The sequence below is a fragment of the Mustela nivalis genome (assembly GCF_964662115.1).
Source record: "Mustela nivalis genome assembly, chromosome: 1".
Taxonomy (NCBI): domain Eukaryota; kingdom Metazoa; phylum Chordata; class Mammalia; order Carnivora; family Mustelidae; genus Mustela; species Mustela nivalis.
The window spans coordinates 54,477,720-54,543,777 of record NC_139020.1 but is presented as its reverse complement, the minus strand read 5'-3'; the positions used below and the strand labels follow the sequence as shown (position 1 = coordinate 54,543,777).

The following is a 66,058-nucleotide window of genomic DNA, read 5'->3' as shown; positions in this document are numbered from 1 at the left end:
TGCATACCCCATGGGTAAGAATGCTGCTTACTTAACCTTTCTAGGATACAGTAGATTAAGATGATTCCTTACCTCAGAATCAGCTCCAGGTGGTCCAGCCCATATGGCTGTCGAAAATGAACAAATAATTTTCTTTTGAATGACGGTAGAGTAGGACTCGTTTCTCCCCTGCTCCACATACTGCTACGTAGCTGTCTCTGAAGTTGTCATCTAGTGAAATGCGTACTGATCTGTCATTCCTCCAGGGAATCCCTGATTTCATTTACTTCCTTCTGTAGACAAAGAGACACGATTATGTGACCACATGGAAGACTTCCATGTTTTATCAAAATGGCATCTCTTAAGTGGAAATTCACAAAGATTAGCCCAGATTTCAGATACATAATACCCCGACGGACACACAAAAAGGCTTATAAATCTACCATGAAACCAATTTCTTATGCTACTTGTAAACCCACTAACTATAGAACTAAGGTGATCCACAAGCCACTGTGAAGTTCATGTTGCTTTTGATCAGAACGGAGGTAGGATATGCACTCTCTCACTCTGAGATGTTAAGAGAAACCCTGCTTCCACGGGAGACACGTCTCTTGCGGCTGTTGGGTTGTCTTCTGGGCACAGGCACAGCCAAGGCCAGACCAACATGTGTGACCTGCAGCTAATACAAAATCCCCGTAGGCCAGGAGATGACTGGGGTCCTCAGGGACTGTCTACTGTACTATGGGCAAGTCTTTCCCCCCAAATCCAAGGAGAGAGAGCAGCTGATGTAATGTTACTAAGATGGCTTACCTCCTACCACCTGACTTCCAAGGTCAGGCCCCGAGCCAGTGCCTCTTATTCCTTAGTATAAGCCAGAATGGCCTGGAAGACTCCCAGAAACGATGATTGCTAGACCCCACTCCAGAGTTTCTGGTTTCGTAGGTTCGGGATACAGCCTATGAACTTGCATTTCCAACAAGTTCCCAGTGGCTGCAGCTGCTGCTGACCCAAATGCCACACTTTGAGAACTATTCCTATGAGCATAGTGTTTCTATAACTTTCTCCTTTCCTCCTCCTGTTTTGGTTCATGGGGCCTATGGTTGGGGAAGAGAGGGTAGAAGTCACAGCTGCAACAGCAGTACTTGGCACATGGGAGCCTTCAAGTCCAGGCTGCCATTCAAGACAGACAGATACGTGAGGTCACGGGCGCATGGAATCAGGCAACCTTTTTCAGGATTCCAAATATGTACATCTGTCTTGTCTGGCAGTTTGATCCTAGTTTATCCACTCCACTTTTAAAGCCCATCTGATGATAGTTTGAGTCCGCTGGCCCACACCCATAGCAATTAGACCAGTATTAGAGAAGAGCAGATTGGCAGATGTACCCAGAGAACTCATGTAGCATCAATAAGCAAACTTCATGAGGCACAGCGTCTTGAGTGATATTGCACAAGTGGCCATAGGCAAGGGAGGGCACACGTGGAGAGCCCTGGTTTAGACCGAGAACAAAGCTTTCCCAGCAGACCTTCCTGGCTACTGCAGGTGGGGAACCCTTCTGAAACTGGAGATGAGACTATCAGCCTGAAATGCAGACAGAGACTCTGCAGCTCATTTCAAAGGACATTCACAGACCCTAGCCTTCACTCTCCTCTCCCCTCCCCGCTGAAAACTTGTCCCTCTAAGGATACAAAAGACAGTATTTGAAATCCATTTCTTTCTACACCTTGCCCACAGAGGAATAATAGTGCATAAAATGTTGCCAGTGGAGTTGGGACTTGGAGTGTTTTGGTTAATGCCAGTGTTCAACAATGTTTTTATATGTAATAAAGGAAGTGGGGAGCTACCTTAGCTGCTGGGAATATTTCTGAAGAGCTTGACTGTATCATTAAATACTGTAGATGGTATCTGTCAGGAGACATGGCACATCTATTTCTATTCTTGTGTATTCTTTGTAGGTCAGCTAGGGCTCTGCTTTGCCTCATCCTTACTCGAGGACCCAGGCTGAGGGAGCAGCCACTGTCTGGAGCATTGCCGATTGCCATAGTGGAGGGAAAGAAAGAATGGCAAATCACATGCTAGGTTTTATGCTTTTGTCTCAAAGTAACACACTACGGGCAACAATGGGTTGAACAGTATCCCCCACAAAAGTCACATGCACTCCTGGATCCTCAGACGGTGATCTTACTTTGAAAGAGGATCTTTGCAGATGTATTCGTTTAGCTGTTTGGAAATGATAGCGCACTGGATTTAGAGTGGGCCCTGAATCAAATGACTGGTATCCTTATAAGAAGAAGAAGAGGGCCACAGTGACAGAGAAGGCCATGGAAAGATGGGAGGCAGAGATTAGAATGTCCCAGGTCAAGCCAAGGAACCCCAAGGATTAGCAGTGACAAACTGAGGGCAAAGCACAAGCTGACACCCTACACACCCCTTCTCCCCCAGGTGGAATATGTGTGACATTCCTCAGGCATTCCTAGCCGCTCTAAAACTAAGGGAAAGGAAAAAAGAAACCAAAAGGTTAACTGTTAAAGAGCACAATGCTACAGGAGATTAGTCTCCATCAGTTTACAAATGTCTTTTTTTTTTTAAGTTTATTTATTTATTTATTTATTTGACAGAGAGAGAGAGAGATCAAAGTAGGCGGGGGGGGGGGGGGGGGGAGTAGGCTCCCTGCTGAGCAGAGAGTCCGAGAAGGGGGGCTCCATCCCAGGACCCTGAGATCATAACCTGAGCCAAAGGCAGAGGCTTTAACCCACTGAGTCGCCCAGGTGCCCCACCATCAGTTTACAAATGTCTTAGGGACTTATAAGGCAAAAGCATTTTTATCAATAACCTAACTTTCAGAAACCCATAGACTCAATTTCCTGGGGGCCTAACATCACCATCCCCTCCACAGTGGTGTGGAAAACAGAGACTGGAAGGAAGGTAAATAAAATTAAATTTCTTTATAACCTGCAGCCCATTGACAGATAGTTGAAATAGGCAGAGAATATAATATTCCCCCAGAAGATTTCCAACTGCTTAATGTTAATGCCTTACTAGTAGGGGGTGGGAGGGAACACATTTGCTTGACAGTAGCCAGGCCTCCAGTATTCCGAGAGTCTTCTTTAGCATATGAAAGTCCTTTTAGACACCTCCTTTTGTCCTTACCTCCCCCCAACTCTCAGGTATGTAATCAGCCACTCCTCACATGCCACCAGCAGCAAGTGCTTCTGACCATGGGGTCTGTCCCCATGCTTTAAAAAAAAAAAAAACAAACATCCTTTTCCATGCCAAAGATGTCTTAAGAATTTTGTCTTCGCCGTCAGCTCTGGACCCCAACAACACTCCATAACCACATCACCAGGATCCACCAAAACCTGGAAAGAGGCAAGGAAGGATTCTTAGCTAGGCCTTCAGAGGAAACATGGCTCTCTTGACACCTTATTTTCAGACTTCTAGCCTCCGGAACTATGAGAGAATAAATTTCCCCTGTTTTAAGTCCCCTCGTTGTGGTTGTAGCCCAAGGATACCAGTATCTTGGGCAAAGTAAGTGACATCCTCATACCCAACTGCAAGGGGACGGGGAGGGACAGTGCAGCAATGCTGGGTCCTCTCTCTCCGATCAGTTCTGCTCTGCTCTGCACCTGGAAATCTAAGCTTTGCGAACCATACAAATGGCCTCCTTTCCCTCTGGTTTCGGGTTGAACTGCAGCAGGAGCTCAGAGGGTAGGAGGAGAGGAAAGTTGGAGCACTTTCTTTGTCCCCATTCCTGTCCGCAAGGCTGGTGGTAACTGTGGTCCTCCACCTGGGGTGTCCTGCCAGGCAGCCCTCCTCCAGGTTCTCCTTCCTCTCAGGTAACCATTTCTTCCCCTTGCACCTCCAGACCAGGCACCCTGGGGGGCAGGGTACAGCTGTTGTTAGCTAATGGCGTTGGCCATTCCTTGAGCCCTGCCCAATATATGTTAATATACCCTTGTATATTAATCTACTCCAAATCACTATATTTGAGGATGCCATCAGTTTTCTTGGAGACCCAGTGGCTACATGTCTCCTGTAGCTGGGAGGAGAGCTGGAAATCTGGTGGACACCTTGGTGACACCCTAAGTAGGCTGAGAAGCAGCACTCAGTAGGGGGAAGTACAGAGGCAGTGACAGATCACACACCTGCTTTGCACCCTTTACTCCCTCACTCCAGAGGAAGAAGCGTGAGCTCCGAAGAAAGATTCAAACCCCAGTGCACCATTTTTGCCAGTGGTATCAATCTCTCCAAACTTCAGCTTCTTCATGTACACAGTGGGTATGAACAATGCTTCTCTTACAGGGCTGTTACGAAGATTTAGGGAATAAATAGGAAAAGAACCTAACTGCGGTATAGAGCAATGCCTCCCAAAGGTTGCCAAGCCCTAATTCCTGTGACTCTGTGAATATGTTGCTTTACATGGCACAAGAGAGTTTGTGGATGTGATTAAGGTTACAGGCCTTAAAATAGGGAGATTATCCTGGATTACCCCTGAAGGCCCAATCTAATCACTCGAACACTTAAAAGTAGAAGAGGAAGGCAGAAGAGTCAGTTATAGAAATGTGGCACAAGAAGGGGAGGCAGAAGAGACATGACAGCATAAGAAGGATTTAACATACCGCTGCTTGCTCTGACCTGTTCAGAGACCAGATGCGACTACAATGGCCCAAAAGAGGCCTCTAGATGCTAAACAGCACCCCAACCCCCAGACAGCAGCCAGCAAGAAAATGGGGACCGCACTGAATTCTGCCAACCGCCTGAATAAACCTGGAAATGGATTCTCCCCTAGAGCCTCCAGAAGGAAAAGCAGCCCAGGCAACGCCTTGATTTTAGCCTTATGAGACAAGAAGCAAAGAAACCCGCTGAGTCCGGTGGACTTCCGAACTACGGAACTGTAAGATAATAAATGGGTGTTGTTTTAAGCCCCCAAATTTGTGGTAATTTGTTCTAGCAGCAATAGAAAATAAATTCACTAGTACCGTGAGGTCTTGCTGCATAGTATGTGCCTACTATATGTATGTTATCTGCTCTCAAAGAAGAGAGTTAGGCAAGATATGGAGGGGCCTTCCCAGGACCCCAAACATTATGTGCTCTCAAAGAAATAAGCCTGCCGTGATTTTACAACCTAACCTAGAAGCTGGCTTTCTCTAGTGCTTTCCAGCTGTCATGAGTGTGGGCCCCCTACATGAGTAGCCTCCAGCAGCAACAGCAGGAGGAGTAGGAGCAGGAAATGCTGTGTTTCTCTGGACTTAGGCAAAACAAGCCTGTGCACATCTGACATCCAGAAGGAAATTTACACTAGAGCTGACTGTCATCTCTCTGGTAGCATATTTCTTACCTGGAACCCTCAGTCCTGCCGCCCTCCTACCTGGAAGCAGTTTCTATTTCTAATATTTGCTTCTAATTGAAGCACAGGCTAGGAAGAAGATCATTTCCTGCTGCTAAAGCCTTCCTTCTGTTTCCCTAAGCCAAATCCATCTCTCCAGCCACATGTCAGTATCTTCCAGTTGCCTAACCATCCAAACCTAGTCCTTACCAGAGAGCACGGACCCTCCTTGCTACACTACTTTGATTACTGGAGCTCCTATGCTTTAATAACTAGGTCAAGTTGAAATAACACCCTAGGACACTGGGCCCAGAGCCAGGTGTCAGAGATGTGGGCCACTCAGCATTCAGTCACTAACAAAGTGTGCAGAAAAGCAAGAGGATTAAGGGCTACCCACTGGGCACAGACATGTGCCTCTAACTTGAATCAAACTGTAGACACTTCGCCAAGTCCCAGTACTTCTTTAAGGCTCCAGATCAGCAACTGGTGATCCTTTTGACAATAATCTTCACTGCCGTTTCAGGAGAACCACTATAAAGAGATTGTATAAACCACTAAAGAGATTGTAATAATAAGAGCTAATATTTTGCTCACTGTAGAGCAGACACTGCTCCATGTAACTGTAAAAGTGTTCACTTATACTCTCCAGGTAATTCAGAGTTAATTTCTATCATTTTTATCAGCTAGCTTTACAAAAGAGGGAACCAGGGCTTAGAAAGGTTAAATAACTTGTACAAGTTCACCTGGTAGTACATGGCTAGAGCTGTAATTCAAACTTAGGCTATAATTTTTTATATGCTACATACCACACCGTTTTTTCTTGATTGAGCCAACGTACACAGAGCCTTTAGGCCTCAACCAGGAACTGTACCAGACCCTTGGAAATGCAAATACACCTAGGAAAAAATTCATTTTCTCCAAGCTAACATGACAGAAGAGGAGACAGTTTTGTAGAAAGAAATATGTATTGACACATTTTATTAGCAGCATGAACACAGTGTAATGGAAGAAGTAATTGGACCCTCTAAGTGTGGAGAATTATAGGAAAGAGGAAAAGTAAGACTGAGAAAGGCTTCTTGGAGGATGTAAAAAAGAGGACAAGGAAGATAGATGTAAGTGAAAGTCGGAGAAGTATCACATGTAAGTGTGGGCACAAAGCTCATTAACCCTCTCTCCCTTTGTTTCCTCATTGCTAAAATGGAGATCACAATACCCATTCCAAGGCTCTTACAAAGGTTTACTTAGGTAATAAATCCAATGTGTATTACCTCTGTTCTAAACATTCTAATATATATTACTCTCATGCCTTCTACCCTCCCTTACCCCACCAAAAAATAAGAAACAAAAGAACCCTTACATAAAGATCAGATGAACTCAAAATCCAAATTAAAATGCTTGGGAGCATTAAAGGAGAAACATAAATGTAAGGTGGTTATTAGATACTGGAGATAGGAGCCCAAGGTTGTCTAAGAGAGATCTGGATTCTCTCTCCCGGAATAGGCCTCCTCTTGCTCCACCATCAAAACACATTCCCAAGAGTAGAGATGTTCACCCCGGTGGCCTCTCATTCACCTGACTTAAGCCTACTGCATTTTCTGCACAGAGCTACATTAAGCACACAGCCTCAGCAGCTCCCAGTATGAAACAGAGCATCCCTCCGTCTCTACCTCTGAAGACTGGGGACAGTCCTTCCCAGTCACTCTTCAGCTTTAGGGGGGTCGGTTGGTCCCAGGGACAGCTGACAGCCTTATTTAGGCAACCAGCTGCTCTGTGATACACAATGTCCTGAATGCTCAACGTCTGGTGGATGATTCTTTTGTATCCATATAAGCAGCAGTTGGAGGAGAATCCATCAGTCCCTTTGGTAGCCTCAGGGTGTCAAGGCTGCCATTCAAATGATTACCACCATAATTATTAACCATTGTTTTAGTGAGATATCTGCTAGGCGATTGTTTTTCTTTCTTTTTCTAATCATTAAAAAACAATCAAATTTCACTGGAACAACGGTTGCCTCAAGTCACATCCACACATTTATTAAACCCCTTCTGTTTTCACAGCTCAACAGGAAGTCTTAGAGGAGGGAATACTTAAAATGTTCTCTGATTTGAAAGAATTGAGGTTTACACAACAAAATAATTATAGGGAAAAGTCACAAAAGTATACAACATACCGTTATAGTGTCAGAGGGGGCAATTTTATTTCCTGGATTTTATTACACGGGGATGGGGTGCAATGGAGCAGTCACCACGGGAAGAGGATTTGGAGACGTGGGATATTGTGGTGGGACACTGCTTTCTTTTCCACCGTGTAAGAGAAAAACTACCAAGGGAGCAGACAGATACGCACTCCATTAGAGTAGCCGCCGGAGCCTGACTTTTTGACAAGAGAGTTCATCATTTAGGGTAAGTGTTAAAGGTAGCGCTTTTGCTTCAGGAAGAATGATGTGTCCTGTGTGATTCAGGGAGACAAAGTCCCTGTCCACATTTCGAACCCATTTTTCACGTATGCTAACCCCACACTGTAGAGGGCTGTGCGAGTTGCTGTCACTCACTGGGCTCCAGGAGGGTCCTGGAAGGGATGGCCTGAGCGTGTCCGTGTGTCCGGCCAAGGTGTACAGGCCTGCCTGATTGCCCCCGGGGGCTCGGGAGCTCGGCGGTAACCACACCCAAACATGTTTACCTCCACGGCCGAGCTGTTTGAGGAAGGAAACTACTAACGGGCAAGGCGAGAAAGAGCGCCGGGAGCCCACAACCGCAGCGGAAACATCCCAGGGGGCGGCAGGAGCTCGCTGAACCGCGGACGGCAGCCCCTCCCTCCCCCGGCCCCGAGGCCGAGCGGGAGCTCGCTGCGGACAGGCCCGGCCGCCGCCCGGCCCTCAGCGAAGCCCCCGCGGCTAGCCGCCCCGACCGCTGGGAGGCGTAGCGACGCCCCACGCGCCCCGCGCCGGGGGTCGAGGGACCGTGTTTAGGGGGCGCGGCCAGAGGTGGGGGCTCGGGAGCCGCAGGGTCGACGCGCGGGCGGACGTCGGACCCGGGAGGGGAGAGAGCGCGGGGGCTCGCGCAGGCCGAGGCGCCCAGGTCGGAGGGAGCAGCACCGAGGGGCGCTCCCGACGCGTGAGGGTGGGAGTGAAAGCGGGAGAGCACCGGCGCACGGAGGCTACGGGGCCCGGGACCGTGTGACGGGCGGGAGGGATCCGCGGACAGGGCGGGTGCAAGGAAGTCCCCGGTGAGCGTTCGCACACACGCTCAGCCCTCAGCCTCCTGACGCGGGCTGGCACACAGACCGCGGGGCTGGGGGCTGGGGGCGGGGGGGGGGGACGGGACGTGACCGGCGCGTCCGGCGCGTGCCCCTGGGTGGGACTCGGATCCGGGCCTCGTCGGCGCGGACCGGAGCGGAGACTGGAGCCCGCAAGGCAGGAGGGCGTCGCGTCAACAGTCCCGGCGGCGGGGCGGGGGCGCGTGCGCGTGCGCGGCTCGCGCGGCGGGAGAAGCGGGGGGAGCGGGCGTGGGGTGGCAGGAGCGCGCGTGCGCGCGGCCAGGCAGCCTGGGCGGCGGGTCCTGCTTGTGACGGACGGCGGCGTCCGGTCCTGCCCGTGACGGCGGAGGCGGCCGATCCTGCCAGTAACAGCTGCGGCGGCTGCTCGAGACACCTGCGGCGGCGCCGGCGGCGACCCCGCGGCGGCCGCTGAGATGTTGCCCCTGGTGGTGCTGCTGCTGGGCTCGGCGAGCTGCGGTGAGTGGCCCCTCTCTCCGGGCTCGGAGGCTCGTGTTTCGCCGCCCCCGAGGCGCCCCCGCGGGTGTGTGGGCTGTGCCCCGGCTGGCCCGGCGGCGCTCTGGAGAGGGTCGTCAGAGCGCGGGACGCGCGGGCCCTGCTCGCTCCGGGTGCGAACGTAGGAGGGCCCGAGGGTAATCCTGCGCCCCCTTCCTTCCTTTCCCTCCTCTTCCTCTTCCCCCAGGGTGAGAGCGGGGTTTATCTCCTTCCCCCGTACTCCACCTCCAGATGCACACCGAGGAAGGTTCTGAGCCGTGCATCTCACGCAGAAATTAACTGTAGAGAGAAAGGGCGCGATCAGAGGCGAGGGTTGGCAACTGTTAGGGGCCCCCCTCTTTTGCACCCCTCTTCCTCCTCGGTGCTCAAACGCATTTGGGGATGAAGGAGGGAGAGTGGGAGGGCCCGGGCCTCTTGCGATAGAAGTGCGCATTTTGGAGAAGTCTGCAAGACGGGATTTCTCCTGTTTGCCCTCCTACATGAATATAGAGTTAAAGAAACGTAAAGGAACAATTAAGTTGCATTTCCAACCAAGCATTTAATCAGAAGAATCTTCTGGCCGCCTTTTTTTTTTTTTTTTAACCCTAGAAATAAGCTACCTGGAAACTCAACTACCCCCCACGCCCTATCAACCACTTTAATACAGTCCAAATTGTACGTTCAAATTTTTCCACTTTATTTGGGTGAACCGTTTTAATAGTAATCCAGATTTCGCTTGAAATATGAAGACTATACCCTCCAGTCAAAACGTATTTGCAACAGCGTGGGATTTGGTGTCTGTATTACCAAAGGCGGTTGCCCCCCCCACCATTTGGAATCCATTATGCTCCCCCCCCCCCCGCAATGTGTGCTTCGTCTGTAAAAAGTAAGGAATAGGAATTTTCGTGGTTCTACAGTGCTTGTCGTGCTTTACATCTATACAGCCTTATGTGAACTTTTTGTAAGATTCAGTATTGAATTTGAGTAGCAGACGCAATTGTTACATTTAATTGTAGAATGCTAAATTAATTGGATTTTAAACTGATTATTAGCCTCACTGTGCCATTTATAAACGCTTGTAATTTCAAGCCATTTCCATTATGCCCTTAAATCTTTGCTTACCACTTTCTCCAATCTCTGAAACATCCTGGGTTGTTGGAGTTGTTGATGATATCTTTATTATAAAGAGCTGATCATTAGATAAGGTACTATTTCTTGTCATCATCATTAATGGCTTATTGCCATTACTATTACTATAGCAAAAATACTGCTTTCGGAAACCTGTTGTATGATCAGAAAGTCTACGTATTGGACCAAATTACAAATTTGTAATAAAAGATCACAAATTCAGGCTGCTGGCATCAAAGCTAGTCTGAAGAATAAAAAATGTAAATCATATATTAAAAAACAGTGGTCCTGTTTTCAAGCAGATGGGAAAGAACTGCTATAATGGTACTTTTGGGGCTAGGCCTTGTTTAATAATAGTTAAGTCACATATAATTAGCACTCATTTACATGCAGTATTAATGTGCTCAATTCCCTACATGGTCACAGAATTCACAATTTATAGTATTTCATTGTACTTAATAATAACCTGAAAAAAAGCACAATAGAAGCATTATACATTTGAGTTCTGTGAAGTGTTGACTATAAAACAGAAAGTGATAGCATTTGTTATAAGATACAGTGGATTTTGTGTGTTTAATATGTAGTTTTTAAAAAGGCAGGTATGAAAATACCATAACCGTCTCAGAACACAAGTCATTATCAACCAGGGTATTTGAGAGACTGAATTTAGAATTCAAAATGAGTAAAACAGTCACAGATGTGTGTTTATTTGTCCTGAAGTTTGATTTTGCTTTCAGTTTCATTTATAGATGATTGGTAATCAAAGGCATTTTTTGGAAGCCACTCAGTTTCAGTTGACCTTTGAGGCAAAAGAAGTTACCTGAAATGCTCCTTCCGTCTACTTACAGGCAAACTGCAACCCCCCCTATTGGTTTATAAGCTGCAGAATGAATTACTACGTACCTTTCCTCTCCCATCCCCTATAAGTCCAATTATACTTTGTTTAAAAGCACATTGGTAGTTTCAGTAGATTTTAGTAACTGGCAAATCAAACTTGACTTAAATAATGATGGTGACATGGACTGTTTTTTCACTGGCTGAATAATTTTTCTTTGTTCGAAGTGAGTTTTTAAAATCGAGAGTACACATAATTAGAAAATAGTTTTATTATATAAGTCTGGCCGTGATTTGTCTTGCTTAAATGAAAATGTTTTCTTTCCTCTTAAGGAATATATTACTCTTAAACACGAGTTGCCATTTTAAGGAAGTGAATGCCTATTTAAAAGTATTTATTTATGGGGCCACCCCAGCAGTCTAGAGGCAGTGTGTTAAAGCATTACACTAAATGCCTACCATTAGGACACTTGCTCATGCTGTCATCTGTATTTTGGCAGATGTTTTATCTTTGCCACTGAGTTGTTAATGGAGATTTGAAAGGCCAGGTTCTAAAGAAGAAAAATAGGTGTTTTTCCTAAGTTTGATAAATATTCAAGTCCTCAGTAATCACTCTTATTATTAACCCAGTTTGCATTTCCTAATGTGCATTCACCTATAGCCAAATAAGCATTGCTTTTAATACTCTAATGTTCTTTTTGTGATACAGTTTTCATATAATCATTTTAGCCATCTTTAAGGTTTTTGCTGTTAGCCTTTGTATAAAAAAGATACAAATTTTACATTAAAAAAATGAAAAAATCTCCATATTTTGACACCTTGTGTCTCAGCCTGATATACAATGTACTCTTTCTTGCGTTGTCATAAAGTAACTTTTACATTGTGTCCTAGTGCAGATAGTTCTTCCATGATAAAAGAACAAGAATAATAGTGTAGGATCAATTTTGTTAAACTTACTGTGTAGTACTAAAGTAAAAAAAATTGGAGCACCCAAGAAATTTGATCTTGATATTCCTAGACTGAGGCAAGAGAACCCGGATTTTTCTCCTTCGTAGTTACAGAGTTGAAACAGAAATTATAGTTATACCCTCCTCTGAATATTGCATTTGTTATCTATGGGACAGTTAGGTAAGACTCTGATTAGCCCCAGGTTTTGAGATACAAATTAAGAGAATAAATGTGCATATTTGAATACATGTCACTCTTACGGGTTAAAGGCAAGGCAAGGCATTTGGCAAGTGCGGGGTCTGTCGAAACTCCTTTTTCCTTTGCAAACTAGTATGAGCCCATGCTATGTTCTAAGCAGTATGCAAGGCCCTCCTGGGCATAACAGATAAATTTCAGACCATATGCCTCTCAGTAACTTAAAATGTAGTTTACAAAGAGTAAGGATTTTTGTTTGTTTGTTTTTATCTCTTGGTGACATCTAGTATATTTTAAATGCGTGGAGGCCCATAATTCCGGATGTTACTGACTTGAAACTGCTGTCTCCCCTGTAATTCTAGGTTTATCACTTCTGTTCTTATAAGACCACTTTAAATCTAGTAGGGAATTTGAGTCAGAACTAAACACCTTGTGGACATGCCTGCTTTACCCTAGACCTTTTTTGGTCTTTATTGAGGAGAGAGTTGTCTGAATCTCCTTTTTTGACCCTCATTGTAACCCGATTCAGTTTAAGACTCTAGTTCTTCATAACAGAGGCTTAATCTGATGGCAAAAAGTGGTAGGATTCTCTTTCAGCAGGTATCTTTGTTCATGAGCTTTGCTTCATTTACCTCAGTGACTGTTGGCCTTCTTCCCCATTCCTGAACATCCATTTCAAGCAGCTAATTAACTTCCTACTCTACTGCAAAAAATAGTGATGTGTGGTGTGGACTCTCTCAGCTTCCCTCCCACCATTACTAAACTTATCTACAATTTCTTAAGCAACCTTCTCATTCTCTTTCCTCCCTCAGTTTCAGAAGTGTACCTATTCACCTTTCCAAGGAAAGGTTCACCTGTCTACAGCTCTTTCACTTTCACCATTTTGGAGACCTGCCCAACTCAGCTTAATTCTTCATTCTTTCATCATAGATCTTTCCCTCTCCATGGGCTTCTTTACTTTAGCTTGCACGCATGCTCAAGTTTTACCCCATATTACAAAACAAACTAGAAGAACCAAAAAACCTTGCCCTGGTGCCTACACTTTAGCTGCTGCCTTCTCCTCTGCTTTCTTACACTGCAAAATTAATTCAAAGAGAATGCCTCTTCATTCTTCCCTCCTATTCACTTCCCAAATGCAATCTGACTTTTGATCCCACCAGTCTATTGACATTGTTGTAGGTAAAAAAAAGATAATGATGTAGTTTTCAATCTAGAGGCTGTTTTTACTCATACTATTTAACATCTGTTTTGTCCATATGAAGACCCTTCTTTGATATCCACAGTGGTATTTTTTGCTGCTCTCACTTCTTTTTCTCACTTCCGTGGTTTATTCTTCTTTAACTGTTTTCCTATAAATATTGGTGCTCCTCAACATTTTATCTCTGGTTCCTGCTGTGTTTGCTTTGTAGGGACTCTCTTTGCAATCTTGTTTATGCTCAGTTTCACCTACCAGCTGTGATCTTGGTGATGCCCAAGTCTTCATAGCTCTGACCTTTCTTCTTAAATTCAGATCCGTATGTCCTAGGGTCTAGGACATCCTTATTTCATCTTACCACAGGTAGTTTAATACTCAGCCTATTAAATATTGAAAGATTATTCCCCTGTAGATCTCCAAAAATCTCTTTTCTCTATAAAATCCACAATCTAACCAGTTACTCATACTTTAATAAACAACTTTAATTCTTTCCTTCTCTTCTCCCTTACTTCCCACATCCAACTTATGTTGATGTTCTTTGTTTTTTACTGTAGTATTTTGGCCTTCTCTCCAGGTGTCAATTACCTGGACTATTACAGTGATCTCTTGATGGGTCTCCCTTTCCCATCTCCCTTCATGCCCTTAGTTCATCCTTCATGCTGCTGGGTTTTTTATTTTTGTTTTTGTTTTCTTAAATGCAAGTAAATCCACATGTTTTGCTCTTGCTTATATTATCAAGTCCCAGTTCTTCCGAATGGCATTCAGGGAAGCCTTTACAGTATTTCTTAACCATCCCTTTTTCCTAAAGTTCACTTGAAGAATCTTCTGCTTCCAGTTACTCACTTTTTCTCATTCCTTTGCACATGTTATGTACTCTGCCTAGAAAGCCTTTCCTTTCCTATATTATTCCTGCTCATCCTTCAAGACTTAGTTTAAACGTCATCCTCTAGGAAGATCATTCTTAAACACATTCATGTAATTTTTAAGAAACTCATCCATGCAATCTGCAACTGACGTGATCAAGATTTTCTACTAAATTATGTAACTTCTCCATTCTATAATCAGGTCTATTGAAGTGAGAAGTAGTGGAGGATTTTCTTGGCATATGGAAGAAGAGTGAATCCTCTCTGATACAATTTTCCTTTCTTGGTATTCATACTTTAAATGTTCTACATTTATAAGGAATGTACTAGTTTGTGCTTGCTAGACCCTGGATCCAGAGGATACCAAATGAAGACATTATCCTTGTTTCTCTACCTTTTGAGCCTAATGGTGAGATCAGTTAAGTAAAATAGTAATTTCAAGATTCAGTAGTAGGTGCAGTGACAACACTTGAACAGGGGACAATAAGAGCAATAAGGAGGGAATGAATATAATTGAGCAGTGGTAGGGAAGAGGAATAGGATTGAACATCTCCCTTGGGTTCTAGCAGGAAGAACCAAAGTTAGCAAACTGTAGCTGCCATTTATTAAACATTTCCTATATATGTGAAAATACTGCAATAAGAAGTTAATATTTATTATCTCATTAAGTCTTCAAAGAGTCTCTATGAGGTATACACTACTTCAGTTCACATTTTGTGGATGAGGAAACTGAGCTACAGAGGTTAAATAACTTGCCAGTGGTTATACAAGGAGAAAGTGCAAGTCTTGAGCCAGGTCTGATTCCACAGTGTGTGCTCTTACCTGGACACTGCACGAACAAGTGTTTGCCAGCATGTCCAAAGGCATGGATGGAGATGAAGGGCATTTGCATATTCATAGAATTGCAGGAAGTCATTATGATGGGAGCTTAGTTTGGAAAAGAAGGAGTACAGGAGGTGGGGCTGGACAGGATCTTGAAGGACCTAGTTTGTATTCCATGCTAATGCACTTAGAATTTAGCTTGAAACAGGGAGAGGGGTGTTGATAAAAGTATATTAGGCAGAAGAGTTCACATTTGCATTTAGAACAGTTATTTTGAGAACTGTGGAAAATACATTGGGACTGAGATGGGAAAACATTGAGACTGGAGGTAGGGAGCTAGTTAAGAGGTTATGGCAATATCTCAAAAGAGAGATGATAAATGTCTAATACATACAGCAGACATTGAATTGAGGAATCATTAAATAGGTTGGGCCTACTACAAATTATTTATAACTAAGGAGAGGGAGGAATCTAGCATAATTCTTAATAGGTCCAGGTCTGGTTGACTGACAGATAATAGAACATACTTTGGATTGTGAGGTTTTGGGAGGAGGCTAGGAAGAGGGTAAATAGGTTTTTGGACATGTTGACTTTGAATTAACTGTAGTACATCCAAGTGGAAGTACACAGCAGACAGTTGACTTTCCAGGTCTGCAGTTAAGGAGAAAGTGGGGCCTGGTTAAACAAAAAGTGTGTAGGTAGTTTAACTGTGGAGTAAGAGAGAGTGCTGGGCGTCGGGGTTTGGGAAGAGGGCACTGCTGTATATGGAGTTTTGAGGAACACTAATATTTATTGTGAGTCAAGGACTAGATTTCAATGAAGAAGAAAGCTGTTATGGGGTGGACAAAGCAGTAAGAGGAAATTCAGAATCAAGAGCTATTGGAGGCCAAGAGATAAGAGCAAGAAAAGAACTGCCTGTTGGCCCAGGAGCTATAGAATATTCGAGATAGAGAGTAAACTGTGCACTTTCAGTTTCTCACAAGGGATTATTGGCAGCTTTGGAAAGAACTGTTACAGTGAGGAAGAGGTAAAGGCCATGTGGCAGAGACTTAAGAAGTGAATAGGAGGTGAAGAAATGTGTTTAGATGATTGTTTTAGGATGCTCGGGAAGAGATAGACAAGTATGAGTAATTTTTTAAAAGTTGACTAATATTTAAGCATTTTTTATATGTTAAAAAATAACCTGTGAATGGCATGGGGGATGTTAAGCTAATAATCAACTAGGGAAAGTCCTTGGGGTGACTAGTGGGTGTGGAGGCAGAAATGTAAACTAATGGATGAAGGAATACAATTGTGAAGAGGAGGAAGGTGAGGAGGCTGTGGATAGTTGGGGTTGCAGTTAAATATATAGGTAGGAAGTATTGGAAGCTTCTGGTTTCTCATTTAAAGGGCTCAAGAAATACGGCTTCTTTGGAGAGTATAGGATAAGCTTTTGCAAAAGGGGAGTGATTTAAGGGTTACAAAGGAGAGAGAGAGGTTTTGCATGGAACATATACAAAGATAAATGATTGAAGGCCCAGATGGGTGGGAGCTATGACAGTCTCCTGTTGTTCCCCTAGTAGCAATGCAAATTTCCTTAGAATTCTGTAAGACTGATTACTCTCCTGCCCATCTATAGCACTTTGTTCATACGGAAGGATAGCACTTAGGATTTCCTGTTACAAAAAGTATGTATCATAGTTCGAAATGAGAATTGAAAGCTTCCAAAAAATAATTGCCGCTCTTTTCCGTCATTGTATCCCCTCATCCTATCACAATGTTTCAGATCAGGTAATTCTCAATAAATGTTTTTTGCATTTGTACGTTTCAGAGCTAGACTTGTGTGCTGTGACTACAGTGTATTGAGCCTTCTCTGCAACATATAATAGCTGTTTTCAGTTCTATGGTCGGAGATGGTTTCAGTTGGTGGTCTGTATTTACAGAGGTTGTGAAGTCCAGTATTTTGGGCAGTTTATATAAAATAATTTCCCCATTTCATTTGTAAATTTATCTGTAGCTCTTGCATCACTGATGATTAGTTATATTTATCTATTCCTATCTGATTTAGACTGCTAGAGGCTTATCTTGATTATTCAGAGTTTCCTTATTCATGTTAATTATCTATGTGCTTTTATTTGCTCTCTATATTTTAAATCTTTTTTTTTTCACTTTGATGTTTCATCAGAAAGCATTAGGCAGAAGATAGAAAACCCAAATCAGATAATTTCACTGTTTAATAGTTTTGTTTTTTTTTTAAATAAATGTTTATAGAGGATGAAGCTGTCATTAACAGCTGGTGAGTGGCATTTTTGGACTACCCTTATTTATTAATTAGCACAAGGGCTATTCAAGTTATGGCTTATCTAGGTCAGTTTTACTTTGAGTTTTACTGATAGTATTTATTCTACTTAAATTGCTTCAGCTATAAGATTGTTCTATTGCAACAAAAAATGCAGTGCAATTAGTGCTTTCTGATTTTTTATAAAATTCATTCTCTAAATGTAAGATGAAACTCCAGTTTTCACCAACCCCTTCTTACTTAGAGCCTTCTAAAAAAAGTTTGCTAAGAAAACTGAGCTCTTCACTTGTATCTCTTTTATTAAAGGGTAATTTTTAGAAATAATTTTTAAAATCTTGACTCAAACAAATACAAAATGACCATGTATCAAAGGTTTTATTTCACGTGTTAATTAACAAGTAAACCAGCAAGATGATAAAACTATCTCAGTTTTAAAAGAAAATTGAGAGAACAGACATATTTATAGGCAATCAGGAATGGTGAAATGAATTTTCAAATAGATGCAGTATTATCCTCAGGGCAATAAAACGTGATTTTTTGAAATCTCTTCTTCCACCAGGGAGAAGTGAATTGCAGAACAAAGTTTATTTGTATCTCTATGGACATGAATCATTTGCATTGCCATCAGTTTTGCCAAAATTATAAAATAGCTCAGACAGATAAACACAGTAAAAAGCATAGGGCCCTACAGAATGAGATCATCCCAAGGAATTTGTCACACAATTTCCAGTACTCCATTGAAAGGGCGCTCAGGAATCTTTCTGTCCATTTCAAAACCTTTCACTATATTTTCTAACTCTTTTCTTTCTGATTCCAGCATCGTACTTTTTTCTTTCCTTTTTTAAAAAAAGATTTATTCATGGGCGCCCGGGTGGCTCAGTCATTAAGTATCTGCCTCAGCTCAGGTCAGGATCCCAGGGTCCTGGGGTTGAGCCCTGCATAGGGCTCTCTGCTCAGCAAGAAGTCCGCTTCACTGTCTCGCTCTTCCCCTGCTGCTGCTCATGTGCACTCGTGCACGTGCTCTGTCTCTTTTACTCAAATAAATAAATAAAATCTTTTTTTTTTTTTAAGGATTTATTTACTTAAGAGAGAGGTGGGGGGGGGACAGAAGGAGAGAGAGAATCTCAAGCACACTCCGTGCTCGGTGTGGAGACCGCCATGGTGCTCGATCCCACAACTCTGAGCTCATGACCTGAGCCAAGACCAAGAGTTAGGACACTCAACTGACTGGGCCACCCAGGCACCCAACTTCTCTCCTTTTCAAACACTATAGTTCCTCCCCTCTCCACCCCCAGCGCTTCTTGCTCAGGGATGACAACTCACAGGCCCAAGGCTTTGAAGAAATAACACAGTTTGGACCTGCCAATCAGAGGAGGTCCAGATCATTACATTAAAATGCTATATCACCTAACTTGTAGAGTATTGCCCCTCATGTTCATAGCATGGTATTGTTAGAGAGCCCTTGCCCAGGTCTTTTCTCCTTTGATGCTCACCACAATTCTACGAAGTAGCCCACTGTTCGTTTTTGATCCTCTTACAGAGAGTAAACCAAGGTATAGAAAAGTTAAATGAACTGCTTAATTTGTACTCAGGCTTTCTGAACATTGTCCACTTCATATTCCACTCTGCATCCTAGCATTCAATGCACTGGGAAGTTACTGAATAATAATTATGTTCCTAGGACAATAATATCTGATGCTCCTGATTTTTATTACCATTTTACAAATGTAGAAAGAAGAAATCTTAAAAATGAACTATGGAAGTTGATGTTTTATTTGCATTTATTAGTGCTTTGTTTTTTGAGGGAGAAGCCTGCTAATTACTAAGGTAAAAGGGTTGTTAAATGGCTGAACATTAAGGAAGACAGCTATAATTTTTCCATATTCTCATACATGTTAGATGAAAGGTAAGTGATTGTGTCTCCTTTTCCAATCCCTCTTTTGTAAGGCAATGATAGTTTATTCTCCAGAGAAGAACTGATAGAATACAGTAGTCCACATGATCTGTAGGGAATATGTTCCAAGACTGCCAGTGAATGCCTAAAGCCACAGATAGTACCAATCCTACATAATTTTTTTCTGTATGTATCTATGATTAAATTTAATTTATAAATTAGGAACAGTAAGAGATTGACATTAATAACTAATAATAAAACAACAGTTATAACAATGTGTTATAATAAAATTTATGTGAATATAGTCTCTCGCTCTCTTTTTCAAAATAACTTATTGTACTATACTCACCCTTCTTCTTACGAAGTTGTGAGATGATAAAATGCCTTCTTGATGAGATGAAGGCTGTAGGCAATGTGATGTGACCTAGAGTTAGGCTACTATAGATTGTCTGACCATGTGTTAGAAGGAAGATAATCTGCTTCTAGACTGTGGTTGACCAATGGTAACAGAAACCAAAGAAAGCATAGCCATGGATAAGTGGATAAGAGAAGACTAGTATATTTATTATTAGCAGTATCTGCTCTCTCTTGGTATTAACTTGTTTCTTAGCTTCTTTTTTTTTTAAGTGGTTTATGGTTCCTAGGAGGAAAGAATACCTGTAATATGTATTTGGAAATTGTTTTCCATGGTTTCAGTGAAATATAGGGGTAGGAAAATGCTTTTATGTTGCATATAATACTTCCTAATACTTACATACAAAATGACTATTGCTGTCTGTATTTTGCAATGGGAAAGTAGCCACAGAGAATGTTTTTCTCCTTAGCATTCTGACTTTCCATCCTCGTGGAGAGATGTGATGTGATTCATCTGGCTTACTTTTTTGTATTAAAGTATAGTAGACCCCATCATCTTTTTTGGAAATGCAAGACAAGCATAGAAATAAACTTCCTCTCAGTTTAGCAAGTTCTATTTGGAGGAAGTATATACCAAATATAATACTTAGTTTGATTTTCTGTTAAAAAGTTTTCATGGGGGCGCCTGGGTGGCTCAGTGGTTAAGCCGCTGCCTTCGGCTCGGGTCATGATCTCAGGGTCCTGGGATCGAGTCCCACATCGGGCTCTCTGCTCAGCAGGGAGCCTGCTTCCTCCTCTCCTCTCTCTGCCTGCCTCTCTGCCTACTTGTGATTTCTCTCTGTCAAATAAATAAATAAAATCTTTAAAAAAAAAAAAAAAAAGTTTTCATGGTTCGGACAGTATTTTTCTATATATATCAGTAGGCAGTAATGATTACTTCAAAGCTTCCAAAGCTAGATACTACACCTGCATGTTCCAACAGGGTTGCTGAATTTATTCCCAAGATATATGGTAATGTATACTTTGTATTACTGAGATTGAGTAAGGAAAAGTTACAATGTTGTCTGCCAGCTGTGCACATTAATATTAAAATAATTTGGATTTTTTTTACCTTGCCTGTCTTCTCTGTAGTTGCACTGTTTGCTGAAATGAACAAGTGAAACATTGCTCTTTATCTTAAGGATTTGTAACAACTTGTATAGAATTCTATAATGAAATGAAACAATTTTATTTTTCTTTTTCAGGTTCAGCTCAGCTAATATTTAACATAACCAAATCTGTAGAATACACTGCTTGCAACGAAAGTGTTATCATCCCATGCTTTGTTAATAACGTGGAGGCAACAAACATTAATGAGATGTATGTAAAGTGGAAATTAAAAGGAAAAGACATTTTCACCTTTAATGGAGCTCTACAGAAGACCACTCATGGTGATAAGTTTAAGAGTACAAAAATCATACCACAAAAATTACTAACTGGCATTGCATCTTTGGAGATGGATAAGGAAGAAGCTGTTGTAGGAAACTATACTTGTGAAGTAACTGAATTAAGCAGAGAAGGCGAAACCATCATAGAACTAAAATACCGAATTGGTAAGATTTCTACAAAAGCTTTCCATTTATTTGTCTTGTAGCATCCTGGTCCTGTTAGAAAGGGGTAAATGGGCCTAGATACTCCTTTGAATCAAAAAGTTGGCTATTAATAATAAATGCTGATATAATGTTTAATAGCTTTAAGATCATGTGTTTTGTATTATTTCCTTTTCTACTTTTCAGAGTGAACCTCCTTTGTGGTTGGTTAATTTGCATATTGTGTGGTTCTCAAACTTTTGGTCCAAGGACTCTTCTGTTGGGGTGCAGTCCTGAGGTCATCTACTCTGCATTTCTGTTTGCTGCCATCAAGAGTACTTTATTGCATGTGATTAATTTTCCAGTCTCTTTGCAACTGTTTGGTCTTTTTTTTTTTTTTTAACCTTACACTTTGATCAGAGGTTGACAAGTCTCAGCTATGTCCCGTTTGCAGAGAATAGGTTAGAAGGAGAATCAGGAGATTAAAAAATCAGGTTATCATGAATGAGTCCTTGAGGTTTCCTATGCTTAGCTTTGGTGTTTTTTTCACTGGCCAAGATTTAGAAGAACTAGAGATCCAATTCAGTGTATTTGAATTCAGCCTTGATTATAGCACCATGATTCTGCTCTTTCTTCACAAACGTGGTTTGGTGAGTTGTATAAAGCAGTCATTAGCTGAAGTAAACAGCCTGCTTTCTTTTCTATTCTTTCTAGTGCCAGTTGATTTCTTCAACTACATACAAGTGCATTATGACTTTCTGTTTTGAAATATCTGTTTACAATCACTAGACATATGACTGATTTTAGGATTAGACTATACTTTGAGAACCTCTGCTTTAGATGGAACCAGAATAATTCAATTGGATCAGCTCTTTGCCTTCTATTCTTCTAGTGTTCATGGTTATAAAATGTCTGTTACCAGATTGAGAGTGGGCTGTTTAATTTGATGGAATATTTTGACATGGTTTAGGATTAGGAATCAGAAAGTGAATTCTGTACCCTATTTTGTAACTTAATTATTTGCCTATGTGATCTTGAGAAGTTTATTATCTGGGTTCAGGTTACCATATTTCTGGGATAGGGATGAAAATCTATCCCTGGTTTTTTGTGTCCTGCAGTGTAACCAGCATCAATTAAGATCTCTTGCGTGTAAGTTCTACGTCAGCCATGGTGCTTTGCAAATGTTGGTTGTGTTCCTCGGATGTTTATTTTATGAAGTGAGATAGCAAGTTGCTGAACCTGGCCTGGGGTATTGGGAGAGGGATTTCTGTACAGTGAGAAATGGGTAGGAGGTAGCTTAGAGCAGGTTGGCAGAATTTGGAAAACATTTCTGCTAGAAAATCTCTTACACTGTAACTTTTATTTTATATTTTTTTGGACTAGGGAGCTTTTTTAAAAAATGCGAACCTTTCAGCAGGGTCTAATTATTCAAACACAGTGTCTGGAATTGTATAATCTGATACCTAGCTGAAATTTTTCTGAAGGAATGTATACTTCTGTGGGAATGAAGAAGACCAGGGAGAAGCAGTGATTTTGGAGTGCAGTGTCAGTCACTGAGAGGCAAACCGTTAAGCTCTAGATACGAAATTTGAAAGACTTGATGCTGGAATGAAGATGGTTGGGGAAGAAGTACCAATATCTGAGATGAAGACAAAGTTTATAATTTTATAAAAGTATGATTATTTTATCTTTTTTTATTTTCAAAGTACCCTGTTAAAAAATGAGTTGTACTTACCTTTCGGGCCATTAAAAAGAGAAGATACTGTTTTGTTGCAGATAATGTAGAAAACTCTACCGGAGGTCTCAGACATTTGACTTTGCACTCAGTTTTATTTTTTGGAGTAATTAAAGGTTCATAGGAAATTACAAAGATAGAACAGAAGGGTGCTGTCTACTCTTTGCCCAGTTTCTGCCAGTGATTACTTCTTGTGTAACTATAGTAAAATATCAAAACCAGCAGGTTCACAGTGATACAATGTGTGTATGTTTGTCATTTTATCACATGTGTATGTTTAAATAACCATCAACACAATCAAGATTCATAACTACTGCTGCATTGACACAAAGATCTCCCTCATGCAGCCTCTTCATAGTCACCTCCCTGCCCCCTCCCCAACTACCCCCACCCTGGCAAGCATTATCATGGTCTCTGTAGCTGTGATTTTGTCATTGTAAGTGGAATCATACAGTATTTTGAGACTGGCTTTTTTCAGTCAGCACAGTGCCCTTGAGAACTATACAAGTTGTGTACATCAGTAGTTCGTTCTCTCTGTGTGTGTGTGTGTGTGTGTGTGTGTGTGTGTGTTTGTCTCTGTCTCTCTTTTGGCTAAGTAGTAGTAGTCCATGCTATGGGTATATCACAGCTTGTTTAACCATTCACCTATTGTAGGACATTTTGGTTGTTCCCAGCTTTTGGCTATTACAAATGAAGCTGCTGTGAACAATCATGTACAGGTTTCTGTGTAGACATAGTCTTCTTCATTTCTCTGGATAAATGCCCAGAAGTACAATTACTGGGTTATACGTAAGTATACGCTAGGTTTTTAAAGAAACTGCCAACTGTTTTCCAGAATGATTTTTTCATTTTACATTCTTATCAGCAGCATATGAGCAATCTAGTTTCCCCGCATCCTTGCCAGCATCTGGTGGTGTCTCTGTTTCATACCCATTTTTGACTGGAGAAAGAAAGAAACCTCCTCTGCTCAAAAATGTTAATTTGGGGCAGGACTCTTACTGTGGAATACAGAGTTACTGTAGTAGAGATACTTACCCATCATGTGGACTTTGGGGATTTAGGCAGTAGAAAACAATTTTACTATGCTGTGCTTTTTTTGCAAATGTAGGCATAAAGGAGGAATAGAAATTACTTAATAGAGAATTCTATTTAGTGGAATGTGGGTAATGGTGACCATTGTGTTCTTTTTTTTGAGGGCTAGGACGGAATATGTAGATGTACTGTATATGAATTAGAGTTGTATATGCCTGTGGTGACTGTATATAGTATCATACCATGGAAGGAGCACAGGACTTGAATTTAGAAAGCTTTTTCTATACTTCACCATTTTCTAGTTTAAGATAACTTGTTTGAGAAACTCAACCTATGTGGTCCTCAGTTTTATCTGTAAAATGGGGATACTATCTTAATGACAGAATTGTTTGACATGTGTATAAGTTAGTATCTCTCTCTCTCTTTTTTTTTTTTTTAAGATTTATTTATTTATTTGACAGAGAGAGATCACAAGTAGGTGGAGAGGCAGGCAGAAAGAGAGGAAGGGAAGCGGGCTCCTTGCTAAGCAGAGAGCCCGATGTGGGGCTCGATCCCAGGACCCTGAGATCATGACCTGAGCTGAAGGCAGAGGCTTTAACCCACTGAGCCACCCAGGCACCCCAAGTTAGTATCGCTTAAAAAGATTTACCGAGTACCTACCATGTGCCAGTCACTGTGCTAGACATTACGGATCCGACAATGACTAAGACATGATCCCTACTTTCTAGAAAATGAAAGCAGTATAAATAAGAACAGTAAAATAACAATATTTGAGCACATAGCAGATAATTCATATATATTGTATCCTGTGATCTTCTCAAGAACTCTAGCAGATAGACATAGGTCTTACCATTTAACAGATGAGAAAACAGGTGAGATTTAAACTATTTGTTAAAAGATTTCACCTAGATCTGTCTGTCTTCAAAACCCAAGATTTTTACCACCATGCTATATGGTTTCTTTGAAAACACCTTGAAAATAACCAAATACTAAATATAAATAGTAGCTACAAAATTTGTTATTAATACCTATATTGATATTAATAATACAAACACTTGGAGGCTTAAAATTTTACATTTCCGCAAGTAAGTTATTAAGATTTTTTTTTTAAAAAAAGGTTATTTCAAATTTAGAATTCTGAGTTGCCATTTCTGTCATTGTCAACAGGATATACATTATGCTTATGATGTTGGCATGAGGGTATTGGAAGATCTTGCAATAGGTGTCTAGTGCTGTATAACAAATAACAAATGTAGTGGCTTAAACCAACTTCCATTTATTAGCTCACAGTTTTATAGGGCACAGTTCTGGTCATGGTATAACTATGTTCTCCACATGAAGTTTTACAAGGCCAAAATCAAGGTGTCCACTAGGCTGTGTTCTCATATGGCGTTCAAGGTCCTGTTCCAAGCTTACATGGTTGTGGTAGAATTCAGTTCCTTGCGACTGTAGGATGGAGGTCCCTGCTCCTTTGCTGCATGTCCACTTCTGGGGGCTTCTCTCAGCCCCCAGAGGTTGCCTCATTCCTTGCCACACAGCCTCTTCCATATGTAAAGCCAGCAAAGAAGATCCTTCCTCTGGTAGAACCCCTCTCACATATTGAATTCATTTCCAGGAAAAGCACAAATGTAATCATTTGATTACACCAGCCTTCTCTCTCTCAAAGGCAATTGCTCCTTTGTGAAGCCAGCAGGTTGGGCACCTTAATCACATCATCAAAATCCCTTTTGGCATATGACACAACATAATCACGGGAATGAAAGCCATCATGTTCACTGTTCCATCCCTTCTTCAAGGGGGAGGGAATTACAAATGGTTGATTGCAGGGAGCAGGGGTTTGGGGAGTGCCTTTAGAATTCTGGATTATGTAAGTAGCCTAAACAAGTCAACACATCAGAAGAGTCATCACAGTCCTGAAATATCAAGTAAAAATTTGGCTTGAATTTTAGTTTTGTAAATTTTATTGTGATGTTCTTTTGTGGTAACTGGTGTTCGTGAAGGTTTACCATGTATGTATTCGAAGGAAAAGCACATTTATGTCGATTAAAGTGATCTTTTCACTTTTTCCAGTTATATCCTGTTTTGTACACAGTGATAAAAGAAATGAAGTACTTGGTTTTTATAACACTTAGGCTGGGAAGAAGAATTCAGACACTCATTCATAGACCACACGCTCATAATATCATTTCTTTGCTTTTCCACTAATGAGTTCATCTTCCTGAGAGCCTCACTACCTGAACAGGAATTGGGAAAGAGTAATGGGCAGAGTTGTCAGCCATAGCGTGAATGGAATAACATTGCCTTGGGTTATCTTTCTTAATCCTAAAGTGGAAAAATATCTGATATTGTTCTTAGTCCATTTTAAGCTTTTTTCTTAATGCCAAAGACATTCAAAATTGAGAAGGACCTTGGAGAAGTATCTTGTCTCTTTTCTCCCACTGAGGAACAAGAGTTAAAGTCATCTGACAGTAGTACCAAAACAAATCAATAGCTTAATGGGCATATAAGTGGTTTTATATAAAACATTGGCTTTCCCCCCCCAGCATCTCATTTGGTTCTTGAATGTCCAATTCAGTGATCCTCAGACTCTCCGCCTTGACAAATTAAAGAGAGAGAACACATTCATGTCAGTGAGAAGAGAGAAATTATGGCAGAGGTGTGCAGCCCTGATTTTGAGCTGAGAGAATGACGGAACATCCCCTCCATGAATGTGAACGTACACACGTGCGTGCGTCTATGCACACACACTCTTACTGTGGAGAACATATTAAAATCTTGGGGTGGGGGCTGAGAGGGGAGAATGTGTGAACTTTGAATAAACCTTCTGATAAGTTTCCATTAAGAATCACTTAGACGATGGTGTTCTTTGTTTTATTATCCCGCCTTCTGTATGTCACTGAAATGTCTTCTTATTTCCACAGAGAGGCTTGGAGTCCTCCAGGAGTCATTTAGTCTCTCGCTGTCTAATTCATGAATTACCTCTATCACACCCCAGGAAGTTAGCATTCAAACTTCTTACCTGAACCCTTGACATGAGGAAACTCTCACTTCCCAATGGATCTCAGTCTCTTAGTAGGTAGTTGCAGTTCTAACTTAAGTGAGGCCAGACTTTGCAGTCCTACAATTTCTTTCTCACAAGAAGGGCTATGGTATTTCCCTCCCAAGCTTCTATTTTTCCCTAAGGTTGAAATCTCCAGAGTTTCCAGCCATTGCTAATGGTTTCAGGACCCCTGTTCTAGTCACCTTCCTTTGGAACAATTTCCTGTGTGTCTTTAAGTGTTATGAGGGAAAATGTACTCGAGACTGTGTTTGTGGGTCACACCTTGCCTTCCTGCCACCACCCAATTGCTGCTACAACTTTCTGATTGATCCTCCTTCTGTAATCCATTCTGCACATTGCTGGAGAAGATTTTAAATGAATCATGGTCGTTTCTCTCCCATTTGAAGCTTTCCAAACAGTTAGCATTACTCTTAAAATAAAAATCCAAACTCTCATAACAAGCTGTTAGGAGATGATCTTGTCCCAGCAAGATTCCCATCTCCTCTTATATCACTAAATTCTAGCCACCATTTATTTTCTTGAACTTGCTGTTCATTTGGTGTCTCTTCTTCCCTATCTTCATGTGGCTCAAATCCAGTTCCTCAAAAGTCTGATCTTCCGTTCTTCCCTCTCCTCTAGGTCATGGTCCCCCCTGCCATGTTCACTAGCAGACCTTACATGTCTAGAATACCCTATCCATGGTGTGATTTCAGTAAATATTTGTGAAATGAAAAATGAGTGATCAGACCATATTCAGACACACCTCATATTAATAGGTTTCTATCAATATATCCTGAGATTGTTTTGTTGCATAGGGAGAGAGGTCAGTGAAAGAACATTTCATTGTCAGCTCATCTTAAACACCTACTGTTTATTTTGATCATATACTGGCTGTATTTTGAATGTAGAGCCCATAAGATTTGCTGTGGGACTGGCTGTGGCATGTGAGAGAAACCAAGGAGTTATGGATGACTCTAAGGTTTTTGGTCTGAATAATTAGGGAAGTCAGCGCTACCAAAATGGGGAAACCCAAGAGGGGAGGTTTGGTGAAGTAGGCAGAGGGGCATCAGAAGTCCATTTGGGGCATGAAAACTTCAGATACTTATGATCCTTGGTTCATTATAGATCTTGGATACCAGCCCAGGGAGGGAGGTGGGGGGATGGTATTAAGGAGGGCATGTGTGGTGATGAGCACTGGATGTTATATGCAATAAATGATTTGTTGAACACTACATGAAAAACTCATGAAGTGGTATATACTGGCTAATTGAACGTAATAAAAAATATAAAAATTAAGGGACGCCTGGGTGGCTCAGTGGGTTGAGCCGCTGCCTTCAGCTCAGGTCATGATCTCAGGGTCCTGGGATCGAGTCCCGCATCGGGCTCTCTGCTCAGCGGGGAGCCTGCTTCCCTCTCTCTCTCTCTCTCTGCCTGCCTCTCTGCCTCCTTGTGATCTCTGCCTTTCAAATAAATAAATAAAATCTTTAAAAAATATATATATATATAAATTAAAAACGATCCTTGGTTCACTGTGCCTCAGTTTCCTCAGCATTAAGGAGGGGTTAGTAATTCCTCATACAATAATTGAGGATTTGAGGAGTTAATATAGACAACTCAAAACAAAATAATAGAGAAAATGGCTAGGGAAAATAAATTGATTGGGTATAGTCCTCAGATCATAGAGCTTTTATCAAAGCCTTTGGGCATTAAATGTGAAAACCTAAGCATAATTTAAAAAAATTTTTCCTGCTTAGATTTTAGGCCAAATTATAATAGGTTTTCTTTGGTGTAGGAAGATACTCAGTAATACAGTTCAAAATTAAGGTATTGATTCAGAATATCTGAAAAATTTCTCTCTGGGTAGGGATCTGTGAAAAAATGAAAGGCAGTCCTCCATTCACTCACCAGCCAACCTCATGACTGTTAGAACCTTCAACAGCAAGCCTGTTGAGTCTCTGCTATGCACAGGGCGAAATGCTAGGTTCTGAAAAGCTAATACTTTTTAGACAGAATTTATAATGTTGTTATAGTCTGTATATTGGGAACATTTACCAGGTTTAAACATAAGGTTATTACAAGAAGTATATCATTATGGTAGGAAAGTCCACCAGGTTCTTCACATGCCGATACGGAATGGAAGAGCTCCAGAGGATTTGAATGAATAGGGTCGATTGCAGAGGAATACCAGTGCTTGCTTTGGGCAGGGTTGAGGAATGCTCTTCAAACAGCAAATCTCCCATGTGCAGGCAAACTTCGAAATTTCTTTGATGCATTTATTTGGCTTTATTTTTAAAGAAGAAAGTTCATAAAGAAAATCAGTGTTCTTAAGTGTTAAAATGAAATGAATCTTAATGTTTTAAAAAGTTCTCAAGTTATTTGAAATCTTAAGGTTACAGTTTCCTTCATATAGACTGTGTGGCTCTGTTTTTACTTGCCTAGGTAACATGTGACCCACTTAACAGAAACTTCTTTAATACCTAACATTACAGTCATCATAGTGAAGGTTGACTGAATATTTGGTACATAGCCAAGCTTTGTTTTAAGACCTTTTCTTTTTTCTTTCTCTCTCTCTCTCAAAGATTTTATTTTCTTATTTGAGAGAGTGAGAGGGAAAGAGGGGCAAAGGGAGAGGGGGAAGCGGACTCCCCGCTGAGCAGGGAAGCCAGGGTGGGACTCCATCGCAGGACTCCAAGATCCCAGGAACCTGAGCAGAAGGCAGGTGCTTAACTGACTGAAGCACCTAGGTGCCCTGTTTTAAGTCCTTTTCACGTATTAGCTTTGTTAATAGTTGCAACAGTCCTTCAATGGATAGGTGCTATGTTGTACTGGTTTAACAGTTGAGATCTGTAAAGAACAGAGAGGTGTTAAGACTTTGTCCAAACCTCCAAAGTTCATAACGTAGAGTTACGTTTCAAGCCAGGCAGTATGGCTGCAGAGCCCTGTTCTCAGCTTCTGTGTCGTATTGTCTCCTCCATATATCATAGGTGAGGGAAAATGTGGAAAAAAACACTTAAACGAGCTTCTTGTTTCAGAAGTAAAATTTGCTTAGAAGTAAATTGTGTTATTTGTAATTATTTATGGCCACAGCTTTAATAAGTTATTTTTGTTTTCTGTCTTCACAATAAAAAATATATTGTTGACTATCAGTGTCAGGACTTAACATGATTATAGTAAATATTAATTGTGATTTTTGTTTTCTTCCTAGTTTCATGGTTTTCTCCAAATGAAAATATCCTCATTGTTATTTTCCCAATTTTGGCTGTACTTCTGTCTTGGGGACAGTTTGGTATTGTGAGTAAGTATTTATCTCTATTTTTCATTTATGTTTTAATGATGAAAATGTTATTTCTGGGAGGTAATATTAGTGAAATGTTTTATCTAAGTTGTATTAGGAAATGTGATAATGTGATAAATAATAATGTATAGTCTTAATATTCTTCTTGAAGTGTGTATTTTCCCCCCACAATTTACTACAGTTCACTTTTAATTCCTAAGTTGTTTTTTTTTTTTTAAACTTCTTAAGAACGAATAGTGGAAATCCTAATAATAAGAATACCTTTAACTCTCTCTACTTAGGGTTTTCAGAGCCTTTACACACATTGTTTTGGTAGAGATGGTCAAGGCCCTGCATCAGTGTCACAGCAGGATCTTTTACTTTGAGCATGAAGACTGCCCTCTCTTTGTTTTCCTAGTTTGCCCTCATCCGTGTGCCCGTGTTGTGTTCATCCTAGGAGAAGCTGCATCTCAACCATGTTTTTGTCATCCTTACCATGATTCTGCAGCCCCTAAGGAAGTAGCCATGGATGAATTGTGGTTTTTAATCGTGTTTTGCTGTGATAATCATGTGACCAAACTTCTCAGAGTAAATCTTGTTGCTATTTCAGATTTAGCATCAACTATGTGGAATTGTCACTACTAGGTAAAAGGTAATATGTATTCTGGTTGATACTTAGACTCGACCATATTTCCCTACCAGTTTGGTAAAAGAAATTTACTACAGTGATGAAGTTCTGAAGTGACAGTCTAAACAATTAAACTTCTAACATGTAAGATTTATTCCTTATCTCCCTATCGTGCAATGAAATGGTCAGACCTTGAAGGACAGCGAACATTTATACAAGGCAAGGTGTGAATACTGCTGATCTCATTTATTTCATTCTGCAACCTTTAAAAAAATGAAAGCTAGTAAAATGTTGTAGTGGATTGGCCTATTGTATATTTCATGAATTTTACTTTTACTCAGAAATCTAAAGTGATGAAAATGGAGGAGAGATGACTGATTATATATTCTGTGGGCTCTGCTCAATGTGTGGCACTCTGGAAAATGCTCTGTGATTTCAAAGCTGTTCTCAGCTTTTGTCTAAAACAAACGAAAGGGAAGAAAGGGCTAACAGTGACAACTGTCAAGATATTTCACAACTTTTATTTTCAAAAAAAGTGTCTAGACTTCTTGTGGAAATTTTCTTAGAATTTTGGTAAGCCTTTTATATCACAAAAAAGACTGATAGAGCATCAAGACCTATTCAGTCTTTCCTGGTGTTGGAGAAAGCCTTTATCTCTATTGGCAGACCCAGGCCTTAAGCCCATGTCATATGATTGAGGTAGAGAATAGCTTTTTCTTAAGATTATGAAATTTTTTCACAGTAGTGTGATTTGTTGCATTTAGATTGGTTGAAGTTTGCTGACCATGGCATTATCATTAGTGACATTGCTTTTATTGTCTGAACCAGAAAATATCAGCCATATTTTTACAAAATAAGCTTTATAATTTTTCTGACTTAAAGAATAAATATCACTTTAGAACCCCTTATACAATATAAGAAATTATGGAGCAGAAACAAAAATCTGAAGTCCCCCAACATGGAAATAAATTATTGGTGTATTCTAGTGCGTTTCCTCCTTCCCCTTCATTTTTTTTCCTATGCATTTTTGTTATGTTTCTTTAAAAAAGAAAACTGTAAATGGACATATAGAACTTATATACATATATCCTGAATTTCCCCCTTGTTTTCAGAAATCTTTTTATAGCTGCCTATATTCTAATTTATTTAACTCTCATCTTGATAGATATTAAGGATGTTTCCAATTTTTTTTGATACTATGGAAATAATTCTGCTAAAGATATGTAAGACTGGAAAAGGCAGAGATATTTTAAGGCTCTTGATACATACTGCCAAAGTGTTTCTTGAAAGTTTGTATCAGTTACTGCAGATGAGAATATCTGTTTTTCACCTCATAATCCTGACATAATTCTAAAATCTTTGCTAATAATTTGGTGGGTGAAAAAATCTTTTTTAATTTTCAGTTTGTGTTAGGTTGAATGCTCTTAAATATTTATTCCACTGATCATATTTTAAAGAACATGCTTCTGAAGCCAAAAAAAAAATATCTTGGTGGGAATTTTTTATTTCAGCTCTCCTCAGAACAAGTAAATGTTGGGGGGGGGGGTGGAGGCGGGCCTTATGCTTGATTGACTCAGTTTGGACTCCCACAGAAGGTGTTAATGATAAGAGTACCTACATAATTGTGGAACCCTTGCTCTGTAAGATGGATGCTGATAGCACTGACCTCTGCAGTCACATTTACAGCTCATAGGAACTCAGTGGGGGTAGGTGCCATCTTTATCATTCCTGTTTTGTAGATAAAAACCTGAGGTAGGTTTGACAGTTTGCCCACAGTCTCACAGCTCTTCTCTGGTAGTTCTGGGATTTGAACCAGTGCTGTTTACCACTACATTGTACTACCTCTCTAGTTTATTTTGAATTTATTTTGAGAACTTTTTTTTCCATGAAGAGCGAACCTATATTATCTGGGTACTCATTCTCAGTAGATGAAACTTACTAACAGAGCAGAATGTAGACCTACTTTGTTTAATTTCCTCAACAAGTATTTATTGACAGGGTGCCTGTGATTGTTAAGCACAGGGGCTTAGAGCCTCAAGATGTGGAAGTGAAATGCATATTGCCCCTGGCTTTGTAGCACTCACATTTCAGTTGAGGAAACATGTAAGTGTGCATGATCTGTGACCCATTTTGAGGATAGTCATGGATCTAAGTCTACCTTTTTGGGGATACCCTTTCTAAGAGACCTCTTGTTTATGGCCTGGGATTCCACCAAACAGGAGAGCCCTTCTCTTTTCTACTTGTCGTTAGGTGATGTGTTTTTTAGAGTGTGATTATCATAAAGCCCCTGAGTTATTAATAGTAACTCACACCCATGACTTTCACTTTCTGGATTTCTAGTTCTTCTTAATTGTTTCAGGTTACCAGATTACCATTTATGGCCTATATTTGACCACAGGAGGCTTTTCTAGTTCTAGTTCTAATGTCAGTCTTTTGGTGGTTCAGGATTCAACTTGGACTTCCCATAGGCTAACCATATAGTAAAGAACAGGTTATGCCTTTGTTTTTAGGAGAATGAGTTACTTTCTACCAGAAATGTATTTTGAACTATATCTCAGGATGCCATTGATCCTACTGAAGCCCAAGAAGATTTTTAAACTCCTGAAGCCAAGGAAGGACTTGGTGAGCCCTAGACCATGTTTTGAAGACAAAGATTTCTTACAGGGAAATGTTCCTAAACATGTTTGCCTTTATCTTCAACTTACAAATTTTTAAGCAGAATCTTAATGCTTAGCAAACAACTCAGAGAGAACTTAGAACCAAACACTGAATCTTAACCAAAGTCACAAATCTCTAGTAGTAGTATATTTCAGACACTTTATTTTTGTTCTTAAAACAATACCAACTCACAGTTTCCCACATCAATGACAATTAAGTTACTTTCCAGGGTTGTTCTTCCTCAATCTTTGGTAGTACCCCAGGTAATTTCTGTCATTAAGATGTTTGATAAGTGATTTCACGTGTTACCCACCAAGATCTATAGTTCCTGTAGTTTTAAGGAACTGCAACGTTCTGAAATTCTTTGAGTCAGGCATATCTATTTTACTTTTCCTTCCTTTGAACTTGTCTTTACACAAAACTGTGAGACCATAAACATGACCAAGTAAGCGGAAATTCTGCAAAGCAATCAAAAATAAATGCAAAAAAATTACTATTGCTCCATGACCTTTAGAATTTTGGTCAAAACATTAAAAACTCTCTTGCTGTCAGTAATAACACTATTAGGAAATGGGGAAAAAAAGGTAAAAGGATTTAGTGCATGGTAAATTAAAACATTAGAAACACTGAGAATTAAAGTGTTCCATCAAGAGTAGTTTGAATGGTGCTTGCCTCCTTCTTGTTATATAACTTGGAATACAGAGCAAGCATCTTTTTTTATGCCTCAGTGAATTGTCATACTCCTTTTTAGGTTTGGATCAGCTTCCAACATTTTATCCTTTGCATTTATAGTGTTATACAATATCTCCCAAGAATTTCTTTAAGTGAAGTTTTTTGCCAGAGTCACCACTTCTGGGACATCTGCATTTCTTTTGTCACAACCTACTCACTGTCCTCATTTATGCCAATAAGTTCACTTTTACTGAGTTTCTCTGACTGTATATCTAGAATCTCTTGAATGGCAGTGTGTTGACATTCCCACAGTCAGCTATTTTGTGATGTCATTTATATTTTATTTGAATCTCACTTCCAAAATTATTACTTTATATTTCTTCATTCTTTAATCTCTGCTGACCCTGTTTCCTCCTTTGATAATCCATCATAAATTTCACATTGATTTATTACTGGGAGATCTGAAGGTCACACCACACGTGCTCTGCTGTCTGCGCATGAACTGAGTAAGAGATGCTCAGTGAGTAGTCACCAACAGTCTTTGAAAGAAGTGACATGATCGGTCACTGATCATGATGCACATCTGTTATTAACGGGGTGATTTGTGGACTGAAGAGAGAGCAGTGAAGTTTGTGTCTCATGCAAGTCCTCATTTAATCCATTGTGGTGTCGTGGTAGCTGAAATTTGTACTGTGATTTAGGGGCATCTGTGTTATTTAGCTAAACCATGGTAACTGAAATTCAGAAATACTGGAAGTGGACCAAGCGAGGACTGCTGTAATTTATTTCAAATGCATGCATTCTAGGCATCCTTCCTGTCCTTTTCTAACTTTTGTCATCCTTTCTCAAGGTTATTCCACAAAGATTTTGGTTACTTCTCAGAGGCATTTGGTTTGTATGTTCATGTAGAAATCATTGTTGGGAAATTCAAGGAAAAAATTCCTCACAACAGCCTTGAGATCCTACTAGGTCCTTGAATCCAATTTTTAGGACCAGCTTTTAAGTACTGAAAGTAATTAGATCATGAGCACATATAAAGAGAATGTAAAGGGACAGGGAGTGTCTTTGTAGATTAGAAAAATCATTCTGAAGAAGTGAGGGTGACTTGCACCAGGAAAGTTCTGTCCAGGAAGGTAAAATATCATCACAATAAATAATACTACAAAGAGTCATTCTGTGACCTGGTTGATGGATTCTATTAATAGGACTTTGTTATTACGTTTACTCTGAATTCTGTTCAATAATCTTGAACTTCCAGTGCTTTCCCTTGGTCCTTACCACATAATTATCACACTTATGTTATTACATGTTGTTAGGCCCTGGTGTTATTGTAGGAGGTACTGAACAAAACTAGAACTCGGCAATGTACTCTTGTAGGAATGCAGTTGTTATTCCTTTGGGCTTTTCCAAATGCAAACGTCCCAACTTCCTGCCTACATTCTGAACTGATGGCACCGTCCACAAGACCAAGTGTACATTTGGAACCAAGAAAAGGAAATTAGTGTGTCAGACATCTTCTCCTTTGATCTTCTGTATTACTGCATGGTGCTTACTGCATGGTGCCTGGGCTCTTTTTTTATTTCTGGGTTCTTTGACCAGGCATGTGTCATTATTCATGTTTACACAATTGTTTCATCAAAGCCAGTTGGGTAGTGTATGGAGTTTATTGTAAGATTCTTTTCCTTGCCTTTTGTCAAGTAATCAGCATTAATGTTCCTTTTTCTCCAGCACCAGATTCGCAAAGCCTTCATTGTTTTGTTTGTTTTTTTTTAACGAGCATATTAAATTTTATAAAACAATAATTTAAATTAAATATTAATTTAATTTAATTTGAAATTAAATATATATTAAAAACTTTGAAATTGTAATATCACTTTGAAAGTGATCAGATGAGCTTTACTGATTGAAAAACAACATTGATTTGCAACTTAACAGATACCAAAGAGATCCTACAATTACTCTCCTAGAGTTATCAGAAAATAGCACTATAATAATGAAATCAAACAAATCTCCCTTTATGATTTATTCTTAATCTATTCTAAATAGGCTGAGATCTGTGTAGACCTATATGGGCATATTGAATCTCATCTTTAGGGATGAAAGGGCATGAAAACTAAGGTGGTAGATTTTATTTGATTTCCAGGTTGATCTGGTAATTTCACTAGATTTTGTCACCCACAAATCTACATTTTATTTTATATGTCTTTTATATCGGTTACAAGGAGACAAGAAAACTTAATGGAGTCTCTATTTATAACAGCTGTTACTTCAGGTAGTAGACAGACTGTCATTTTTTTATTCACATGAATTTGAAGATTAAATACATAAAGGGGCTTTTTTAGGCTAGGTTAAACACATACTTTTTATTTATTGAATTGGGAAAGAACATCAGGGAGTGTCATTCCATCCTCACTCCTGCTTCTTGCCAAAACACACACACACACACACACATACACACACACGAATGTAAGGGCCTTGAGGCAGGAGTATTTGGATTTGGTTATTTTGTTCAATGCCAGGATTTAGAATAGTGATTATCACCTAGTAGGTGCATAATCAATTATTGTTACATAATCCTCTATTTGTGCCTTGATTTAGTTGATATGATTTGGGCTAATAAAATGGTCTGCTACATTGTAGGTGCATAGTAAATATTTCTAAAACAAATGAATTAATCGGGACGTCTGGGTGGCTCAGTTGGTTGACAACTGCCTTCGGCTCAGGTTATGATCCTGGAGTCCCGGGATCGAGTCCCACATCGGGCTCCCAGCTCCATGGGGAGTCTGCTTCTCCCTCTGACCTTCTCCTCGCTCATGCTCTCTCTCACTGTCTCTCTCTCTCAAATAAATAAATAAAATCTTTAAAAAAAAAAAAAACAAATGAATTAATCAACCTAGCTCATTTCTGAGAAGTACTTGCTATACTTAATTATTTTATAGAAGGTATAAAAAGGGAAATTTTTAGAATTCCTAATTTGTTGTAAAAACTGTGATTGTTTCCTTATATATTTGCTATTCCTTTGTGGCAGCATTAGGGTTATAAGTTTGTGTTAAAAATATACATGCTGCCAACACCAAATGCTGATGAGGACGTGGAGCAGCAGGAACTCTCACTCACCACTGATGGGAATGCAGAGTGGTGCGGCCGCTTTGGAAAACAGTTTGGCAGCTTATTACAAAACTAAACATATTCTTTCTGTATGACCTGGCATTGTGCTCCTTGGTATTTATCCACATGGAGTTGAAAACTTATGTCCATACAGAAACCTACACACTGATATTTATAGCAGTTCTTCTGTTGGGCAGTAGGTGAATGGATAAATAAACTGCAGTACACCCATGCAGTGGACTGTTAGCAGTAAAAAGAAATGAGCTGTCAAGGCATGAAAAGGCATGGAGGAGACTTAAATACATATTAAAAGAAGTCAGTCTGAAAGGCTACATGGGTGTCCTTATACTCTTACCCAGAGCATACAACATGAAGGCTGAACCCTAAGGGAAACCAGGGATGTTGGATGATTATGATGTGTCAGTGTAGGCTCATGCTTGGTAGAAAATGTACCGTTCTGGTGAGTGATGGTAATAATGGGGAAAGCTATGTATGTGTGGGTATAGGGGATATAGCAGACTCCCTGTACCTCCCTCTCAGTTTTTTCAGAAACCTAAAACTATACTAAAAAAAATTAAGTCTTAAAAAAGTGTAAATAGTGTTATTGCTCATATTTTATTTGCATATTGATTTAAGTACTTTTGGCTGAAGAGAAATCTTTTAAAGCGTTGCTGATTTTATTTATTTATTTATTTATTTTTACTATCTATCTATCTATTTATTTATTTAAAAATTCTTTTTAGAGTGAGTGCAAGTAGGGGGGGGTGGGGGCAGAGTGGGAGGGAGAGAATCTTAAGCAGACTCCACACTGAGCATGGAGCCCAACGCCAGGCTTAATCTCACGATCCTGAGTTCAGGACTTGAGCCAAATGATGCTTAGTCGACTGAAGCATCCAGGCACCCTAAAGCATACTGTTTTTTAAAATTACATAGATTGTCTTGCCAAACAGTGAGGGGGTTTGATAAAAGCCAGCAGTGAAGGGCACGTTATATTGTGTTTATTTTAATGCTCAGTGTTCAGGAAATTACTTGAATTTATTTTCTTTTTTACATTTACAGTTTTGATAGATTTGATAAATAAGGGTAGGTCTACTTAATAATGGACTAGAAAAAAATCACCAATAACAGATTCTTGAGATTATTGAGTTCTCTGGCATCTGTATCAGATTTCTGACACTTTAGCTATACTGAAAAATTGACAGCTGAGTTAGCAACATGATATCTTCTCCACACTTATTGGGGGACCTACATAGGTACCATCATAAGCAAGAAAATGAGTTAGAAGAAACTCTTTTTAAAGGTTTGCTAAAGAAAACGTGAAGATACTCTTTGATTGCCTATAGTTGCATAAGTTAGACCCCACTGATATATCTGATAGAAATGGCTGCTTAATTTAAGGAAGAGGGAGGTAGCCTTGAGAAGAAATAGTAGTTGAACCAATTAACAAGAACAGTTACCTTCAACATGGAGTGTATTTATATGCCAATGTTTGAAAAGTCTATTCTATGGTAAAACACTGCCAATAGTAGCATTTGCTGATGGTTTATTTTTGTGGCTATTGTTGTTTATTTCGTGACATTGTTTTTCTCCTACAGCTCTTCTATGTCTGAAAAGGCAGAATTTTATATGAAGTTCACACTCTGATTTTTAAGAATGATATGTCTGCCTTTTTGCGTGAACTTCTACTATACTCCAAGGTGGAATTTTTGCTGCTTGATTTTAGTAGCTCTTCTGTGTGTTGAATTAAACCTGTAAGAGTCTCATAAATGTTTTATTGATTGTGAAGTACATTTGAAACACAGCTTCTATTTTACAACCCCTTTGCAGAACTTTCAAATTCTATTTAGGTAATAGTATGCGTAGGTCTAAATGGAAAGACTGACCTATGTCTATGTCTAGAGAAAGTTTTTGTTTTTTTTTTAACCATGTTTGTGCCTTTTGTGACCTATACTTGGAATTTCATCCTAGACAGTGTTTGAGCTTAGAAAATAGGAAAGATGTGACAATCTGTGCCCTATAATAAGTCAGGAACATGACTGAGTCATAGTCATCTAAGTTTCAAGGCCAGATGGATCAAATGAAAGCTTGGGGAACTTGCCAAATTGATTCTCACTCTTTTCTGATGAATGTGGATTCAGTTACTCTGCTTCAGGGAGGATTATTGCTTAGTCCTCCATCTCCCCCTAAGAGACTAAAGTTGAGGTTAGAATCTAAAGGATGATTGCCACCTAAAATAGGTGGAGATGTAAAAAACCTCTGGGTGCCTGCATCTTACCTTAACATTTTTAACCATAGATTACAGTGGAACCTGAGGTTCCACTGTATAATACCTTATATGTAGATTTTGTTGGGGTCATTTAGGGGTTTATTTATTCTTTTTAGTATTTTTGACACATTTGTCATTTTAATGGAAACAAGATAAATGCTAAATACAACAGTTAAAAATTCTCCCCCTCAGGACACTCATTGACTACTGGTGTAGAAAATATTGTGTGTATGAAACAGCATAATTTCAGTCATACACTCTGCTACTCAGTCTGCTTTTAGGTTGCTTTTATCACCTTTCGTGGTGAAAGATTAACTTTAATATTAACTAAAACAAAACCCAAAAGGTGAATATATAGGAAAAGGAATACAGTTAACTCTTGAACATGATTTTGAATTCTGTGGGTCCACTTATATGTGGATTTTTTATGGTTCAGTACCATAAATGTATTTTCCCTTCTTTATGATTTTCTTAATAACATTTTCCTTTCTCTAGCTTACTTTATTTATTATAAGAATATAGTATTTACAGTATTATTTATTATAAGAATACAGTATTTACAGTATTTTCCTTTCTCTAGCTTACTTTATTATAAGAACACAGTATCTAATACATATACAAAATATGTGTTACTTGACTTTATGTTACTGGTAAGGCTTCTGGTCAACAGTGGCTATTAGTTGTGAAGTTTTGAGGGAGTCAGAAGTTATACTCAGATTTTAAGGGGCAACTATAATATAATATTTTTAAGCTTATCTATTATGTTGTTTCAGAGAAGGTACCAGATACTTGACAGTAGAGCTAGCATCAGAAATAGTAACATGTATGACTAGTGCTATTATTTGTGGTTTATTTTCAAAAAATTATTTTAATTGAACAATTAAGCATCTTCTGCCATCAGGATATCAAGAGGGTATGAGTTGTCCAGTGTTGATTCTGCTTTTTCAAAACAAAATTATCTAGAATTCCAAATGCTTTCCTAATTTTATAAAGGTGAAATAAAGTTCTCTTTTTCTCAGTATTATTAAATAGCCAGCTATTTCTCATCAGTGTTATGTATATCAGTTGTAAACCTGAGACAGTTTTCTTCCTCAGGGAACATTTAATAATGTCTGGAGATATTTTTGATTGACAGCACTGGGGCGCTGTTGATGGCATATAGTGAGTAGAAGCCAGCGATATTACTAAACATTGAATAATACACGGAATGGCCCCCCTCCCCCTCATGCCCAAGGAGTTATCTGGCCCGAAATGTTAATAATACCTTAATTGAGAAAGCCTGATATATATAACTTCATTCCTTAAAGTGTAGGAGAATAAAGTATCACCTTTAAATTCATTTTCCATATGTCATGGTAGTACCATGACAATATTTAGACATTGACTTATTATGAAAAGGATTTGGGGTGGCTTGACATGATATGAAGGAGTTGTTCCTGAAGGATTATTCAATTATAGTAAGTTATCATCTTGTCCCTGCACTTTATAAGTTACAGAAGTGGCTTTACTTTTTGTGATTTGGCTCATGTAATTCTTTGTTTTCTTTTTAAGCAATTAAATATAAATCCAGTCTTGTGAAGGAGAAAACCATTCTTTTATTTGTTGGTGGACTAGTGCTCACTATAGTTGTCATTGTCGGAGCCATTCTTTTCGTCCCAGGTAAGAAATGCGGTTATCTGAGGGAGACAGGGTTAATGGAGATGGCCAGGTTGGGGGCAGGGAGGTGTTAGTTTCCTAGGGCTGCTGTAACACATAACCACAAAGTGAGCGTCCTAAAACAGTAGAAATTTTCTCACAGTTCTGGAGTTCATAAATCTGAAATAAAGATGTCATCAGTGCCATAATCCCTCCTGAGGCTCTAGGGGAGAATCCATTTTTTGTCTCCTCTAGCTTCTGGTGTTTGCTGGCAGTCTGCAGCTCCTTGGCTTGTGGTGCCATAATTCCAGTTTCTGCCTCCATGGTGTCTTTGTCAAATCTCCCTCCACCTCTGTCTTACAAAGACACTTGTCATTTAGGGCCAACCTGGATAAACCAGGGTGAACTCCTCCTTTCAGGATCCATAACTTAATCATCCTTTGCTATATAATGTAACACTCTTTTGCCACATAAGTTAATATTCACAGATTCTGGGGATTTGGAGGTAGGCATATCTTTACGGCCATCATTCAACCCACTGTAGAGGCAAACTTCATTTGCCAAGACATGGAAGTGGGAATGAATATGGGAAGTCTGTCCGAAACCACTTGTGTTCAGAGGATGGGAATGGGAGTGGAAAGAAAGGGTATGTTGCACATGGAGAGATGGCAAAGATAGCGTGGGACCCACAATGTAGACTGAAGATAGCCATTGTCATTTTTTTTTTAAAGATTTTATTTATTTATTTGACAGAGAGAGAGATCACAAGTAGGCGGAGAGGCAGGCAGAGAGAGAGAAGGAAGTAGGCTTCCTGCAGAACAGAGAGCCCGACATGGGGCTCCATCCAGGACCCTGAGATCATGACCTGAGCCAAAGGCAGAGACTTTAACCCACTGAGCCACCCAGGCGTCCCGCCATTGTCATTTTTTGAGCTGAACGCAGTATAGATATAAGGTTTAGGCACATAAGTTTGGCAGCTCTGTTTGCCTCTGCAGTTAGAACACAGGGAGGAAGGAGATGAATTCAGAAAATCCCTTGAGAGAACAACTGTGTTGACTTTGGGACAGATTGAACCTAGCAAGTGAAGGGAGTGGCAAGAGGTGACTCGAGAGTTTCTCCCTGGAATTCTGTAAGGTAGTTGAAGAGGCAGAGCCAATTCAAGATTTTGACATGTTGAGACTTAGATGTTGGTGTTCACATGTTTTAAGTTTGGTCTTAATCTGAAAATAGTGATTTTGTGTGAAGTTTTGGGAGAAATATATTTTTAAAACTTTTTAGTTTTGTAAGAGAAGTATTGGGACTAATACATTTAGTAAGTTTAAGTATTTTAACTTCCTGCAGAGTAGGAAGTATGTCAGATAATATTTTAAATATTTTTTTATTAACAGGTGAATATTCAACAAAAAATTCTTGTGGACTTGGTTTAATTGTAATTCCTACAGTGATATTAATATTACTTCAGTACTGTGTGTTTATAATAGGTGAGTATTTGTTATGGCATGATTTTGTCTGCCTTTTTCATTTTAAAATACTTTGGTTGAAATATTTCTTGTATTTTTTTTTTACAACTCAATTAAAAATTGGCTTATTAAAACATTTTCCAAGCTAGTCTTAGTGACATTTTCCCAGTATGGATTAAATTTAAGGTTAGCTTAGGTTTTCAAAGCATTCTGTTTTTTTGTAAAAAGTAATTTTCATGTATCTTTGATGCTAGGCAGTGGATTTATCAAATTATGTTATTTAATTTCTTAATGGTTATCTTCATATTTTTATTTCAGCTTTTTCAAATTATAAGTAGATATTCAACATTTTTTTTTTGCTAAGCCTCTCTGTTAAAAAATTCTATAAAATAAGCCTATTAATTGAAAATAGTAGAAATGTATTTCTTTTTGAGTTATTGGCAAATTTTAACATTGTAGTTTTAAAAGATGATACAGATATCCAACCTATAGTTGATAATAATCTTCATTGCTTTTTTTGGAGTCAGTCACTAACATATTTTTGTCTTACTACAGTCTGTTTTTTTCTATTTGTACATTTAACTCTTGGTCTTAGAGTTTATCTCTGGCTTGATTAAAATTTATTAATTTGTTGCAAAATTGAAGATCTAGCACACAAGACAGAGGTTGTGATGTTTACAATGGCCTGTTTGCAGAACAGTTCTCTCCAGCAGAGCAATTTATGTGCATGTGGCAAAGTCATCCATAATAGCCATTCATACTGTAAAATGCCCAAACGTGGTAAAAGCAGCACTGTTCTAAGATTTTGGGTAAAAAATACCAATCCAGCTGAGCTCAGTGTGAAAATAAAAGACTGCTGAACATATGAATCTGTAACTAACTACTTGTGTGAAAAGGCGAAGTTTAGATCATTGGGAAAGAAGCTACCATCTGACAAGGAAATCCAGAGTCAGCCTTTGGTCACTGGACGTTATTTCTGACTGTACAGAATGCAAGGAGGTGTGATTGCTTCTTACGTGCTCTCAACCCATTCTTTTCTCCTCCAGGTGTTTGGATCTCTCCCTTCACCATTGCCATACTAATACTCCAGGTACTGGGCTATGTGCTTTCTGTGGTTGGACTAAGCCTCTGTGTCTCAGGTAAGGGTTACGTTCTTCTCTAGTCCCAGTTTGTCTTACTAGGAATTTCTCTTGAGCAACAGTCTTCTTCCTCTTCTTCTTTACCCATTCACCTGCTGAAGGACATCCTGGCTGCGTTCTCTTTTTGATGATTAAGAATAAAGCTACTTATAAACATGTGGGCATGTTTCGGTGTAGACATAGTTTTCAACTTCATTTAAGTAAATACCAAGGAGTGTGATTGCTGGATTGTTAAGAGTATATTTAGTTGTGTAACAAATCACCAAACTGTCTTGCAAAGTGGCTGTGCCATTTTGCGTTCCCACCAGCAGTGAATGAGAGTTCCTGTTGCTCCACATACTTGCCAGCATTTGGTGTTGTAAGCTTTTCTTTTTTTAACTCTCATTTTTTTCCCCCGCTGAGAATATAGTGTTTTCCATATTGCCATGAGAATACTGGCTGTATATGGCTTGTGGGCTGATTTTCCTAGCAGCCAAACTGCTATGCCTATATTTGTGGGAGAATTTTTTTTAAATGACCAAGCTCCAGTTGGTTAGAACATCTAGGTTTTACACACTATTTTCCATTAGTCTTGGTATGATAAGGTACATGTTAGACAAATGAAAATTTTTTTCTTTTAATAATTTGGAGTCATTTCACTGACTGAGTTAATAATGAATTTATAGAGATAATTTTTGTTTCTTAGTAATTAGAAAAAGAATTATTCTCCTTAAAACTTGATTTATTGGGCGCCTGGGTGGCTCAGTGGGTTAGGCCGCTGCCTTCAGCTCAGGTCATGATCTCGGGGTCCTGGGATCGAGTCCCGCATCGGGCTCTCTGCTCAGTGGGGAGCCTGCTTCCTCCTCTCTCTCTGCCTGCCTCTCTGCCTACTTGTGATCTCTCTCTGTCAAATAAATAAATAAAAATCTTTAATAAAAAAAAAAAACAAAAAACCTTGATATATTACTATTATTGCTGGGTCTTTTTAGAAGTTCATTTATTGGGGTACCTGGGTGGCTCAGTGGGTTAAGCCTCTGCCTTCGGCTCGGGTCATGATCCCAGGGTCCTGAGATTGAGCCCCACATTGGAATCTCTGCTCAGCAGGGAGCCTGCTTTCCCCGACCCCCCGCCCCACCTGCCCCTCTGCCTGCTTGTGATCTCTGTCAAATAAATAAAATCTTTTAAAAAAAATTAGAAAAAATAAAAGTTCACTTATTTCATGTAGGTCTCTAACATGAAATTTCACTATTTTTACAGAGTGCAACCCAGTGCATGGCCCTCTTCTGATTTCAGGTTTGGGTATTATAGCTCTAGCAGAATTACTTGGATTAGTTTATATGAAACTTGTTGGTAAGTCAATCTTATTTTTGTTCACCTATGCTAAGAATTCAAATATATAATTTGGAAAATTCTTTTGATTGGATCTTATAATTTATGACTAAGGAAATTCATCAGTGTTTCCAAAAATGAGAAAATACCATGAATGCAGCTGTATTTTTTAAATAATAAAATTAGAATGATGTGGGGGTGATGAAAGAGGATAGAGAAGTAATAAGAATTAATGAAAAGTTTAGATTATAAACTAGTTTAAAAGAAAATGGCTTTTGTTTAGAATGTATAGACTTTTTTATACCAACTAAAAAGAGAGAATGTTGAGGATTTAATAGGAAAGAATTTTTAACTGGCCCATTGTTTTTATGAGAACTAGCTCTTTCACAGAGACCCGTTTGTTACTTGCTGTTCTTGCGTACTCTTTACAGACCTTGACACCCCTAAGGAGACAGGTTGAAATTCAAAATCTGTCACTTTTGTTAAAGAACAGTGTCTTCTGACTTTACTTGACTTTTAAACATTTGTAGTTAAAACTAATATAATAAAGATACGGACTTATAAAATTTAGGGACTTACTACCTTTTTAAATATTTATTTAATGGTTTTTAAATAATTAACACGCAGTGTTATGTTAGTTTCAGGTGTACAATATAGTGATTCAGCAGTTCTATACATTATGCTCATCATGATGTGTGTCCTTTTTAACTTTCATCCCCATCACCTGTTTTACCCATCCCCCCACTCACCTCCCCTCTGGCAACCACCAGTTTGTTTTCTATAGTTAAGAATCTTATTTTTTGTCTCTTTTTCCTTGTTTGTTTTGTTTCTTAAGTTCTGCGTATGAGTGGAATCATATGGTATTTGTCTTTCTCAGACTAACTGACTTCACTTACCATCACACCGCCTAGATCCATCCATGTCGTTTTTATTACTTTTTTTAAAATCAGTTATTAAGAAATGGGGAATTAGCATTTTGTTTCTGAACTTTATATTTAATCTGTCAGTTTTCTATATAAATTCTTATTTTATATATAGAGAGGCAGATGCTAGTGTGTTTTCTTATTTAAGCTAAAAATGTTTCCTATAATTGGTTTACATTAGTATCCCTTTAAAAAATTGTTTTTGTATTTAAGAAGTAAAGCAAAGTCTTAAGCATTTGTCAAAATAATCTAAAGTTGCCAAATAGTGGAGTAGAAAAAAATCAGTGTTTCTGCTTTAGGTGGACTTTACTGTGTTTCCAAAAATTAATATAAACCTTGAATTGTTATGGTCAAATAATTTTCCATATGACTTATGTAATACTCTCAAAGAAATTTTGCCTTTGTTTCTGAACTTTAGCTTTTACTGATTGATCATATGTAACTTTGTTACATATTCTTTGTCCGTATTTAGTTAATGCTTACTAGATAAAAAAAATTAAAATACTTAACTAAAATCTCCCTATCTTTGGTTCATGTGTTCATAAGTCAGAGTCGTTAACTTCAATGAAATTTTCTTAGTTCTTAACTCCTAAGTCCATAATCACAGTGAAGACTTCTCAGCAGAATGGTGTTCATTTGGAGCTGTCAGAAGCATCACATTATGAATGTTGATACATACTCTCTTTTTGTTGAGTATTCAGATCACTGTTTGTGTGGTTCTTGAAGATGACACTCTGGTTATGTTGTTTCTTAAGAATGAGTGCTTGAGAACAGTATGTGTCCTGGAGCATGATGTCATATTAGGTGTCTTTGACTGATAGCTCATTGTTCTTTTTATTCTTCATTATGTGGTTCGAACTCCCTTACTCCCACGCTCCCCCCAAGCCTTCCATGTCTAAAGAATGATGCTCAGTAGAGTTGCCAACAAGTGTGGAATGCTGCCTCAGGTGGAAATAGGCATCGTCTAACTGCCACCTCCTTGGCCCTGCTCTCTCCCTTCTCCGTTGTTTATATCCCAAAGAAGTCTGTGAAACCACTGTAGTTATACACATACTGTTCTCACCTTAAAAACCAAACTGAAAGTGAAATCTTGTAAAGTTCCCAAGATTACTTTTTCTTTACCATAGTTTAGCATATAAATATATCACATGTAAGTTAAGTTAGTCCAATTTTATTGACATTTTGAGAATATTCTAAGTTAACTTTCCAAATCAACTTGTCTGATGCCAGAATTCAGAGGCACACCTTCGGTCAGTTGAAGGGCAAGAAGAGAAAAGGTACAGAAAACTTGCTCTTTAGATAATGTGGTAGAATGGGAAAATTGATGTGTTTTTCTTAAAATAATCTTAATGTATCAGTGTGAGTATCTGTAACATTAAGGTTGCAAATTTTAGCATTTTTATCAGGAGGTAAAAATTGTAAATGTTCCCAAAATAAATTTTACTCATTGCTGATGCTCTGTTTTGGAAAAGCTTAATGAATGTGTCTTGACTTAAATGCAGTAAAATCCTCAGGGTTTTTTGTTGTTGTTGTTGTCTTTGTTAAAAATCCAAGCTAACTTCAAGAGTAAGTTAATGACCCTATGAGAAATTTAACTTTTGTTGTTTTTATGATTTCCAAGCTTAAATTTGTAGCCTTAATGGTTGCTCTAGAAGTAAGATTTCTAAATTTCATTTCTTGTGGTCTTTTTAAACCATGTTGCATTTCATTTTGTTTCTGGAAGCATCTAAGTTTTGCAGAATGAAATTCAGGCTAGAAACAATAACAATGTGAGATCATACAGCAAATTAAGTAGAACTTACTAAACTCACTAGAGTTAGGCTTGTTGTTTGTATGTGACATCAGTATCCATTATTTATAAGTCAGTGCTTGTTCATTTTTTTAAAGCCATTACCACTTAGTTCCATAGAAGTACATATTAATATGTCTTGATACAAATCAACTTAGTAGTATACAGAAGCCACATTTACCATAACATCATAGTTGTTTTAGAATGACATGGGAAAAAAAAAAAAATATATATATATATATATATATAAAATCTAGTGATAGTTTATAGCCCATTGTTAAGGAAAGGTGAGTCTGATATCAGTAGGAAAAATAGTCCTGAAAATTCAAAACCTAGAAAAACATTTGTACTGTGTGGTCAGGTGTTTCAGGGAGAGAAGAATAAATCAAGAAGAAACTATGCAAGGGAGCTTGTATGGAGTCTGTAAGGCTTGTGGTTTAAAAATAAATAAATAATATGAATATAAATATATTATATATAATAAACAATTTATATATAATAAATGTATTTATATTTAATAAATATATTATGTAAATATATATTATATAAATATACATTACATAAAATATGTTATATAATGTGTATTTATAAATATGTATAAAATAGATAGTTTACATATGTATTTATATATATTTAGTATATATGTATGTTTAACTACATACATATGTGTAGCTGTCAGTGCCTTAGAACCATGATAGTAGCAAGTAAAGCACAGTAATTTTGTCACAATGATCATATGTCTATGGAAAAAGATTAACTCAAATGAAATGAACTTCTGTACTTTTGGATCTTACAGTATTAGAGGAAGCACAGCTGACTCTTTTCCTTCTTCATCATTGTTCTTTAGGGAGGTCTTTTTCAGAGTGGTCTAGACAAACTGATATTCCTTGGACCTGAGAATTGGAACTCAGAAACTATTCTTTACACATTATTAGGACAGAAAAGGAGTTACTTGGAAGTTCTTAATAATAATTCTGATAAATAAATTTATGATCTCGAAAATGTAGACCTAAAATCTTAACCTCTGACCCTTCACACGACCAGTCAGAAATTTTCACAGCTGTTTTCTTTTCCTTGATAGAGCATAGAGGGCATGGTTTAGTTGAAGTAAGTTGTATATACACGTAGCTACAATGATGATCCTTAATGAAGTTCTGTAATTCTTCCTGGCTTCTTTGGGGGACTGCTAAATGTGACTCACCCACCCACATTCCCAACCCATTTCACTCCCTACTACTATTTTTTTTTTTTTAAGATTTTTTTCTTAAGTAATCTCTACACCCATCGTGGGGCTCGAGCTCAGAACCCTGAGATCAAGAGTCACATGCTCTACTGACTGAGCCAGTCAGGCATCCCACTCCATACTACTTTAAAATGTGGTTTTCTTGTTTGGCTGCCAGGATCATACCACTCCCCAGGGGCATCTAGTAAGGGAGCTTTATTTTAAGGCAACCCATAATACTAACAGAGAAGGGAATCTCCTGAGAGCTGGGACACAGGCAGGCTTCACCGGGACTAGAACAGTAAGCAGTTTAGGAATTGGAAGGATCCAATGCAGTTCTAAGAACTGAGCCATCATGTCACCCTCTAAGTAACAGGAGTTAGTCAGTGCCCATCTGTCAGTTTTATTATCAAGTTCCTCTCTGATTCTTTCCCTACAAGCTTATCCTCCTCTTTATGGCCTTATCTTGTATTTTATTCTTGTCTTCTCACTGGTAGTTTCTATTACCTTTGTCTTTAAGCCTTGAGCTCCTCCCCTGGCTTGCTGTCTCCTTGTCACCTTTCTTTCCATCTCCCAGCTTTCTGGTCTTCTTTCTGTTTCTTCTCTAAGTGCTCCAATGGGAGAGAAAAGGTTTTCAGGCTAGTCAGTTGCTGTGGTCTCTGAGACAGTGTCTCAGCTTCTGGCTAGTTTGTACACTGGCTGCCCTTGGATAGGGTCTCACTTCCATTGCCCATCAGTTTTGGAAGCTTGTTAGGGGTGGGCATGAAGGAGGAGGAGCTATAAGTAGGGAGCACAGAACCCTGGAGCAATCCCTGGGGCTTGCCTGAGTCTGCTCACAATCAAATCCAGGCTTCTCTCCAACCCCCAGGACAGTATAATTGACTGTCCCGTAGCCCTCACCCTCCTACCGACAGGCTCACAGGATGTTGCTGCTTGATGCTTTTGATTATGCAGTACTCATTCTGTATTTAAGACTGGCTTGAGCTGCTCTGGGACCTTCTCACTTGGCTTTTGTAAGGAAGTTCTTTTTCCCCATGCATCTAGAGTAATATTTTTTTCCATTTGTCACTTTCTTCATGCCCTGTATTCCTTCATCTCCATTAACCAGTCTGTTTAGAAGCAGTGCCAAGGGTAACTTGGAAAGCTGAGTAGGAATACATAGAGAAGAAGTTGATCGTGGCTAAAACTAGCTGCTTAGAATAATTCATTAAAATCAGAAGGATCTGAATATTTTCTTTAGTTTGTTAGCGATTTGGAGCTTTGAAAATGGAAAGATGGAAGCAGAAGAAAAGACTGAGCTACAAGGAACAAGAACAGTGAGCTAAGGGCAGGCAATGAAGTAGCTGGTGGAGATTGGTCATTTCCACGTTTTGTCTACTTTCTGGCTGGGCTGAGTTAGGGAAGGGTGTAGAGTCCACAGTGGGGTTGAACAGATGATAGCATTTTTCAACAAGAAGTGTAACAAGTGGCTGATGTGGGGGAAAGACAACATGTGCAAATTAAAGAAGGTAGATAGATGTTCATTATTTGATGTGGATGAATCATTTGATCATTTTATTCTATCAATGCATATAATCATTTGAAATTAATCATTATATGGTCATTGAAATGAAACATTATATTGCCTTCATTTGTATAATTTATTCAGTTTATTTTCTCAATTTTTAATTACATCAGCTTCCAATCAGAAGACTATACAACCTCCTAGGGTAAGTTAAACTTTCTTAAGTGAATTGGGAATGATCACTTGATGGTTTTGACTGAGGAATGGTCATAGAGATGTTGAAGACTTCTGCTCTCTCTTTAGTAGTATAACATCGGAATAAGAGAATATAGAAGTCATTTCATGACTTTGCATGAATAGATCCAACTCTGTTTTAAAACCTGTTTGGTCATGATAGTTGCAATAGAATAGAATCAGTGATTCCTTAAGATTGGGCTGACTATTCAAGTGACTTCTCACTTCTCAGAACTGGAAAGTTCATGTGTAAGAATAATGGTTATTATCTCTGCTGAAGGAAGCTGACTGCAGTATCCTGCTCACCCATTGGCTCCATTTGATGTGCATATACAACATGATATTTCAGGCTTTAACCTGAGGGAGAGAGATTTGTGTGAAATTGATTTCATTAAAAATAATCTATAAAATAAATGTAAATATTTCTGGAACAAATCTGTTCTGAATTGTAATTTATTTCCCTTCTTCCCTCATTTTGTAAGTATTTTTTTCTTCCTCTGTACTGTACTGTAATTTTCACTATGTCTTGGATACCTTTAAAGCTATCTAAGAAAATTCCAAGAAAAGGAGCAAATTTAAGAGATAAACTGAAATAGATAAATGAGCAGGTGGAAAAAAAAAAAAAAACCAACAACAACAACCTGTAGAGACTGGTTATAGGACATGCCCAAGAACTATTTTCTTGAAAGAAGGTCTGGAGAGGTCACCTTCTAGAAAGGAGTAATAGCTCTATCTGGAAGGCCAAAATCAAGACTCCTGTCTGTGACAGGAAGTGGAGATTACATATATTCCTTAGGTCTGATGAGCCTCAAAAGACATGCCTGAGAGGCAAGGGGGGCTTAGAGGTAAATCTTACCACAGGTGTTTCTGCTAAAAAGATGGGTGCTGTAGCTACATTGGTCACCAACAGCCAGCAGTGTTTAAAGTGCCTCTGTTGGAGATAATCCAACCATTGGACCCTTAAATCTTAACACATTTTCTTTCCTCGTTACTGAATCAGTTTGCATGATTTGAAAATGATTTTGTTTTGGTCTCACCTCTTATTTAGCTCTTTCATTTATTTTTGTATTGCTATTTATGTTTGCACTTTTTGGGAAGTTAGAATTTCTTGAACTAAAAGAAGCAGAATGGGTGGGAAATTCTGCTTAAAATTAATACAGTTATTATTAAACTATTAGATAAACTTGGCAAGCTTTGTTTTTTATCTTTTATTGCCTTATTCTGTTTTCAGACTGTAAGATTCACTCTTTACTATATAGTTTAAATGTTAGCATTTAGAAATTTTAGTATAAAAGGACATGAAATAAATTCCATTTTTACGTAAATATATTTTAAATATTTTCCAGAAAGCTGTAGAGGAGCCCCTTAATGGTATGTGGTTATTACAAACTTGTATATTTTTCTTGATCTATTACCCGATCATAATTTGATTAGCCTCCCAAAGCAGTTAGAATGCTCCATCTGTGCCTTGGGAGAAATCTAGGTTTGTTTTGTTTTGTTTTGTTTTGTTTTTGCCTGGACCCCTCTTTTCTTGATTATTCAGAGTACTGCTATTGTACTTAACTTCTGAGAAGAATGCACTGTTCATTATCTCTCCAGAGTTGCTTGCTCTGGCCAAGCAATATTTGGGCGAGGGGACATTTGTCTTATATTAGCCAAGATGAAGCATAACACCCACAACAGAGAAGAATCTCAATTAATTTCACTTTCGGATTTATAAGTTTCAGATTTAGGCTGTTACCAGGGAATGAGACCAAGGATCTCACTTTCTTTCTCCCTAAATCTAGATCTGTGTTCCCAACTGACTTTGTTTCCTTTGTGGAGTCTGTGGGTATGATCCACAGAAAGGCTTTTGTAATAAAGTAATAAACTTAAAATTAATTTGACTTTATAGCTGTGGAATAGTTAGCATGATATTACTGCATATTTACTTATTTAGAAATGATTTCTAATTGTGGAATCTTACTAACTGCCTGCTTGGCTTGTTACTAATTCTTAGCATTTAAAGAATCAAAAGGAATGATGAATGATGGTAAGTATAAAATGCACCTACAATTATAGATCGGTTAAAATAAGAACACTGAAAAGAAATAAAGTGGCTTCTTGAAAGTATGCTCTTATATGTAAAAGGGACACTGTCAAATCATAAAGGTCTGCATGTCTTGATTTGTAAAACTTAAATCTCTTCAAAGTTGTAAGACAAGTGCAGGAAAAGCTGTCGGGTGTCACTCATCCGACCCTCCAGTCATATTGTTCATGCATAGTAAAGAGGAATTACTGCTTTTTCAAAAACATTTTTCACCGGCAGTATCTGGTGCCTGTAACTTTTAAATGCTTTTTAGAAGACGCATAGATAACCTGGCACAAATCTTTATCATCTTGACAGAGTTTCTTTTGTGCTTGTGTTGGCAACCTGTTGCATTTAATTCATGGGGACTTAGTATCTCTGCTTTTCTAGGCAGGACTCAGTTCTGTCCTTACGGGAGAGGATTTAAGAGAGAAATGTTGGGTAGCTCGAGCTTTTGCTTCATGTTTTGGAACTCTGGGCTAATAAATTCTAATTTTTGTTGACTATTTCAAGGGCATCTTTGTTAGTTTTTAAAGATAATAATTAAGTCTGAGCTATTGAGTACTAGAAGTATTCATTTTGATTGTCCCTTAAGATTCTGTGGTACTTCAGTTCTGTTAACATTTTAATAACTTTATGTTTTTACCTTATCAAAAATGTCTTCATACCTTTGATATTTGTCAATCATGTAAATAGTTTGCTATTTTACTGCTGTAACATCCATGACCTACCTCTTCACCTCTGTGGCAAAGTGAAGCCTTTAACATGAGGGGCTTCGTTCCCCTGAGAGCAGTTTTTGCATGAGATTAAAAACATGCGGATTGTGTTTTGGTGGACAGAGTTTAAAACAAGGCTTAGGCCATGTCCAACAGGGAATCACAGAGTGATTCCACTTTTGTAAGTTTGTGTCACAACCATAGCCTTTATTAACAAAGATGTATGTTTTGTTTGCCAACCACCACCCTCTGAAAAAAAAACAAAATTGGAGTTGGTAAGAATAAACTAAGTGATATTTTAAAAAAGAACTGGTCCCTGGAATTATGGCATGGTTTATCCATGTTTACGTTCTCATGGTTTATTTTTTAATTTCCTTGCTATCTTCTTGCTGTAGTGTCACCCTTCTGCAGCTGTATGAGGAAATGAAACTCCTCTGTTTTCAGAAAACTAGTACAAGAGCCTCAAGTATCTCTTCCTTTCTTTAGAACCACTGTAGCATAGAGTAGTTCTTTTGTGTTCATAGCACACAAAATCTATTATGGCCTTTGAAACTCCCTTAATTTTGCTAATATTTAGCTGTTTAGAATTTGTTGGTTTAAAAAAAAACCTGTGTTTCTGGTGGGCTTGTAGCTCACAGTGTGTCTGCCTCTGGTCAGTAAGTGAGTTTCAAACTAACCTTCTATTGACCACAGTACCACTTTCTCTTTCTCCTGGCCCAAATCAACATTTTATTTTACTTAAATGATATAGGTCTGAAATGAATGGGATAGAACATTACTCTGTAATCAATATCTTTTGCTTTGAAAAATCAACATCACTTGGCTTTTCAGCTAACCCAGCAAACTGAGATTACCAGACTTTGTTGATTTTTTTTTTTTCATTTGGCATTGACTGGCCTTTTACTTACTACAACTAAAAAGGCTGATGATTTGCCAGGTTTATGTCTGTGACCTTTGCAAATCTAAGATTAAATACTTTTCCTTTATTTTTAGATATCGTATATGTGACAATTCCAGTTTTTTAAAAATACATCAACTTGTTAATGTGTAGAAAATAGATATGAGTCGTGATTACATGTTCATTTTTCAATTTTCCAGAGTAACTGAAATGAAGTGATGGACTCTGATTTGGAAAGTAGTGAAACGTGAAAGGAATACAATTGTGTTTGAGCACCATGGCCTTGATTCACTGTTCAGGAGAAGAAAACAAGAAAAATAACTGGTTCTCATCTGTGGAAAAAAATTAATCATTGACCATTAAATGATTATTGTTACAGTTAAGTTTTTATTCAAAGCATTTGTAATGTAGTTAATAAAAGAATTATTATCTGTGTTGTGTGCCCAATTGAGATCCAGTTTTTTGTTGTTATTTTTACTCATTTAGGGGCAAGAGTAGAGTGGCCAACTTCCAAGAATGATCCTTTTCAGATCCTCGGGCCTCTTGACTTTAGGTCACCAGTTTAAATTGGTTCAGGGTGAGAATTACCTGGTGCGACCCTCGTGGTTTCCCAGAGAGGCTTATGAAGAACAGTGGCTTCCATAGAACCTTAGCAATCCCAGATTCACAGCCAGGTTGGCAGTTATGGCTGGTGTTAGCCAGATACCGTTCGTACCACTTCTGGGTCAAGGGAATAGCGAATTGAAGTACAGATAGGAGCACGCTTGGGAACGTCTTGAATGCTGCCTCCATGTGCCGCGATCCGGCAGGAGATCACGGTCTTCATTCTTGGGGGTTGCCATTCACACATTCTTCTCCGACATACGGTGTAACGAATCCTTTCCAGGTTTAGGGTAATTTTATTGATGGATGTGTTTTTCTTTTATTCACACAACCCTTTAAATCCTCTCTTGTCCTCCTGGTATTTGCTTCTGCTGTGCAAGATGTAGCACCTTTTCTCCTCTTTGAACATGGTCCAGTGACACGGTAGCATCATTGCAGAAAGGAGCCAGACTTATTCTCAGAGAACTATGTTCACACTTTTCAGCAAAAATAGCGATGGTTGTAACATATGTATTTCCTTCCTCGGATTTGAAGGCACAATCTACAGTGTTTCTTCACTTCTTTTCTGATCTGGGGCATGAAAAACCAAGATTGAGATTTGAACTATGAGTCTCCTGCATGGCAACATAATGTGTGTCCCCGTCAGGCTGACAAGCCCACCCAATACAGGGTGGTTTTGTTGCTGTTGTATCTGTGTTGCATGATAAACACTCATCATCTTCCTTGTGTAGTCCTGCCTCCGTAAGCCCCTCACTCTGAGATCCGAAAGTAAGGCAAACCTTCCACATTTCCTACCCCCGTTAGAAGATTAACGTTCTGACAGTCGTGATCGCCTGGAGTACTTTTAGCTTCTTAGCACTCGTTTTCTTCCTGTGTGTGTGTGTGTGTGTGTGTGTGTGTGTGCGCTCGTGCACGTGTGCACACATATGTATAAGATAGGCACATGCATCTTCTGTACGGACAACAGTGGAGTACCTACAGGAGAGCACATGTTAATTTCATGCTTTTAGTAACAACATTAAAAAAAATCTTTATTGGGCGGGATTATATTGGATGCAACTCTGTGATCACTTAAAACTTCAAAAACTTCTAGGTAATTTGCCAAGCTTTTTGACTGCTCACAATACCCTCTAAAAATACTAGTAATTCTTCCTGTCTGTATAATAATAAGACATTCATATCTGTAGTTACATAACTAATAGTTATTTCTTAGTCCACTGAATGTTCCCATGTGCCTCTTTTATGCCAAATTAATTGTCATATTTCATGTTGGGACCAAGTGGTTTGCCTCTGGCAAGCCTTCTGACCTGCTGATGCTTCTCAGAAAACTGAGCAGACTATGAAGACAGCTCTTCTTGGGAAAAAACAAAACAAAACAAAACAGTATTTTCTTCCCTAATTGTGTTGCTGTCCAAAATATTATCATATGTAGAGGGAGCTGTATTCCTTTATATAAATCTGATGGCTCTTGCTGCTCTTTTTTCCTCTGAAAATATATTTTACTAATATTGTTTGTTACTTTAGAAATCAATTTTGATGAAAGGAGGAGAAAAGCAGATGGACTTGAAAAAAAATCCAGATACCTATTCTCTGTTAAGAAAAAGTAGGGCATGAAAATCTTTATAGCAAACTTTTTTATAAGCTCAAAGTTGTACCTTTTAATATGCAGTAAGGTCTCATTTATTTGGGGTTCAGCCTTGGGACCCATCCACCACCCTTTGTGTTCTCTTAAACACTGCCTGTCTTTGGAGGCACTCACTGCCCTAGACAACACACAGGGGAAGCAGGAGAGAGATGCCAGGTGACATCAACTCTTGCTCGTACTAGTTGTCAGCTTCTCTGGAAAAGGGACCACAGCAGCAGGAAGCCTCTTGCTTGGGCATCATTGGGCCAGTTCATTCCCTTTAAATCAGACTTGCAGTGGCTCCCAATTTTTTGTCACACCAAAGGAGAATTGTTAACAATGTTTTGAGCATCACGTATCCATCCCCGACCCCGACAACCTGCTTTTTACTCAGTGATCCCAATTTGTGCCATTGACTCTTTCGCTTGATTTTATTTAGTGTGCACCCTCTGGTGCCACTTGTCATTTTTGCAACAACTTTTCCAGCGTTGTTGGTCAAATCCAATTTTCTGTCTCCTTCAAAACATTGTCCTCTGCCCCTCCCTCCCCTCCTGGCTCTCATCTGTAGCTTAGCCCCATCCATGTCACTGCCTCTTTCATCTTGTATACACCTTTCTTAGTACTTCATGTGTGTCTGCTGAGTTCTGTCCGTTTTTTTGTCTTGCTTCTCTCAATTTTGAAATTCTATTATGGCAAGAGCCTCCCCTTTCTCTTCCTGCAGTGTTTTGCATACATTAGGTGTTCAGTGCATAAGTTGGATGATTGGAAGTTGGCTATATGCAGATTCCCCACTATTTTCAGTAGGGTGATCTAGATGGTTCTCTTTTTTGGACAAATTTCACGTGCCCTGAAAACCTTAAAAGAGGATGACTTTTCACCTGGAAACTCCAGGTCTGTTTTGTTTAAATTTTTGAGACTGTCAAAATGAAAAAATGGGGCCTTCCCAAAAAATGACAATAATGCTCATGCCAGGATGCTATAGTCAATTTAGTAAATGACCAAACAAATTGTGATTTGAGTTACAAAGCTCAAAAAGTGTAAGTTTACTCCTCATCTCATTAAGAATCAAGCGTTATATCACCTTCTAGATATTTTTTGTCCTAAAAGAGATATTCAAAAACAGATCTGTGGGATGTGTATGGAAATACATACTCCTTTACTTACCTGCCATTGGAAACCGGAGAAATGATTGTTGGACGACCCTTTCTCTTTTTATTACGTTTCATCTAATGGAGAGTTTATTTAGAAACCTTAGTTTCACATGTGTCATATTTTTCAAAATCACTAACTGCCATCACCCACTGGGGTCCTTTGTTAAGTCATTTTCTGTAGCTAATAGGGATAATCCAGGTAACTTTTAAGAGATAAGCAGTGAACAGGAAGTTTTCCTGCCTTTGGCTTTTGACAGCTCTTACTTATCATTTAAAACCAGCTTTCCCATAAAGTTAGCCTTTTCGAAAAGAGAGTATTTGTAATAAGCTTCTCTGTAAGGTAACATCAGTGGAATCTTAAGTGTTGTCATCAGGGTTGGTGAGAGAAGGAAACATTTCTGTTTTATTAAATGGAGCATTATTTACAAAAAGCCATTGTTAAGATTTAGATCCTACATCATATAAATATCCATTAACCATTCTAAATAAAGAAAACTCCAGTGTTGCTATGTGCAAGATCCTCTCTTGGGGCTTTTTTCCATAGCAATTAAAGGTGTGCTATTTGTCAGTAGCCATTTTTTGCAGTGATTTAAAGACCAAAGTTGTTTTACAGCTGTGTTGCCGTTAAAGGTTTTTTTTATATGTATTAAATCAATTTATCACTGTTTGAAGCTTTGAATATCTGCAATCTTTGCCAAGATACTTTTTTTATTTAAAAACATAACTTTGTAAATATTACCCTGTAATATTATATATACTTAATAAAACATTTTAAGCTATTTTGTTGGACTGTTTCTATTGCTGTTAAAGCAGACCACAAACACATTCCAAAGAAAGTTAGTTCATTGTATCTTCAAGTTGTCCATATTCTAGGTAACAATGCAAAGGATCACTTAAAATATTAATTTATACATTCCTTTTTAAAGTACATTAGCCAATAAGCAAACTTTTAATTGGAGCAAAGTTTTAACAAGTTTTAAGCAAGTCTGTCATGTTGAATTCTCCCACGGTCTGGTGTGAATGTCACTTGGGAAAGCAGGAGCCCTGGGTTCCGGTCCTAGCTGTCCTGCTGACCAGCAGAGAATCTTGGCAGGCCGCCTCGCGACATCTCCGTGCCCCTCCTCACCTGCAGAGAGAAACCTCTTTCAACACTGAGCTGTACATTTAAAAAGTTCTCCCTTTTAACTGGTTGTCACTTAGGATTATTTCAATTACTAGTGAAAGAAAACCTGTATCTAAGAAAAATGGGATTTTTCAGCTAGCATAATTGAAAACACAGGTGCACAAACTGGATATGGGCCTCAAAACGGTGTCCTGTGGATCCCCGGTCTCCCCAGCTCTCAGGCTAGCTCTCGCCGGCCTTCAGAGGTTGCGTGCGATAGGAAAACAGACCGTTGCCGTCCAAGACCCACCTGCTGCCAAGGTCAGGGAACATGGGAGGAAGAAAGAGGGCATCTCTCGCTCAGTAGTCCTGTCTGGCCCCATATTCCATCTCCGTGCTGTGACTGGGTCCCCAGCCTCCCACTCTCACTCAGCGATGCCAGGCACCCCGGACGCTCCCAGCAGACTGGCCCAACTCCCTCCGCTAGCTGGAATGGAGACGATGGGTGCCCTCTGGGGTGCAGGTGGGGATTGAGGGGAAGTGAACCTGCAGCCCGAGTCGGGGGGTTGGTACCAGATGATGAGATGACATTAGACTTTGGAGCACAGCCTTCCTAGTCGGCACTGCGTGCCTTGCACGTACTCTACGATTCTGCATTGTAGGTGTGATTGTCGACTGTTAGGATGGAAAATAATACTTTGCAGCAAAGTACCATCTCATGTCTTACCTCATAGGCAATTTAAATTTTTTTATGCATGTATGAGGACTTTTTCACTCTCAGCAGGAGTAACTAATGGAGTTGAGAAAGCATTTAAATGGCCTACCTCCTGCACTGAGGGCTGCTCTGTGTAACAGGAACTGTACTCAACCTGATTAGGACTCCCACGGAGGTGGCTTGCAGATACAACTGGGTTTCATTTCTGAGAGGCGCCTCTCCAGCTCAAGGCCTCAAGTCTGATAGCTTTAGAAAGAGCCAGATTATGGTAACACCATTCATATAGGACGTGATTTCACCAGTAGCTCAGAGGTTTGAGCACAACTGACTGGTGGTGTGAGCAGAGGTTGTGCCAGAACTCTACGCCCCGTGTTTATTTTGTGTGTGCAAGCTTCATGCTCAAGGCACCCATCTACCAAACCCGGGGGGCCGGGGAAAGGGAGAGGAGAATGAAGTATTTAACCCTGAGTTATGGATAATTGGGTTATTTAATGTTGAAGACAGCACCAATGACTGCATAGAAGTGACTGGACCTAATCATGAGAACCCACTCACTGAGCACCCCCATTCCTGTAGTCAGTCATTTGCCTAGAATGCGGGTGCCTTTCAACTCTGATAATAGCCAGTTGTGGAGGACCGATGAGTGAGAAATGTTTGCTAAGGCTGTCCAATTTGGAGAGAAATAAAGTAGAAGTCTGAAAACTGCCGTCTGATGTCAGTCTTGATGCCAAGGACCGTGCTGGATTTGCAGATCTGCAGAACGGCTGCTCTTCTCTTCTAGATGTTGTCCTACACATGGCGCGGTGCAAGGCTCCGGGCTCCTCCCCCCAGCATAATCTTATTTGATCATCGACCTGCCTTCCAGAAAAGACAACAATTGTTTCACTTCCTGATTTTCTTTAAATTGCCTGCAAAATTCCTCAAGATTAAACCGACAACATACAGAAGCTGATCGACATCCTAAACAAATGGACTGTTGGCAAAATTTAAGTGTAATTTGCTTAAAATATGGAATATATCTTCCATGGAAGCTCTCTACTTATTTACTTTTTAAATATATAGCAATTTAGCAATTTCAGCATATGTACCAGATTGTGTGGGGAGATATCTTTCACGCTGAGGACAACTGGAAAGTACTAGAATCTTTGCCCTTCCACTGCTGCACCTCATTCGCTACTGGTTGTAGGATAGGTTTCCCACTGCCTTGGGTGCAAGTCCTGTGGTGGCACAACAACCACTCCGCACCCTCAGTAATACTTCTCACTCTCCAGGGAATTTCCACCCTCTCTGCAACCAGATATTTTTAGTATGTAATGTTCATAAACCCCATTTTTGCAAGCTAGAGAATGCATGTATTTGGTTAACTGAAAAAAAAAATTTTTTATTGTGATGTTATCAAGTGTTTAATTCTCACAGTTGAATTGGTTCAGTATATATCTTGGATTTTTAAAAATGTGATTATCCTGGATTCAACAGAGTCCATATCTCCTCAGATTTTTAGCTGTATGCCTGGGTATCCACAGGGATTGTTCTGGTAACAACTGTTACTAAATGGAGTAGAAAATGCTACTCTGGATCCTCTGTGGGGATATATTTGAGAGCATCAACACATATCAGTTGTTCCCATTTTCACTCAGAGAAAGTTGTCAGAAAATCATGGAATTTTTTGTTAGGCTTTAAGCTGATTGTGGGGCATTTAGTCATTGCCCAAAAGAATTGTGAATGAAATCACACCAAAAAATTTTTTTAATTATCTTTTCAAAAGCTTCACACTTGGTAACATTAAATCCTCTCATATTACTTTTATGTTTCTGGCAAAGTATTAAATACAGTCTCCTGGAAGACATTTAGTCAAAAGGTTTGACCAGAATTACCAGACCTCATCCTTGGGACTTCTGGCAAGAATCATTTTTCTTTGCTAAGTGAACTGACAAGACTTGGGAGAGAGACCCAACAAGGTCCCTCCCCCAAAGCACCTGGCAGCCTCCAAAAGAGCCGTGATATAGTGAAAGAAAGGTCTCAGAACAGACTTTTCCTGAGCGACCAGATCCTCTGGGAGGCCACTCAGTCGCTTTAACTCGTGTTAATGAGCCAGTTACTGACTTACAGAACTTGGTCCTGTTCCTCGAAGGACTCCAAGGGCCTGCTCAGGTCAGGTACCCTTGCACCGAGAGGAGCCGCATTTGTGACCACAAGCACTGCCCCTGTGGACGCAAACTCTGTGGGTGCCGGATGTGGGTAAACTGCTCTATGCAAAACCCTGCCTCGAAATGCCTTGCTCAAAGCAACTGGGCGCAGGGCTGAGAGTCATTCATTCGTATAGCGAACAGTGTATTAGTCTTCCCCTGAGAAACAAAGCCACCACGATCATTTGTACTATACGCAAAAGACAAGTTTATTTAAAAAAACAAAAACAAAAACAAAACAAAACCAAAAACCCACAACAGAAAAAAAAAAAAAAAAAAAAAAAACCAATTCCCAAGTCGACAGATTCCAAGGGCCTGGATGCCATCCAGAGGAGCCTGGGGGTGACACAGATGCGGATGAAAGCCGGATTTGAGGAGCCAGCCTTCTCTGGTCCTCCCGGGGATTTTCATTCTTCGACTTGGAGATAAAAATAAGGGCCGACATCTCAAGGTGAGGAGAGAGAGAGCAGCATGTGTTCTTCCAAAGACCTGACAAGATAATAGATTTTTTTTTTTTTCTTAAAGCTGTTGCTGAGTGTAACTTACTTATTGTTTCCAAGGGCTTTTTTCTAAAATGAAATCTACGTAAGCAATTGTAAAGAAATCTAGAACACCCCCGGGGGGACTGGTGTTAGAGTCCTGTCAGGGATTTAAATCCGATTATTAGTCTGAGAGTAAGGAGAGAAAACCGGCCTGGGGTCAGCCTGGGAAACAGTACTGGCCACGCTGGCCACATTCATCAGCCAAGTCATTAGTGCCCTACAGCACAGTTCAGCGTATGTATTCTGACTCTTGAAAGAAGGCCACAGAAGTTTCAGTTTTCCTGATAGTTTCTTTTTCTCTGGAGTCCAGATGCTTCCTCCCCTGCTATATGCCACCTCGTCTGAGCCCCAGATGGAACCTGGAGCCAGCTGTCTGGGCAGAAACTTAGAGGAGAGGCAACGATGCAGAATCAGAGCACCCCGTGCCCCTGCATGGCCCCCAGCTGTGTGACCCTGGGCAAGTGAACTGACTTCTCTGTGCCTCTGTGTCTTCATTCGTCAAAAGAAGATTCAATGTGAACACTGAAAGACATCAGGCACGTGAGGTACTCAGCACAGTGCCTGACCCAACATAAGCACTCAGGAACAGTAAGCTATTTCTCGTTTTCCTCTTCTTATTAAACATGGGCTAAGGGGCGGGGGGGGGCAGGGGGGACCTGGCATGACAGTCTAGAGGTGAGCATAACATATAGTGGAGTATGTATTTTCCTATGCAGGGTTATTGCCAAAGAAACAAATAGAACATGACGGGGAGTCTAAAACGATGTGACAAGGGCAGCTACACTGCAGACGTGGGCACTCCAAGCCAAATTTCTTGTCAGGACACCCTCTGGGTCCATTCATGAAACCAGAGTACAGGAGGGGACGTTCGAGAAGGGGAGTGGGTAATCCTATTTACCCTCTCCCAGAATGCACAGAGGACGGAAGAGAAGGAGCTCGTCCTTGTAGCACAAGGAGGGTCTTTGGAGCCCTGCTCCTGCCAGTTTTCCTCAGCTCATCCATTTATGCATTTCTGTCAGTGGCTGATTCTCAAGACGTCTCAAAATGCGTTAAGAGCAGGCCCTCCAATCACGCTAGATGGAATACTTAGGTGAAGAACTTAGAGCAGCCTTCAGGCTAATAACCAGTAGAAACTAAATCCAAGTATATAGGAGTGAAGATAGATGTGGAAAATATTGAGGCCTGGTAAATAGTATTTCACAAATGGAATAGTATTTCACAAGACTTCACAATTTGCAGTCGGGGGGTTTTGATAAGGCTTAGGTTAAACTGTAATCAGCGCATTCTCTAAAATGATCAGAGCCTCTGCGCCATCCTGGGTGGCTGTAGAAAGCAAAAAAGGCAGCTGGAGACATGCCGCGAATTGGAAGTAGCTTCCATTTCCTTCTCCCCCGCCTCCTCATATGGCCACGGATGATGCCCAGTTCAAGGGGGGATCAAACGCCAAGTGAGGCACGTGGCCTGTCCTGTGTGCAGAGTGTGGAAACCTGCTTTGGAGAAGGCTTGATTAAAGGCCCCCAGTGAATTGGAAGGCCTGGTTTTCTATTAAGCCTTTAATGCTTACAATATTATACACTCCCCATAGAGAGGGAATCCGGGCTGTCCTATGTCGATGTTTTAGCTCCTGACTCCTAACTTGGCAAGAGATGGATGGTGAATCAATATGTCACAGTCTGTTAAAAAGATGCTTCGCTGTTTATGTTTGTTGAGTGTTTAGAAATGCAGTAACTACACTGGAGTCTTTTCTTGGTCTGTCATCTGTTTCCGAGGGAACAGAAAGGGATGCGGAGAGCCAACCACAGCGCCATATTCACACCCAAAAGTGGGTGCCCATGCCTTCCATTAGGGACAGCGCCATTCCACGCTACCGGATGACGAGCATTTCATAGACGCCCCCTGTCTCGTTTCTTCCTCCAAACCAATCCCTCACTTCCTTCCACCCCGAATAAAAGTATAATGTGGATCGTGGCACGGTCAATGAATTTTCAGTAGGAAGGATGTTCTGAGCAGTGAAAAGTATAAATAAATTGGTTCTATGCTGAAATTAACTGTGAAGCCAGGAAGATAAACACAGCACAACTAATTGCATCCAAGCAAGATTAACAAGAATGCTCTTCTATGGAAAGAAAAAAAAAATCCACAGCATTAACAGAAATTAAACAATATCTCAGTGAAACTAGTAAATATATATCGGTATGTTTAATTAAAAGCAAGACTCTCTTTTGTCTTGTTTCTTACTGAGCTGCTTAAATTAAGGAAGTCTAATGTTAAATGAGAAAACTCAACTCAGGACCCCTTGTCACCTGCATTTAATCAAGACTTCTGTCTCATCCAAACTCATAAGACAGGTCGCAGGAAGGGTGAATGTAGGAGTCTCGTGTGAACTTCCCATGGCTTGCCTTTTTCCAGGTCTCTAGTTCTCCAGCTTGGAGGTAGAAATCTCCAGGGAGCCTTGTGACTGGAAAGCCACTTCCCCTATTTTCACCCCATGATTTTGATGAAAAGATAACCGTATTGGGCTAATAATAAGCAAAGCTTCTCTCTCTAGCAATAGCCAAAATTATTCATTTGTTGTTTTTCTGATAATAAAAGTTTTACAGAAATGTTGAGCAAAGCATTTACCTGAGATTTTGCTTCTTTTCAGCTCAATTTCCTGCAGTGCTCTAGAAAACACGGGATTCATTAAAGGTCAGATTTTGAGTGGAAGACAGTTTTGGGGAATTGTTCCCTCATGCTTTGTCTAAATACCTTACTACAGTCCATTGTAAGCTGTTTTCTCTCCGCCTACTGAGAACCCACGGTGACATCTGAGTTAACCCTCCTTGTCAAGTTCAGTCATGGCCGCTCCTAGGGGGCAGAATGGGGAAGGTGGAGGCCCTCTCCCTCAAGGCACCCAAAGACTCCAGCAGCACAGGAGGAAGCAGGGGGCAGGAGGCCACTGCACTGAGACCCCTTGGGCTGTGCACTGGGCTTGTGTCTCCCCACGTGCCAGCCATGTTGCCCGGATGGGTAGACGGATATGCCAGGTAATTGTCGGACACCTCAAAGCCTTTGGAAGACAGAAGTTGTGACATGTGAACCTTTCTGATTTCATGATTATCAGGCAGACCTCTTTCTCTCCTTCTTCAACCTGTGAGGTCTTTGTTCATCTTTCAGAAAAGTCTCGTCCCCCACTCACTGTGCCACCCTGGGCATAACAGATTAGCAGCTATTTATTGAGAACCTGCTCCTAACAGGTGCCATGCGAGGGCCTGAGCTTCCGGCCAGAATCAGACAGACAGACCCTCTGAGCCGCAGTGGACGGTTTGGTACGTGTCTGACTGCTTCCCAGCCTTGATTCCCCCAGTGGTTACATAGGAAAAGAACAAAAACAAAAATAAGAATCCCTCCTTCCAGACATGGTTTGAGGACTCCATGAGTTAAGGTAGACAAAGGTGTTGAGTGGAATATAACTAGGGTTTAGTTAATGTTACTCAGTCAGTGAAAGAAAAAAATCTAAATCCATACAACTCCCCTTTCTTCAAAATTTGTACCTTTTTGAGTACAAATAATACAGAATAATCTTTTAGATTATTTCTGGGTAGAGTTGAAGCTCTTGGATATTTTCCCCCTCTTTTTTTTTTCTTTTAAAGATTTATTTATTTATTTGTGGAGGGGGTGAGGAGGAGCAGAGGGGGAGCTCCTCCAACCTGGGA

The 66,058-nt window shown here is 39.5% G+C and overlaps 1 protein-coding gene across 12 annotated transcripts; it reads left to right on the top strand.

Annotated features, from left to right (window-relative positions):
* Positions 1-7,318: 7,318 nt before the first annotated feature.
* Positions 7,319-54,887, top strand: CD47 (CD47 molecule). Of its 12 annotated transcripts, XR_014302335.1 has the most exons (12): positions 8,769-9,037; positions 20,808-21,155; positions 30,144-30,233; positions 41,096-41,203; positions 42,568-42,660; positions 43,686-43,778; positions 45,015-45,107; positions 47,240-47,286; positions 50,698-50,729; positions 52,105-52,129; positions 52,758-52,790; positions 54,641-54,887. XR_014302335.1 is itself a non-coding variant. In XM_082697067.1 (11 exons), the coding sequence occupies exons 1-11, from the start codon at positions 8,995-8,997 to the stop codon at positions 54,643-54,645; spliced, it is 963 nt and encodes a 320-aa protein (XP_082553193.1). In that variant the 5' UTR covers positions 7,319-8,994; the 3' UTR covers positions 54,646-54,887. The 12 variants fall into 12 exon arrangements, 7 of the variants coding, with proteins under 7 accessions (XP_082553193.1, XP_082553197.1, XP_082553194.1 ...); XM_082697067.1 differs by lacking the exon at positions 47,240-47,286 and having other exon boundaries at positions 7,319-9,037; XR_014302334.1 differs by lacking the exon at positions 52,758-52,790.
* The last annotated feature ends 11,171 nt before the right edge of the window (positions 54,888-66,058 follow it).

Coding starts and splice junctions, on each gene's coding strand:
- CD47 (XM_082697067.1), top strand. CDS start 8,995: ATGTTGCCCCTGGTGGTGCTGCTGCTGGGCTCGGCGAGCTGCG. Junction 21,156..30,143: donor AGAACTAAAATACCGAATTG/GTAAGATTTCTA, acceptor TTTTCTTCCTAG/TTTCATGGTTTTCTCCAAAT. Junction 50,730..52,104: donor AGACTATACAACCTCCTAGG/GTAAGTTAAACT, acceptor AATATTTTCCAG/AAAGCTGTAGAGGAGCCCCT.